General features: G+C 40.6%; 1 long non-coding RNA gene across 1 annotated transcript; it reads right to left on the reverse strand.

Annotated features, from left to right (window-relative positions):
- Positions 1 to 31,143: 31,143 nt before the first annotated feature.
- Positions 31,144 to 54,942, reverse strand: LOC141738268 (uncharacterized). Its single transcript, XR_012585355.1, has 5 exons — positions 54,794 to 54,942; positions 51,707 to 51,884; positions 33,546 to 33,617; positions 32,951 to 33,098; positions 31,144 to 31,962 (listed from the first exon to the last, which is right to left on the reverse strand). It is a non-coding gene; the product is annotated as an uncharacterized LOC141738268 (long non-coding RNA).
- Positions 54,943 to 69,875: the final 14,933 nt, after the last annotated feature.

Consider the following 69,875-nt stretch of genomic DNA (forward strand, 5'->3'; position numbering starts at 1 on the left):
CATCCCTTACCGGATGCAGGGGGGAAAGTTGCAACCAATGACGAGGAGAAGGCTGAGATACTGAATGCCACCTTTGCCTCCGTCTTCAATAGTCAGACCAGCTATCCCCAGGGTGCTCAGCCACCTGAGCTGGAAGATAAGGATGGAGAGCAGAACAGCCCACCCATAATCCAGGAGGAAGTAGTCAATGATCTGCCTCTGCACCTAGACACACATAAGTCTATGGGGCCGGATGGGACTCACCCAAGAGTACTCAGGGAGCTGGCGGGAGAGCTCACCAAGCCTCTCTCCATCATTTATCAACAATCCTGGTCAACAGGGCAGGTGCCAGATGACTGGAGGGTGGCTAATGGGACGCCCATCTACAAGAAGGGTCAGAAGGAGGATCCGGGGAACTACAGGCCTGTCAGCCTGACCTCGGTACCAGGAAAGATCATGGAGAGGATCATCTTGAGTGACCTCTCACAGCAAGTGCAGGGCAGCCAAGGGATCAGGGCCAGCCAGCATGGGTTTAGGAAGGGGAGGTCCTGCTTAACCAACCTGATCTCTTTCTATGACCATGTGACCCGCCTTCTGGATGCGGGGAAGGCTGTGGATAATGTCTATCTGGACTTTGGTAAGGCCTTTGACACCGTCCCCCACAGCATTCTCCTGGAGAAGCTGGCGAATCATGGCACAGACAAGTGTACTCTTCGCTGGGTTAAAAATTGGCTGGATGGCCGTGCCCAGAGAGTTGTGATTAATGGGGTGAAATCCTCTTGGTGGCTGGTCAGCAGTGGTGTCCCTCAGGGCTCAGTTTTGGGGCCGGTTTTGTTTAATATCTTTATCGATTATCTGGATGAGGGGATTGAGTGCACCCTCAGTAAGTTTACAGACGACACCAAACTAGGTGGGAGTGTTGATCTGCTTGAGGGTAGGAAGGCTCTACAGAGGGACCTGGACAGGCTGGATCGATGGGCCAAGGCCAACTGTATGAGGTTTAATAAGGCCAAGTGCCAGGTCCTGCATTTCGGTCACAACCCCAGGCAACGCTACAGGCTTGGGGAAGAGTGGCTGGAGAGTTGCGCAGCAGAAAAGGACCTGGGGGTGCTGGTGGATGGCCAGCTTAACATGAGCCAGCAGTGTGCCCAGGTGGCCAAGGCGGCCAACAGCCTTCTGGCTTGTATCAGGAACAGCGTGGCCAGCAGGAGCAGGGAAGTGATCGCGCCTCTGTACTCAGCACTGGTGAGGCCTCACCTCGAGTACTGTGCTCAGTTCTGGGCCCCGCTGTACAAGAGGGACATTGAGATGCTGGAGCATGTCCAGAGGAGAGCTACCAGGCTGGTGAGGGGTCTGGAGACCAGGTCATATGAGGAGAGGCTGAGGGAGCTGGGCATGTTTAGCTTGGAGAAGAGGAGACTGAGGAGAGACCTCATTGCCCTCTACAACTACCTGAAAGGAGGTTGGACAGAGGTGTGTGTTGGCCTCTTCTCCCAAGTGAGTAATGACAGGAGCAGAGGAAATGGTCTGAAGTTGCGGCAGGGGAGGTTTAGGTTAGATATTAGGAAGAATTACTTTACTGAAAGAGTGGTCAGGCACTGGAACAGCCTGCCCAGGGAGGTGGTTGAGTCACCATCCCTAGAGGTATTTAAGAAACGTCTAGATGTGGCACTTCAGGGCATGCTCTAGTGGCAGAGATTGTAGGTTTTTTGGTTGGACTCAATGATCTTAAAGGTCCTTTCCAACCATGAAGATTCTATGATTATTGAAAGATTCATAGATATTCTATAAGATCCAGTTTTTGAGCCAATTGGCATGCAAGCACATTTTTTCCAAGGAGTTGAATGTGAAAATAATGTTGCCATGGAGCAGCACAAAATAATATTTTTCCAACATGACATCAAGCACCCATTAAAATCCAGTTTTGCTAGGTGCTGAGTTATCTGATGAGAGCTGAAGTTGTCTCTGTGCTTTGCACAAAGGTTCTCAGTCTATAGCAGCAGGATCAAATAGAAGGGAAAACAATATGAAGATGATAAGTGAAAAAGAAGAAATACATTACCCTTCTGTTTTGCCTTAAAGATAGTTGCTGTCAATGTTGATAGTGTTGCAATGAAATTAAATCTATTCTACAATGTTGTATTCTCAAAACAAACACACACTGATTTATTTTCTTCATATAAACAGTATATACCTACCTAGCAGAACTGGTGTTGTAAAAGGAGTAACTTCCGAGGCACGGGGAATTTGTTATGTTCTTCCTAGATCTCTCTGAATGTACACAATAACCTGAACTGTCAGTCTCAGTAGGCAGGCAATGAAGGAGCACTAAAGCTACTGCTCCACTGGTAAGGAAATTACTGATCTCTGTGTGCAAGGACAGCGGTGCTTCTTCACCTCTCTCTCTGAAGAAGGACACCCCACCTGCCAGGACACACCAGGTAGCAAGAAAACTACTCCAGCACAAACCACCACCAAGTGGGCACTTACCAGCAGAGTGCAGAGCACATAAAGCGTTTCTGGGACTGCTGAGGGGACAAAATGTCTGCAAGAAAACATGAGTGTATTTGAAAAGGAGGCAGAGGGAGGAAGAGGGGAAAGGACAAAACCATCCACAACATCAGAGGTGTGAGAGAAGAGATGTTTGTAGTTCCACTTGGAGTACCTTTGAGATTCTTTCTAGCAAATTCAGTGGGACTGAAATGTTGCTTGGTCTTTTTAAACATAAATTGGAATAAATTAGAAGCTGTGAGACAAGCCTTAACATGAAATCACTCTGATAGACTAGTAAATTCTAAAAGCAGGAAAATCAGGTTCTGGATGAATGAAAAACTCTAGGTGCCATTCCATCAATACACTAAATGAGCCATCCTTACTCCTCACTGGCCCCAGGACAAGTGGCAGAGATGCTGGTAGTTTCAGAGGAGTTCCAGCCAGGCATAACATACACCTGCGACTCCTTATCCTGTGGATGGCTCAGGACTAATCTCTGAACTACTGGGTGACACTGCCAGAACTTCACAAACTATTGCAACCACAGGAAACTAATTTTTTAAAACAAAAATGGAAATCAAAAGGAGGAAACCCCGAGGACAAATTATTTGAAGTATATCAGCACCCCACCACATTCATTTCATTATGAAGATCACAAACAGTATTTGATGGAGCAAACAAAGGTGCCAAAGTGTAAGATACTCACTTCACTATTAACTTCTAAAGTTTAATTATAAAAATGTCTGACCAAATCTAACTGGCACCTTTACCTTTATTATAATGAGAATGAGAAGCAATGGGACTTAAGAGACTGAAGTACTCTTTCATTCCTTTAGATCAGCCTTTTGGATAAAGGCAAAGGCATAAATCTTGTAATTTAGAGGGAGTTTGAACTGCCACTGTTTGAGCTAGACAAACTCAATTTGTCGTGTGCATAAGCAGGAGCTTATAACCTTGGTATGAAAGTTAGGACACACACTCATTAATGTCTGTCTAGATCTATAATATGGATATTTCTTTACACGTCTGTGTCTTTCACTCTCCAGTAACAGGCTTTGAAAACTAGCTTTTTTTGGCTTGCCACCTGCCTTCTCATCCATTCAGGAAACCAGCTCACACTCTTGTGGACTCAAGGCCAACTTCACACAGAGGGCTGGCACGTTGTCTATAGACTATTTGAAGCAGAAAGGAAACTCAGATGATACACATTCCTTGTACTAATCCCCCAAACACACACAACATCTAGCCCTTATGACTATACTTGAGTGAATACTAAGAAATAGTTGACGTAGGTGGAATTCAGGAATGTAGTAGCAGTCACGGCAGGTGTGACCAGAGGTCTTATCTGCCAGAACCCTCCCTCTGACAAGGGCTGGAATTGGATGCTTAGGGAAGAGAAGAATAGAGTTAACATGTAGAGGAATTGTACCAAAGTACCATGCCAGCCATCAGCAATTTACAGCTCCCTGCACCATTGAGGACGTATTTTTATTTCCTAGTCCATGCATTTGTCCTGTCACTTTTGGAACCTGCACAAACTTGTCAGGTACAGAACGGCACTTCCCTCAGGCAGGCCTAATTTTACCTAACTTCTGCTGTCTAGATCTTGAATGCCTAGCACAAGCCCCTTTTTGTTTCCTCTATCTGCTGGGAGACGCAGGCTTTTCAGAGGGAAATTCCACTCATCCTAAGATTAGGTATTAAAGACGTTGGGGGTAAGTTGCCTCCTGGAGATGCTGTTTCTTTATTAACTTAGGAGAGAGCCTGCTGAATACCTAGCTTCTGACAACTATAGTTAGGTGACACATAATCATTGCCAAAAGCATGCCTCTGGAATGCAAAGATACCGTTGCCATAAACGGCTGATCCAAGAAACACAGAAAATAGAATTAAAAGGGACCTTAAAAAAGTCCTTTTAACTATACAGACATTCTCTGGCCTCTGATCTGCATGATCCCATTGCTCTTTAGGATGGAGCTGGTTACTGGAATGACCTACACACAGTACGTATTTTCTTAATACAGTCCAGGGCTGTGAGAAAGGGAACTGAAATTAGTACAATATTTGACAACATACTTGACATTTTCAAGTGAATGCACTATCTAACAATAACAATAATAAAATGTTTCAGAAAAGCTGAATCTGATTATGTGGTGAACTGCTAAACTAGAATCTGAACAGAACTTTTAAAGGGGGAGATAATTAGGCAAATGTTCAAGAAATAGAGTCTCGTAAGAATGTCAAATGTCACAATTATCCATTTACTTGACAAAACAAGTACTCTGTTGATTAAATTTTATTGCTCTCACTGCTTCCTGTGATTTTAAGATTAAAACCTCAGAATCAATTCTAAGACACCAAGTTTGTTAGAAATGGGGGGAGAGGGTCTGTGGCAGCAGAAGTCCTCAGACAAATTCTGAGCGATTTTAGAGGGTCTGTAATGTCCACTGCCTTTCACACGCCTTGGTTTTGTTGCCTGCACTGGAGAGATGGGTAGAGACCACAGTTTTGTTTTCACCAGACTTTCTTTTGGCAAATCTAGTCCACCCACCGCCACCCGCTATTCAATGAATGCAGTCCTCACTGGCCACAAAAGTTGGCCGCTGCAGAGAGTGGGATGAGGAAGACTTCGCTTACACACTCTTTTTCTGTAGAATAAGCTATCACTTGGCTTTAGCAGACATGCAAAAGTCATTACCACTTTTGCTCCAATCTGATTCGCTGTGGCATTTCCATCCCTGTGTAACTTTATCGCCTTTGATAACCGTTTCCCACAACATACTTCTGGAAAACCTGTCTGTTCATGGCTTAGATGGGCATAGTCTTCACTGGGTAAAAAACTGGCTGAATGGTCGGGCCCAAAGAGTTGTGGTGAATGGAGTTAAATCCAGTTGGTGGCCAGTCACAAATAGTGTTCTCCAGGGCTCAGTATTAGGGACAGTTCTCTTTAAAGATCTGTAGATCTTTATCAATGATCTAGGCATGAGGATCGAGTGCACTCTCAGTAAGTTTGCAGATGACACCAAGTTGGGCAGGAGCGTTGATCTGCTTGAGGGTAGGATGGCCCTACAGAGAGATCTGGACAGGCTGGATCGACAGGCTGAGGCCAATGGTATGAGGTTCAACAAGGTCAAGTGCTGGGTCCTGCACGTGCGTCACAACAACCCCAAGCAATGCTACAGACTTGGGGAGGAGTGGCTGGAAAGCTGCCCAGCAGAAAAGGACCCAGGGGTAGTGGTCAACAGCCAGCTGAATATGAGCCAGCAGTGTGCCCAGGTGTCCAAGAAGGCCAATGGCATCCTGGCTTCTGTCAGAAATAGTGTGGCCAGCAGGACTAGGGAAGTGATTGTCCCCATGTACTCGGCACTGGTGAGGCCACACTTCAAGTACTATGTTCAGTTTTGGGCCCCTCACTACAAAAACAACAACAGAGCTGGTGAGGGTCTAGAGCACAAGTCTTATGAGAAGTGGCTGAAGGGACTGGGGTGGTTTAGCCTGGAGAAAAGGAGGCTGAGGGGAGACCTTATCACTCTCTACAACTACTTGAAAGGAGGTTGTAGCGAGGTGGGGGTCAGTCTCTTCTCACAATTAACAGGCAATGGGACAAGAGGAAATGGCCTCAAGTTGCACCAGGGGAGGTTTAGACTGCATATTAGGAAAAATTTTTACACTGAAAGGGTTGTCAAGCATTGGAACAGGCTGCCCAGGGAAGTGGTTGAGTCACCATCCCTGCAGGTATTAAAAGACCTGTAGAGGTGACATGGTTTAGTGGTGGACTTGACAGTGCTAGGTTAATGGTTGGACCTGATGATCTTAAAGGTCTTTTCCAACCTAAATGATTCTACGATCATGTCAGCAGAAACCTGGAGTGACACAGGAGTTATTCCAGCCCCGGTTATTTAGAGCTCCTCAGAGATGAGCCGTGTGTGTTACAGTAGGTCCACTTATGTAAGAGGGGGACCTTGTGATTTACAGCTCGTGCCTGAATTTAGAAAGGCCAGCTGGCCAGCTGCTTTCAGTCTGTATTACACTACTGCTGGCTCTAACATGAAACTGACCCATCAGTTTTGGCAACCCCTCTGTTTCTACACGCGGCTATTTCCACATCTTGCTAATCACGTGTAGCAACAACAGTTACTGTCTCTACCACCAAATTCAGACGCACCAACTCCAGTCTTCTGGCCTGCTTATTCAGTGCCTTCACTGAGCCATCCTCTGCATGGTGCGGAAGGGTGCTGCCATACTACGTGTTCTCCTAGCTTCTTGGCTTAAGCTTTCAGTGGACTAGGAGCAACTTTAAGCCTATCAAATTTTCTTGCTCCATCTCTACAATGGAAAAAAGAATGGGGACTGTGCAGCAATACTGGCTAAATAGCAGCAGCTGCAATGCTAATACCTATGGGAATGCCTGGAGAGATAAAGCAAGCACAAAGAAGGGGAGGGAGGAAGTAGGAGCTCCTTCAATCACATCTTCTTTTGGTACATACAGATGTAGGGGATCAGGATCTGAAGGACGCTCAGCCTGACATGTTGGTATTACAAAGTGTCTGCCAAAAGACAGTGAATACAGAATCACAGAATGGTAGGGGTTGGAAGAGACCTTTGGAGATCAGCTACCGTTATCTCTATTCTGCCATCATCTATCAGCTACCATCAGATACCATTATCTCTATTTTGTTACACGTTTTGTCCTTTGCAGCAAAATTTAAAAACCCCTGAAGACTTGGGCCAGAGTTTTCAGAAAGAGAAACCTGAAGTGGGAACTACTTTTCGACACTGGCATCAAATGGTCCGTGGTGGCTGCTGCATGCTCAGAAGCTGTCACAGTAAGCCCTGTGTCTCAACACAGACTTGGCTGCTCAGGTCTGTGCTTCTATTTCTGAAACCCTTGTGTGGTGAACCCACTTCCATCACACGCCAAATCGCAGCCCTGCCTGCTCATTAGCTTCTGATTCAGTCTCCTGCCAACTAGCCTTATGTTCAGGTGAGCTACACACAATTCTTTCAGAGCCTGCTATCACCTTTCACTCGGATTTCAGCAGCTGGGCAGATTAACATTCAGAGGACACAAACAACTACATTTTGCTTCATTACTTTTAAGTAATAAATAAAATGGATTCTGAAAATTCTCCCAACTTGTTCCTCGCTCTTTATTGCTTTGATATACTAAACCACACTGTCCCAACCAAGGCGTATTTCTCTTACATTCAGCTTATTTCACCGTGAAATGACTCGATTCAGCAAGGGGGTTTGAAATATACACCGAAGGCAGTGTAAAACAGCACCCTTACCAAGTGTGGAGAAAGAAATCTAGTTCATAAACAGAGTAGAAAGCATATTTAAAACAACTTCTAATGAACTCCAGAGACAGCAGAGCTTGAACCAGGCAACGTACCCCTGACGTCAGCATTGGCTTTCAAAAAATTACATTGTCCATGGATCATATATTTCACTGCGTCTTTGAAGAAATGTTAAATCAATAAAATACCTAAAGGTTGCCAGCGAATCAGACAGCGTTCTATAAAAAGCCAACCATTATTGCTGAGGGGCAACATAAGAGCTGAAGAAATATTTGCAAGGAAAAGGCCATCCCTCCCACCGGAGCCCATTCATATTCGGTCATCTGACACATTCCAGCGGACACTGGCGAGCAGTACCAGGAGCTGGAATTGGATCAGCCCACTCACTGTGCTTCAACAGCTTTCTTTGATGATGTAGGGTATCTCAAACTCTGTCAGTTCGATTTCTCGAGTGCTTCCTCTCCCTGAGCCTGGTTTTTAGCAACATAACGAAAACTCAAGCTTGTGTTGGCAACGCATTCCCCAATTAATTAATGTTTGTGGTACCTCAGTACCCATTTTTCCAGATTGTACATTCTATATTCAGCCTTCAAAATGCCACAAAATTATCCATATTTTGTAACTGTGAAATCAGATCTGGGCACTTTTTAATGACCCACAGTAGATCTTTGTTTTAGTTGTTTATGTATGTATCACAGGGATGCAGTCCTCTTGCTAAGAAAAATATACAGAGGAGAATAAAACACTCGGTGAAAGCAAGGTTTGGTATTCTGTTGTGAATTCAGAAATTTAGCCTATCGGTGTCATAGAAGACTTTTGCTTCTTGTTTCCTTCATATGCTGACATCCGTCTTAACAGACACACTAAAATGAGAGGAGCCCTTAGAAAATCAGACTACCATACTCATCTGCCTCAGTTTTCACAGTAGTAAAAATAAATGTAGGTGTCTACCTTCCTGAACTGCTGCAAAGCACTTTGATCTTTTTAGGCTAGCAATTTTAAAAGAGGGCAAAGCAGTCAAAAAGCCAATCCAGGGTTGATGGGGAAGCTAAGCACTACTGGAATTACAATGATTTTAATTTCTTGCAAAAGCTAGGACTAGAACTTATATCTCCTGTTGTTAACGTTATACAAAGCCCTTTCTTCAGTCACAGTAGCATACAACTCTGCAGCAGTTTCAGAAAATAATAATTAGTTCCAGAAGACGTGTATATTACATATATTATGTCTTGGCAACACAGTTCTCTATCCTGCTTTCCTGTTGCTAAAAATACAAATTGTTTACAACCATGCTTTCAATATCCATTTAATATTTGCAAACAGGGTGTCTTTGACAAACAGGGGTTTTGGCCAGGCTTCAATGAGCACTGTGTTCAGCTCCATTACCTACAGCATCACAGCCCTCTGAAGACATATCCTCCCATTGTTGCCACCAACATAGACACAAAAGAGGGGTCTTATTCTCCTCACATTCACTCTCCTGCAAGCTTCACGGTTTGAAAAATCCAATCTCACCTACATTTCACTACTCACCTCAAAGAATTTGCATTTATACTTCTCTTGCTTAAAAATGTTTAAGTTTTACCCCAAACCTTTACCTCTCTTCCCCTACACGCTTCCATGCTGGATTCACTTCCAATAAGTGCTTGTTTAGAGATATAGGCACTCAGCAATGCCAAAGACAACACTTTCAAGCAGATGACTTTGCAGGTGGCCAAGTGCTCACCAGCCAAACATACATCAAAATTGTTTTCATTACTTTATAGAAATGCAGCCCAGAAAGACTTATGGATTCCAAAATGTTTATCACCACATGTATTTCAACATTGTGCTTGCTAGCAGATGTTTATTAAAAGCTTACTTTCACTCACCGGTTCTGTAGGACACTTATTTACAATACATCAGATTTTTCTCTCTCCTCTGATAAACCCACTCGATCCTTAGAATTTATGGGTTACAAATCTTTTCCATTTCTTCATACCTTTCCTAAGTTAGACTTTGAGATATTGGGCCATGAGTAGCAAATTCAGACAGCATACTGCTAATGTCTTTCCTTGCAAATATATCAGACATTTCCATCTGGCATTGCAGTGATTTTTATACCCTTCACATTATCCTTTTTCTTCCAATTTCATTCTGTCATTTTCCTGAGAAAAGCATTTATTTTATAGTAATTTTCAACAAGTTTCTGGAAAACAGTCATCCTTTTAGCTCTAATATCTGCTACACAGTATTTTTTGTCATTAGACTGTATCCCTTTTGTACAACACTGATTTCTTCTTCATATTCAAACGCGGCATAAGTGGGAGGGATGATGAGCCAAAGTCAGTCCATGCCTCTTTTCAATGACAAGGAGATTAAACCAAAATTAATTAGGCCTAAGTAAGTAAGGCTCTACTGCAGGAATGACAAAACAGAGCATCTCGAATATTGAGTCTGTTGCTTAGGAGTGAACATTTACAAAAGATCAACAAATACGGAGAAACATTTTCCTTTCCACAAATCTGATTCCCAGAAAGCCATTAACACCACCAACTCACTAAGTTTAACAAAGATAGATGTTCTTGTCAGATCCTCATCAAATGTAATGTTTTTATCCTTCACCCATCAGAGTCATTAGTATTAACAGAATACTATAGTCCCACAAAATAACTGCAGATTAGTTTGCCTTGTTCAACATTTAACAGGCTCTAAAATGAACACAGATCACACCTGGAGTGGACTTTTGCCCCCCAAATTTCTGTGGAGCGCATCTTGTGGTTTTTATTGTAGGAGAAAGAGGAAGTTATGGAGAACACCTTAAAAATTGTCTTTTAGATGAGCAACATGTACAAACTGCTAAAATTAGGGTGAAGCTTGCCACTGCTTTCTAAAGCTGCTAGGCAAACCCTAAAAAGTAGGCTAAACAGACTCCCATTTCTTCCTGGTGAGCCCCAATAATGCTGGGCACAGCATGACTCCTCTCGTTTGAGTGGAGGCTGGAAAAAGCAGCTGGCTCTTTGTTACTGGGATGCTGAGGGTATTACAGGGAAAAGACAGTTAAGGATCTAACTAAATCAACATTTCTGCAGCAAAAAATTGAGACGATTGTAAAATGCGTGCGACTTTTATAGCATTATTTGTATTCCTTCAGGCTTGGGATACAGTATTGTAGGGATATCAACTCTCTGCCTGAGGTGTCTCAAATCTAAAGTGTACCGGTTTTGAAAGAAACTGACTGTTAAAAAAGATATATGAATGGTGAAATCTTTAAACAGTTGATGGCTATACCTACAAGACCTTTTCAGATTAAATATTATGGCACATATCTCCGTCTTTTTCACCTCATACTATTCAAAATTTCAAAACTGTCTCTGATCATGATTTGAATCTGAGCTAAGAATATAGAGGCTAATCAGTTAACGCTGCTTTAGCCAGCTTCTCAGTAGGTGTAAATTGAGGCAATTCTATTGTATTTTTTAGGCTGAGGTTTGCTTTCCGTCTCCAGAAGAGTGCTGCTCTCGCAGGTGATGATTCAGAAACACGTTCTGGTACTGGAATCAAAGAAAAAAAACTAGGCAGAGTTTACAATTGCCAAGTGCAGCCGAATTTTGGACCATGCTCCAGGAATGAACTGCCTGAGGTCACACCACGTGCCTGGGCAGGCCACAGAATGGACTGGCTACCACCGGACTCTCACATTATATCCTGCTGATGGGAGCATAAAGAATTAAGTGCTCCAGCGCATCCAGGCAAGCAAGGTCAGAAAGAGGAAAATGAATGTCACGTTACACTTGGTTTCTCTGCTAAGCACAGTCCGCAGCGTCACTCAGGTTCAGTTTCAAATGAAGTTGTGTCAGGAGGGCTCAGGTCATTGAACTCTTCCAACCACTCTTCTTGCCTGATTAATTTGGCTTATTATTTGACAGCTTTCAGGTATGGTGGAGTTTGCAGAAAACCTCTGGCCACTGTGGTATAGAATAATGCACTGTAATTTTGCCTTTTCATTTTAAATCTCAGCTGAAAACAGCTGTTGCCTGAGCCCATATCTTGCTGTGACTGTCTCCTGCTGTTATTTATCTCAGTAGCTGTACTATTTAACTTTGTGAAGCACATTGGAATACAGTTTATCTGGAGAACACTATTAAGTGCAAAATGAAGTGGTACTCTTAAATCAGATTTCACTGATTGCTTTGAAAAGCTTCTAAAAATTCTCACCTGATGCTTCCCATGCAGTCATTCTTTACACATCTATTCCATAACACGACATGGAAGGAATTTTAGGCTTCAGTCTCTGGCAGCTTCTGAAAATCTTTCAGATCGAAGAAGAGATGACAGTTTGTCATCTTTGTAATGATGCGTTTTTAAAAGGTATAGCTAGTGCAAAAAGTTACATGTACCTTTTCTGCGTCAGTGCATCTTTCCAATTAAGTACGATTCCCTGTTGCTGCAGGCTCGACTGGTCAGATAATGGACTGCAGTGAGACATGTAGCGAGCTGAATGCTGCAACATGGACAAAATTAATGCTGGGAGAAAAATAACATGAAAAGTAAAATTAAGTGGAATAATCGTGATGCAACTGTGTAATTCACTTCTAAATTATGATAAAAATGAGAAAAGTGTTAATCTTTTAACATTGAACGGGCCAAATTAATCCCTAATTTATACAGTCTGTTAGAATCTAATAGAAATGTGAAAAAAATCTTGTGAAGACCATTTGAGCAAGCTGTAGAGCTTGGTTGTTGAAAATTATATCCTTACTATACAATACTGCAGGTTGGGTTTTTTTTCTAGGGTATAAAAAAGGATACATTTTTAGACATTTTGTTGCTGCAAGGCTTTCATATTTAGGGAATTCCAGCCAGTCCATTCCTGCCCAGTGGAGACAGGATGTCTGTTTGGCCCCTGACTGATGGGTAACGTACAACTAATTCTGTCACTGTTCTGCAATAGTTTCCCCTCCTATTCTTCAGATACCTGGTAAATTTAACTTGAAAATTTCCGGAGCCCAGGACTGTCACCAATGGCATCTATTTACAGTAACAATTCTACTGGTGTGCTCATTGCAACATGATCTTTACTTGATCTTCCGCAGGAAAAATGAAATAAGAAAAGTGTGGAAAACTGACCGTGGTTGCCTTTTGCTTCAGCAATGCGTGTGGATGATGAGAAACTAGACTGATGAGTAGGCCTTGGGCAAGGAGACACTGTTCACATGCAGTGTAACCAGTGGCCCAGAACAATCTCAGTATCCCACCCTTGGCCATAGTATCCCACAACGGTGCCACAAAAAGGCAGAGTCCCCAAAAATTCCAGTCAGTTTTCAAGTAGAAGGAGTTCAAATTGCAATACACGTTCATGATACCAGATTAAAGCACATTCTGATCAACCATTGTGATCAGTAGCTTCTCTGATATATAGCTAGACACAGATTTCAAGATCTTAAAAGGAGCAAAGGGTCTTACTTAAACATTCTTTGTGAGAAGAAAAAATGCAAATGAGTGAGTCATGGCTTCAATTAACATCAAGTGCACTTTAATGGCCAGCTTTATTCTGTCTGATTCATCATTTAAAGCTACATATACTACTCCAGAATTAATAACCAGGGATTCACTAATACAGTCATTCAACTTGCAGAGTACCTATGCTGGTTTAGGACATGAAAGCACCCTAAGCCCGTGACTGTCATGACACACAGAGATTCAGGGTTAATAGACACACAGGGCAGCTCCCTGCATCCCCAAACAGCCCTGTCCAAAAAGATGTGGCCATGATGGGTATTTGATTAAAGTAGTCTTACTTGGAGCAAATAAGCCTCTTTGTGAGATGCATACAATAAAATTCCGTAAATAGAAAGAGAAAATTATCTACGTAGAGAAACGTTCTCATTTCAGAAAAATAATATATAATTAATCAATACATGTCTAATCTTATAATTCCCTTTTAGTAAGGTTTTGACATGGAGAGGCAAGGACATTGACACTCTTGTTGTTAGACTATTTCCTCTTCGCAATGAACTGATGATTTTGGACTAAAGGTTAATGAACTTCAAAATATTAAAAGCCACACACTTTCCCTTTATTAATTCCTGCATCAAGTCCAATGATTATGTGCAATTGAACTAGATCAAATCTTTCAAAAGAAAGCATCGAATCTTGATTTTAAAATTTAGCAATTATCGAGGACCCACCACTATTCTACACTATTATTCTACATAAATGGTTTGCAGTGGTTAATTATCTTCTTTGTTAGAAAGGTGTACCTTATTTCTCTGAATCCTAGATTATGCTACAAAATAATCTTTTTTTGATCCTTAAGGTGCAAACACAGAGCTGTAGCAGGAAAACCAGCTAATGTCTGGATCTGGACAAAATAGATCCACACACAGCTTATACCTTTTTTTTATACCAATGGCTGAACTGGAGACTAAAGGTTTCCATCTCATTAGAGATGTGAGTGTGAAATCAGTTGCTATAATCTTTTTCATTCATTCAGGAAGGAAGATAGTTTTCTGCCCTAAGCAGCAAAACAGAATGACTGAAAAAACTCAGTTCGGGTTTTATTTTTAACCAACAATTATTCACTAAAATGGGACAAAGCTGAACACAGCACTTAAGTACCAGGGAAGTGCCACCAAGTAAAAATTCACAGATCTTCAATAAGAAAAAGAGCTGATGCAGCAATAGGGGCAGATTTGAATGGATTTTGAGGATGCTACTGTCTTATGAGCTAAAATACAACACTAAGAAATATTGTACATATGTATTTCACATCACAACAGCTCACAGAGCCATTCAGCCAAATTATCTGCCAATTTTAATTCACAGAATAGATTGCAGTAAAGATACGCAAGCTTCCACCAGCAGATACCATAGCCCATCTTCTAGAACTAAACAGAAATGAAAATGCTTCCAGATACCACATTAACTCTGAAAATGATCATTCTACCTTTTACCAGTCTTAAAATCCTTGAGTTTTATTTGTCTGTCTGGATTTAAACTCTGAGAAGGCAAAGACTTGCCTTAGAAGTAAAAAACATCCATGAAGAAAGATCAAGTCTGAGAAACAGAATGATCGATGATGAGCCAAAAACTCGCCAGTTCATCCTGGCCTGATGCTGTAGTGACAGGGAATATCGAATGTATTGGAAAACTGCAAGGCTCCATTCCCTGCCGCTGAATCTCTTCTTACTCAATGGCCAGCTAAAGGGATGCTGTCATTTCTTCATTAGCACTGCTGACAATTAGCCTCTGCTTTGGGCCAGGGGACAGAGTTGTACAAGGTTGTGCTAAGGAACAGAGCCATTTGGATCAGGGTGCCAAGTCAGGATAATTATGCAAATCATTGATTTTAACTCAGGCAGCCAGAGTATTTCTAACAGACTCCAACGTTCACATTTACTCAGCCAGTTTCCTCACATATTTCTCAAGTATTCACATGATAGGAAGACAGCAAGTAGTCACAATGAAATTTACTTCTAAACCAAGCATTACTCCCCTCAGCTCCTTCTCACTTTTCGCCACTATTTACCCTGCTCAAATACACAGCATTTACAGCAATCTGCTTTTTTTCTAAAACAAAAAAAAAAACAAAACAAAAAAACAAACACCAAACCCGAAACAAAACAAACCACAGACCAATTCCTTTATTTCATGTTAGACAAAGATGAGGTGGTGTGTGCAATCCTAATAGTCTTCATTTTCCAGGAACGATAAAGACCGCCTAGCTAGGTTTGCATTGCTTTGCTCATACGAGGTCCAGAGGGGCCATACTTTGCTTTCTTTGGCGTGGAAATTCCTATGCATCCTAAATCCTCCTAACAGATGAAACATGGACAGCAAGACATTGTTTGTGGCTAAATCCTGCTAAGATCTCTGCTGCTAGGCAACCTGCCTTAAGCACAGTCTGAGTAACGTTAGGCAAGTTTGTAGTTCAATGGGATATATTTTCTGTGAGCAAAATTTGGTAGAAGGCTGGATCTCACTCTTGACTCCAAGTTTCCCCTTACTCTGCATCTCTCCCTCTCTGGACTTGGTCAGCTGTTTATCAGTTTTGAAATACCACAAGGATGAAGCACCTCCTTACGCAGGCTAGTGCTCTGATCAACACAGCCATCATGGGAGAGGCTGAATATCGCAAAGCACTTCAGCCTGGCAACCTGCTGAATGTTCTGCCGTACTGAAAATACATGGTGCAAACCCTTGGCAGATGCTGGGACAGGGCAGGGAAAATACTTGAAGTGCAAACAGGATGGCTGCAACTGCTGTGAAATTACTACCCCTCACACCAGGTCAGATCCAAGGGCAGGCTGATGAAAGCCATCCAGAGCCACTGAAAAGCCTCTGCTTTTTCTCCAGCTCCCTGTATCTGGTGCACAGGACCACAGAGACCGCAGGAATCTTTAACTCAGTGCAAGAAATATGCGCGGCACCCAAGACATGGTGGAAGCAGAGAAACTGGACCTTGACCGTTAGTAAGTGACTCCTGGACCAAAGGACAAGTCATTTCACAGTAACTTCATTTTCTGGGCCCAGATTCACCCCAGCTAACTTCAGGTCTTCCACTGAGGCACCTAATCCCTAGGCTCACTCTGTACCTGCCCTTCAGCAGGCAGTTCCAATGGTCTCTGGAGGGAAGTAAGCTGTTCTGCTGCTAGCCCACATGCTTCAACTGAGTGGCTGTGATGAAGTGGGGTGAGTAAGGAGCATGGAGCCCTTTCTTGATAACTAATTGACCGACAGCACTGCGGGTGTTGCACTTTAGCTCACTAGGGCCTGATTCAGCAGTGACATGATGTCCCCTAACTCCTGCTAGCAGCAGTTGTAGTAATGCCTGTCCGAATTGCTACAATAGCTAAGGACCCTGCATTCCACTCCATGAGAAACAAAAAAAAAAACAAAACAAAAAACTGTTTAAACAACACTTTCCAGTCTATACGCCTAATTTTCCAAAACACAAATGTCCTGAAGATATGGATGGTTAGGAAGGATAGACTACCTGCCAAAACTACCCGAACACTTCCTTGTAGTGACAGTGGATCTAGACATATATTAAGTAACGAGCACACAGCACATGAACATATATATGGCCAAATACTAATCCTTATACTACTGCGTGGCAAAACTGATCAAGAAGGCTTTTGATCCAACTTAAAAATAACGCAAGCAGTGAAGTGTGTCTATGCATTTTAAATAGGCTGAATGCAGAACAACATAATTTTTTTTCATTATTTCTTATATGCAACACAGGTGAGTTGAGCACATTCAGAATACACCAGGTTTTCTGCCTGATGTCACAGAACAGTTGCACATCATATTATGCTATGAATATTATGTTTGAAGTTTTATTCAGATTTCTGGTTTTCCCCACTTTCAACAGAATTAGCTGTCATGCTCACGTTTAAAATAAGTTCAGCCATGAAACTTTCAGATAAAAAGACCAATAGCCATCCTCACTATAAAGCTGCACCTGGCAGACTTTCTCATGAGAAGTGCTTCCCAAAAGACAACAGACAGAATACAGAGGACAATTAATGTAGTTTGCAAAAAAACCCCACCAAACACAAGTGCAAGAAGTAACATACACAAAAGCCCCCCTATTTTGATGGCCAGAACACTCACTGTTACAGTTTGGGTACCTGAAATCTTTATAAAGTGAAATAAAACAATTCTAGCTAGTGACTGTATACTATTTAAACTACATCATTACAGGGTAGAGGGTTTTTTTTACTACCAGATGGTTGCTGCTCCAGTTACGCTAGTCTAGATACCTGCTGACATCTAGTGGTCCTTTAGAGAATAAATGCAGTCCAAACGTTTATTAATTAGCAATAAAGATTAATAACCTTAGATTCAAAAAAATGTATTTTCCCCTTTTTTCTCCCTTTTTGCCCACAGTGCGTTAAACAGTGTTTATAGATAACAGAATTCTAGTGATTATCATCCTTTTCGATATTTGTTCAAGCTGAGGTTTTCTAAAGCACTATTCCCATTGACATCATGCTGAGTCCTTTGGAAAATCCACCTGGAGGCATTTCTTGACTGACAATCACCACGGTATTTAAGCAGAGACTGCAAAATTGAAAAAGAAATAGATAGGAGTACCGTTCTGAATGTCTGGAGCCACGGTATGATCTGTATTACAACTGATTTCATCAGAGACCCCTTAAGCTATTAGGACTAAATTCAAATCAAAATTTGGCCTTAAACTGATATTTACCTATTAATGTGAGAAAATGGCTACAAATAGACTTTAAATGATAATTTAGTTTACTACTATATTGAAAATATCTGACTGTATTATAGACACCAATGAATATTTATGAGATGACAGCCAAAACTCTGCTTAGAAACCCACTTTCCACAGCATTTACTCCATCTTCATTTAGCACATATTTGCGTTCGTTTGCAAAGCCATGCATGTAATGCACCCCCTACTTAGGATAACTAAATTGGGAAGAAAGCATTAGAGCTTTAGTCTCTGACTCAAAGTAGACTGAAAGAGGAAATAAAACACGAAAAATCAACTGCCTTTAGGAAGAACTGATCCAGGTGACCAAAAAATTCCTGCTTAGGTTTCAGCTGATTTTAGAGTCCCCACCACTGAGAAAGGCTGTTATTACTTGACAAATTAGGTAACTGGAGGTTTTACAGCAATGTGCCTGGTCAGAGAACCCCAGTCTCCAATATGGCATATTCAAGCCCTAAAAAGAAGGCCTACACCACCTCCAAGGGGTCCCCTGAGGCCATCTTTTAACCTGCTTTGATTTCCAGGAGATAGAGAATAGTCTTCCAAGCTAAAGGAATAGGCTGCTGCAGAAGACCCCAGATCAGAGAGAAGGGAGAAGAATGATGTGCTGAACTAGCACAGAAGAGATTTATTTTGAAGGAAGGAAATGGAAACCAATCAGAAAATGGCCTGATAGCTCGTGTTCATGTGCTGTCACTGTTTCACACAAAGATCGCCAGTGTACCTTTAGTGTTCCCGTGACACGTATCCACCAGTGTCCCTAACAACCCAGTGCGCTCAATTCCTCATGAACAGGTCATTACTTATCACCTTTGCATGATGTTCATTTTGGGGGTATTACAATTCAAGCGGCTGCTCAGCTGGTACCCTATAAAGAGTTTTTCTACAAAATATTATTTTTCATTTTTTGCCTCAGTGCAAGACCTGCTCATGATTTATTGGCTCTAGCAAAGCACAAAGCCATAATTTTCTTTTATTGAACTCACTCTGGGTAGCCATCACTCTGCAGAAATGCAGATGGTCATCTTATTCTTATTCCTAGTGACAGGATGAATGCCACAACTCTGCTGACAAAGACAGCAAAGCAGTCATTTATAATAGTAAGAGGAGCATTCAATTTAATATCTGTGTTAACTGCACATAGCTAGGCATTTTGGACACAGTTTTTATAGGATCCTGCTCTGCTAATACTTTAGGACTTCACAGTATTAAGGTAAATTTGCATAGCATGTACACTGGTATCCAGGTGTAATTTCTGTGCTTATAGCAAATGAAACAGAACTATACGATGCAGAAGAAGCCAGCCCCCAACTGAACCCCAATTGTAGTCAGTTTTTATTATGGCTATTTGAAATACTGCAGTTTAATAATTTGTCTATCTCTTCCTTTACTTCACACTTCAATTTTCAGGGGCACACATCCACACTGTAGATGAAATCCTGGGTCTGGATCAGAAGCTATGAGCTCGAGTGAATTAATGTATTTCTTCAACTAGTTCATTGTCAATGGAATTAAAGAGATGGCTCGCAGCTTCCTTTCCATCTCAGAAAAACGTGGATTTAGGGAATTGCTAGGGCCAGCATGATGCACAAAGTGCACTTTCTCTGTTCTGGGGTGAGAAGAGTGGCAGTGAATAATTCACAGCACCTAGTGGAGTGCCCAGAGACATGCCCTGTGATGACCAGTGAGTTTGTGGAGAAAGAAAATATGTGTTGAATATTAAACAGAAAGGATCAGGTGTTTTTTTTAATAAGCACCCTGCCTGATCCTGCCAAAGGGCCTCCATACAGATCTTGACAGCTGAATCTGGAATGTGCTTCATTTCATCACAGAACTGGCTATCGCTACAGCAACAGCACTTGGAGAATAACTCAAAGAAACAAAACACAGATGCAAGTCAAATCCAGGGAATTAGAGTATTTAATTGTTTTGAATAAGGAGAGTGTTACCTAGCATATTCAGTGAATGGATGCAGAGCAAAACTACATGCAACTTTTGCTAATGCCATATTTTAGTATTGCCTCTTCAATCGGAGTAAATTATATAGCTTAAGTGTTCATATCACCAATTAATCTCTCCTGAATCAGATCTGCATATTAGTTGCTTGAAATAGACTTAATATAATCATAATTGTACAAAACATGAATACCATTTTTCATAATAATTAGGTAGTCACATTGCTTTTTCTTTCAATTTATCTAAATGTTCACGTGTATATTGGAAGTTAGCACTTAAATCTTATCTGTACATCTCCCAATTACTCCACTGGTCTGTCTAGAGCATCTCTGCTTAAGGCAACAAACCTGTGCAAAGTATTGCCGTTAAATATGCAGTGTATTAATTTTCTCAGAGGCACATTTGAAAGGATTGGAACTTTTCATCAGGGAGTATAGTGACAGAAGGAGGGGTAACAGTTTTATATTGAAAGAGGGTAGACTTAGATTAGATAGAGGGAAGAAATTATTTCCTGTGAGGGTGGTGATGCACTGGAACAGGTTGCCCAGGGAAGCTGTGGATGCCCCATCCCTGGAGGTGTTCAAGGCCAGGCTGGATGGGGCTTTGAGCAGCCTGGTCTAGTGGGAGGTGTCCCTGCCCATGGCAGGGGGGTTGGAACTAGATGATCTTCAAGGTCCCTTCCAACCTGAACTATTCTATGATTCTGTTCCAGCAAGTGCATGGCAAGGGAACACATAAGAGATTTACCACTTTGGAAAAGACTCAGTGAGAGGAACGAGGCACACTGACCATCAGATCATGTCCTTGCAATCTGAGAACAGGCCAGGAGCTTGCTGTGAGAGGGCTGTGGAGCCTTGCAAGGGAACTGCATTGTGATGAAACTACCCAAGCGTTATAATGCTCTTCCACAGCACAGTTTGATCCCCTCATTTGCTACAAAGTAAGACCCCAAAAGTGACAAGGAGATAATTACTCTGACCTCTGCTTGTTGGAAGTTGATAGAGAGAGAGTTGATAGCAGTACCATGAACTGTCCTCATGTTTCATTTGCTGATGTGCTGTAAACCTTTGACTTGCTGCCAAAATTTAAGGTTGCCTTATGAGATAATCCCAGCTAAGAAGTTCAGTTTATATGCATCTTCCTGCCCGTCCGCTGGAGACAGGGAGATGATGCAGTTAGCTAAGAAAAGAAACACAAGAACTCCTGGGCTATGAATAATGATCTTGAATAAGTTCTTGGATTTGCAAAATGATGATAATACTATTTACCCTTGTATTAAATTTATAAAATACTTCTCCCCTGCTGGAGTCTCTAAATCCCTGATTAGACCACCAGCAATTCCCTTATATGCTTCCTGCTGGTTTTAATCGCTTATCCTCATCTTTTCAGGGATATTTTCCCCGAAGAAAAAAAAGACAGACAAGCAGAAACTCTGCGTTCAGAAACAAACAGTTACAGCTGCACTCAGGAAGTGTATGAGGGTTGGCTTGCAATAATAACTTTAAAGATACTGTAAATGCTTTATTAATCCATGCTGTTGACAGCTTTGAATGCCAAATTATCTGTGTTGCACTGAGCCATGAAACTATCCCATGAGGTACTAAGTCCACCTTGAGACAGCAGTGAAGCCAAAGCTTTTATCCTCAAGGCTGACTTGAGTAAATCATTATTTTTAAACTCTTTAATCCCTCATGCACCCATAACACATAATTTTAGTAATGTATTTGACTTGAGTTTCTTATTACTTCAGAATTCAGTCCAGCTTCTACTGCAAATAAAGTCAGAGCTCCCAGAGGCTCCAGAAAGCAGAACTAGTCCTGCTCTACTGCAACTCTCCATTGAACTGATGAGACGACAGAAATAGTAAGTCATCAGGAACCATAATTTTACCTTCTTTGGATGCTTTTTTTCCTCCTTTACAGTATTTCAGTGGAGCATTTTCTGGAGATGAAGAGCACAAGGAATGGAAGCCTGGAGGTCCTAAATTTCATTTCTTGCTCCCACACCAGTTCATGAAATTCCAGCTTAACTCAGAGTATTTTTCAGAAGCATCAGTGAGCACCTTGACCTGCCCACCTTACCACCTTTGTTCAACTGCTAGAAAATGACCGCAAGTAACACACTTCATACCATACAGCGTCTTACATCAGCTCAGATATACTAAGCTGTGGATTCAGACTTTATCCACATTGCTAAATAAAGCTCAAGGTCCTGAGTGGTATTGCCTGGACGCTCTACATAACGTTTGGCCCAGGGTTTCCCTTTGGTCCCCTGCAGTCACTCCATAGCCTGAATGTATAAACACTATTTCATTGCAAATTATTCTTTCAGAGTATTTTGAATAATGTGGTGGCTGTGTCACAACTCATCAAAATGTCATTTTATCAGCATGAAATTGAGGCTATCGGTTGCATTCTCTGTGGTGTAGCAGAAGCCTCGAAGGTGCAAAGCATCCTAGGATATCATTTGAGAGTGGGGAAAACAAACCTGGTCCTGACAACACAAAGCAGTGCTGGGCTTCAAAACTAGTATTAAGCATGAGGGACAGCGAGCAACCTCAGGAATCCATTCCCTGGCCCTAGTCTTGTCTGCAGTGTAGATGCAGCCATGGAGCCCTACATGCTCCAGCTGCCCCAGTCCACACTGTAGGCTCTCTACCCCCTGCAGTCTGTGCAGGGCTGCCTTGGGCTGCCTCTCCCTGTAGACATACATCTTGTGCAGCTGAATGCAAACTCAGTTCTTCCCTGTAACTCAGTGATAATAACATTTGCCCAATTACTTTCGGTAAAGTTCACCTTATCAATGCCAATACACCACTCACTGTATTGAAAAAAATATATCTTTTTTTTTTCTGACTACATATCCTGAATAAAGAGAGTAAACAGCGAGGTGTTTTATATCACTGCAATTGCAAAGCGTGCCCGTGAGTCAGGCATTTGTCAAGTGCTATGAAACACACCCAGTCCTGAAACTGCCCCATCTGTTAACTGTTAGTTCAAAATCAAAGGTCAAATGAGCCCCTTCTGGAAAAAATATTTAGTGCCTGAGTATTGCCACAGCATTCTGCTCTCTCTGCGATTCCTGGAAGGACGGGTTGGAAAAAGGGAGCCAGGGATGCTCAGGTGCAGGATTCCCCCCACAGACGCTGCCTACGGAAAGTATCACCGGCAAAGCTGAAAGGAGCTGTACGTGACTAATCAGAAATCCTGCATACTTCTTGCTTGGCTGATCTAAATGGTGGTTGATTTTTACGGTGCTACTGTAACCCAAGCATCATTCCAGTTGAAGGAAGCTTATTTTTTCTGATACGCAGTGTCCTGGAAGAAAGCCTGTCACTACTGTCTCAAGCTTATGTTGCTACCAGGAGTCAATGAATCTCGGTGAACTTCACAGTGTCTTTTGAAAACAAATTTCTTACTGCTCAGAAAAATGTCACGTGCTCAGTGTGAAAGGGATTGATAAAATAATTCCTTGCTTTGCCTGCTCTGCTCTTTTCAACTCTTTAAGTCAATCTCCTTGCTGGAAAAAATGAGCTCAAATGTGGATGATGCGTTTCTGTCCACCGCAGGTATATACTGCACATATGCACCAGTGAACCTGTTTTTTAAATAGGATTTAAAAAAAAAAAAATCACAATCGGCTAAACGTTTCAGATTTTTGCTCTTGCTTTAAGGGAAGCTAGAGGAAGAGACAGGGCAAGTCAAATTTACTTGTACAGAACGCCATCATTAATCAGTGAACACTGTTTCCCATTAGTACTGCACACATGGCAAAGGCAACAAGTCCAAGTGCAACAGACCAAGCAAGGGAAAGCGGGGAACGTGTTCTTCCACCTATCACCCTTCAAAAGAGATGAATGCTGGCCCTCTGGGTTATGTTCAGCGAATACCATCCCCTTACAACAAACTTCTTTACATAAGCTGCAAAAAAATGGCATTTGTCCCACCACCACCAAAAAAACAACCCACAACAGACACACCTTCAAGCTACTGCCTGTGGCTCACTTTTAACTGCTGAATTTTGCATGCTTCAGGGAGAGGGAAATAGCAGATACCCTCCCATGCACAAGGCTGTTGGTGAGCAGTTTGGCGCACTCACTTTTAGGTGCTTCTGATGCTGTGTATCTCCCTGTCTACTTGGGACAAAAACCTAATTTTTACCATATGAGACACCTGAGCATAATAAGACACGTGTTTTCATGGGCTTCCTGTCAGCTGGTCCTTCTGTCCTTAACTACTTCTTCAGAAAATGCAGAAATCAGTGCTAATAACAATTCTGACAACAATATAATTTCAGTACATTGCAGACCTTCGTGCTTAGACACCTGTAACTTAGCAGCACCATGCAGACTAGCTTTGCACCAGAGGATTAACAACATGACCTCTGAATCACATTTGCCTGGCTAACAGACTGAGGGCTAAAAGGGAGACAAGAATCAGAGCTCTCCAGAAGTTTAACATGATGAATTTCCATATTGGTGTTACGGGGGGGAAGAAAAAAAAGATAGAAACAGAAAGGAAAAGAAAATGCAGTGAAACTGTCCTTTTACAGTTAAAATGAGCCATAAAATAATTGCCAATGAGGAAGTTCACCTACTATGAATACAGAATAAGCAACTGTAATTCTGAGAGAATCAATTAGGATCAGCATAATGGTAGCAATATATAAGTTGATATGAAAAAAATTATCCTCAACAGTACATTAATACTAAAAAAAATATGTGTCATTAATATTACTTTAGAAAACACTATTGAAATGTTTGTAGTTATATATTTTTATGTTATTATCTGGGTATTTGTAGTCCTTATCACCATAGAATGTGAGGACCTTACAACTTCCCAGGGGAAGTTCATTGCTCTTCATTTATTTTTCTTCAAGGATGGGAGAATATGAAGCTAATGAAAGATAGTCAAAATGCTCTACATTTTGTCTAGAGCTCTGCATATTTACTGTAGAGTTAAACATAATCCTAGTCCTCCTGGTGTAATAGTGTCAGCCAAAAGCTTTGCTACTTTACAAGAAAAAATAGGAAATGCACAACTAGCAACTGTTGAAGCCAATTGACAGAAATAAATGCGGCTCTAGATTCTATTTCCACTTATAGACTCTCCCACAAACACAGCCAGGAGCAAGCTGAATGTGACTCAGAAATGATCACGCTATTTGTACAAGGAGGTACCTACCTGTTAAGATACGGCAAAAGCTTCATCCTACTGCGTTCTATGCAGAAAGGGACACTGCAACCTGCCAGCCGAAACAATGCCTTGGAACTGCAGGAACTGTCTGGGAAAACCGAGCGGTTGTGTAAGCCAGTTTATTAGGAAAGGCAAAGAAAGGGTCTATGCAATTATCCTACCAGTCAGACAAGCTACAGATTCACAGCCATATAAAGCCCAATTGCAGCCACATGTGGAATGGAGAACCGAAGACTGGGGAGACATTTCTCCTGCTATTGAGTAAACATCAATGACATCAACGACACTATTGAGGACTGGAGGAACAGGACTGAATGTCAACCAGAACAGGTAGATTCCATCTTAGGAAGACTAAACTGAAGTGACACGCTTTCATAATGAAAAGGTGTGAGCATGGGCAGCAGGGGAAGAAATTCTATAAAACTTCTCTTAATTTCCTTATTGTCTCATGATCTCTACTTCCCATGCAATTTTGCCTATTTGAAATACCCTCTATTTCCAGTTTTTGTCCTTTGCCATTCCTTCTCCTAACAAACCCTTCAGTCTTTCAAAGTCCACAGAATGCAAACTGAGCTAAGAAATTAAACATGGGCACCTTGAGGAAGAAAAGAGAAGCGGGAAGCCAGAGACAGGGAACCATTTAAATAAGGAAAAAAATGCTGGCCATGGAATCAGAAAGTGGGTGAGCTTATCCCTCTCCTAAAAATCCATGCACATCCCATCATCCTTTTCAGTTCAGACTGTCTCTTATGTCTGCTCTTTCCATCTAATAAATCATAGACTCCCTCTACAAAATGTTATCATCATCACTCCCATGAACCTTCTCAAATCTACAGTAGCTTCTGCAGTCTTTGTAGTATGCTGCTTAGAAAACAAATGTACTACATCATGTTACTGGGGAGATCAGAAAGATAGGATGAATAGGGACATTCTTCGCATTAATATTTGGTCAGCTGAAGCTAAAAAACAGTACATGCAGAAATGCAAAAAAAAAATTTGAAACACTGACTTGAGAATTTTAAACATTACAGAAAGGAATATGGAATTATAAATTTTCTCCACTGACTTGAATAAATACATAAATCACACTGTTCTATCAGAACCACCCCATAAATAAAATCAGACTCACAGATGCGTCGATGTGCCTTATTCAGAATCAATAAGTAATTTAGTAATAATGCCTTCTGAGGTGTGTGAGCTCTACAAAAGGCAGTGTACAGAAACAGGGTAATATCCTTTTAAGCAGTCTGTGAGCCCTTTAATGATCTTCACTCTTGTTCTGTATCCAGAAGGCTCATGAGAGCAGCTGCGTACAAAAGGAACTAGCCTTTGCCTGCTCTGTATGATTAATAAATACATTTACTGATTATTTGGTTAAATAACTTACTATAATTAGGCATATAGGCAAAAACCTGTTCTGTTTGTGTGAGTCCTTGTCAGGCTTATGTATAAAGAGATGAATGTATCATGCTGATATAACACAACATAGATAATATGATTATTAATATACGGTAAATATAGTTAATATAATTAATATATCTAAACACAATAAACATAATATCACCCAGTTCCAGACATCAGTGTTTGCTTTGAGCTGCTCATGTTTGCTTGGAAAGGGTGTTCCTGAGGCTGCTCTAAACTACAAGCTCAGGTTTTTACATCTTGCATCTTGGCTCCCTACATACCCTTGCATCTCAAGCACGCCACAGGATTCCACAATCTGAGAAGAGTTATCATTTGTAGTTAAAAGGCATCTCAAGCTAAACTGGGCTTTCTGCCTAATTATAGCATAGTATGGAATCATTGTGCATGCCATGCAAGTACAAGTCTAGTGGAATATGTTGTCATCCTTTGGCTATAAAAGAATAGTATAATGGAGGATGGTCAAGTCTCCAGTTCATCACTGGATGGGCAGAAACAAAGTATGGCATCTTTTGACACACAGGAGATACACGTCCTGCATGGCACTGTGTAGGTACTCTATAGTGTACACTAGAAATGTATCTGATATAACATGAGTAGATGTGAGATTTATGGACTACAGACTGCATTTAGTCAAGCAGATATAGAAGCAAAAGTAAACCTGGGCTTTTAATGGGGTTTGGGGCATCTTGGAATCGTATTCTGTGAACTGTGTATTTGAACTTGAAATTTCTAATATAGTATTAGCATACTTCTCATTTCAAAGCAAGACATGACCTGTAACTGATAACACTCAGGAGACATTTATACGCCCACTTGCAACATGCACAGATAAAACTTATACAAATATAATACAGTGTTTAAGATTCTAATGCATACACATCTCAAAATTGAGTACTGTAAAAAAGAGACAAATGGGAAAGAGAATAATCTCTTTCAAATGCCATAAATGCTTATATTGGAATTAAAATATTGCATGCTGTCTGTGGAAGATACTAAATTCATACTATTTTATATATATATACACACAAATATTTCATCACTTTGTTAATTCAATATAAGAATTTCTGCCTTTTCACATTTCCCAATATTAAAGTGAATCAATTACTTACGCTGCCAGTACTTTTCACATGGGACCAAGGACTGCCTTCTTTACGTTATTAAGCAGCAACGTTGTTTATTTGGACCTGGGTGGCTCAAAAATGGCAATCACTGGGGCATCTGAGATCTGAGCCAGGGAATCGCTTCACAAGCTGGGATATCTCTGTGGTGCATCCTGGCATTAAATCCCAGACTGAGTATAGATGAAGGGCACCCGTCCTTTGTCCCCTCTTCTTCTATGGAGATGGTTGGTGCAGTTCAGATTCTGGCCCTGGGCTAGTACATATGTCTGACCAGTAGAGTAAAACATGCTGCCCCAAATAGCTACTGCCCACCACTTTCAAGGGAAAAAGCAGCCAGCCTCATGGAAACGTTCCACAGCCTCCATCCACTCCACAAATCCAACAGCAGAATCTTGCAGCTTTTGGACTGGCAGCACCAAAGTACGTGTGCAATTTTAAGCACGTGAACTAATGAGACCTATCCACAGTACTCTAAGGGAGATAATACAACGGTAGTCAGAGCACATCAAAAAATTCCCAAACCATCTCATCAACACGCCACAGCTTTGGCACAGAGACACTAGCCTAAGAGAGTTATTCAATCTCCAGCTGTATTCCTCCTTTAGCTCTTTTGCTTACAATTTCCACAAAACTGATAGTTTTACTAGCACATTATTTTTCTTTAGTAAACAGGCTGACACCTACAAGCTCCATTTCTACTGCCATAGGCCACCTTTTAACTGGCTTTGATATGAATGTCTCTGGTTATTACATGCAACAGCACATACACAAAGCACATCTTCATTAGATCCCAAACCGCACAGCAAAGCTGCATTTAGAATCCCAGAAAAATGCAGCTTCAGGAACAGAAGATACGTTGCCACGGTAGGAAATACAATACAGACAATGCTGAGGGAAGGAGAAAAAGAAGTCAGTTGGGTTAAATTAAAAGTTCAGTCCAAATGCTTAGCAGTGTGAATGCAGTTGTCTGTCAGACAAAGAGCACAGTTTCCAATACTGTCAGTCATTTACCGTAGAAAACTACAAAGTTGCTTTTTGAACTGGTCAGAGCCCAGGAGACTTCACATGAAATGAAAAGCAGAATGAAGAAATGCCAAGGAGGTAGTGAACTGTTTAAAGATCTTTCTGTTAAAAAAAAAAAAAAAAGAGAGAGAGAGAGAGAGAGAGGGAGAGAAAGCAAGAGAGAGAGATTGAGAGAAATCTTTTAAGCTAAAAAAAAAAAGGGGGGGGGCAGAAAAGACATATAATTTTAAATAATTTCTTATGTGCAAACATTCGAATTGGTCTTGAGCACAAGATAATCTCCTAAGTACTGTCAAATAGAGCTCATCAGTGAAAGCACTTCCCAAGTTTTATTGCAATTCCTTAAATTTTATAGAGGCAGTTAAAAGGGATGTGAAGCAAAGTAGGTATTCTTCTTAGCCTTTTATGACAGGCCTCACAAATTGTTTTATTCTAAGGAAATAGCTGTAGCTATTTCCTACTGTATACAATAATGATGCCTAGGAAATAGTTACTTCAGTAAAATCAACTGTAAACCAGGGTTCTTCTTATTTTATATCTGAATTGGTCTCCAAAGATATTGCCAGCATTAAATCCCTGACATTTCTTGGCCATGTAGAAAATTAGTGATGGGTAAGCATATCAAGCTGCTGTACCTCTAGAATTACTACAAAAGACTTAACATGGACTAGGAAAAAAAATGAATTGTAGGGGGAAAAAAAAAAAGCTATTTAATCCAGAAACATATTCAGAGAAATATCTCGGGTTTTGGAGGAATGATTTAAGATTTAGTCTTTCCTTTATATTTAGCTAGTCATTAGAGAGAAAAATGTTTCTGGAACATCTTTACAGAACATAAAATCAAAGCAGAGGTGAATAGCAAATCCAAACAAAAGGAGAAAGCGTTTGCTATTCAGATCTGTATCTCTGTGAGGAAGAGACACTCATTATTCCAGGATGTGTGCGCCAGATGAATGTTAATCTTTGCCTTGCTAAGATATCTGGCCAAGTTTTCTTACAGGTGCCCCAAATAATACGATTCTAATTTGCAGACACAGCACCGTACACAGGCATTCAGGCAAGGATTTCCAGAAGGTCAAACAAAGAACTTCTACTCAACTTTATCAAGAAGTGGATGCCCAGCTCATCTAGGTGCCTTGACAGATCCAGTGCAGGGACACAGGCAACAATGAATGCTGATATTTCGGTTGTATATGACAACAAAACATTTGAAAGGGCATGTTTGAAAAGGTGCCTTTACAGTTCAGCATTAGCCTTTCAAAGTTTCACCATTATTTCTTCAACAATCATTCAAAAGCTATCTATATTCTAATTAGCTATTAAAAAAAGGCATCGGTCTTCATGACAATGGTTTTTTTAGAAAGTGGAATTTGTATCTAGATAGAGCTTTTCAGCTCAAAAACAGAGCAAATTTCTCAGTCATAGCGGTGATATTGATTCCAGGACACAAGAATAGAAAGAACAGCTGTATCATGTTGGATCTCTGCCACCGGCCAGTACCACTCTGCCTAGAGCAGAGCGGAAGAAAATAAAGATTTACCCGCAATACTGCCCCAGCTTCCTGCAGTTTATTGAGGCAGAGGTAAGAGCTTTCTGTTAAGCAGCCTTCCTTGGATTTTCTTCCATGAATCTGTCAACTATTCCATAAAAGCATGAAGATTTTCAGCACCTTGCAGTGATAGCTCTCTTGTCTGAACTACACATTACACACAGAAGTGCCTCTTTTTGCTGTGAAACTAACGCCTTCTAATGTTTTAGGTTCCTATGTTTTACACTGGAAAAGACAATGAACAGTTTCTCTACTCACCTTCTTTGTTTCAGGCTTTATGGACTTCTATCACGTTGTCCCTTAGTCAACTTTTCTCCAGGCTAAACAGTGTTAGCATACTTAACTTCTTCATATTATGGAAATTTTTCAATACCCGTGATTATCTTTGTTATTCATCTCTCTAACTTTTAAAGTTATTTTACATTTTATTTGAGACGGAGGAACCAGAACTGTTTAAAGTGTTCAAGATCCAAGCCTAATGTGGATTTATACAGCGGCATAATGATGTTTCCTCTAAATTGTAAAGACAGCTTGCTTTCATCGTATAAAAATATAGAGATAAAGCGTCAGGACTTAGAATTCAGTATCTGTAAGTGGATTTAGACAATATTTTAAGATATCCTTACTGTCCTAAGGGCAATCTTATTTTCATGCATATCCAAGAGGACCTACAAATCACTACAATCCAATAACTGAGATTGACCTGCATTACTTCCTGGTTTATTCATGAGGCAGAATCACAGTCCTTCAGCTAACACCCATAGGGTTATTGCTACTAATTGTGTCAAATTAAGTGATGAGATAACACAAGGATCAGCACATTATAAGAACCCAGATTAAAATCAGGCAGAACACCGTAATGACTTACTTTTTACCTGTCCAGTGCTGAGCTCAAACATGGGACCGACAAGAACAACCGCTTTTCCTTTCAAGGAAACAGAGTTAATCAAATTGATCCACGTTTACAAGGTCCACCAGTAAATTTCCTTTGCGTTGAAGCCCTGCACCAGATAAATATGGCCAAAAAGATGATAAGTTGTCGATTTGGTTCTTCCAGATATTTGCATAACAGAAACAAACGCTACATGACTGTGATAGCCTGTGCTCTGTAGCAGCTCCTGGCTAACAGCAGAGCGGGTAATGCTCCGTGCTGAGGTGGTTTGGCTGTGAAATTCCCCATGACAACCCGATGAAAGTTGTTATACCTCCTTTATCAAGTCTGATGGCAGAAAACTATGTCTTCCTCTTTGAATGTTGTGAAAGCGTTATCAGGTTGCATGGGACATTCCACTTCATAAGCAAAAGATGTGTAAGCGAGGTGATACACTGAAGCAGAGCGCAGCTTCTCTTCCCTGGATCCCTTCCTCGCAGCAAAGTGTCTGATGAATTGTGTGTTGACAGGTCTCTTCAGACTGAAATGGGGACAACACAAAGTTGTTTCCTCTTCTTTAATATCATCCTTTAGTTATCAAGCCCTCAGCAAACCACAGCAGGAATATCCAAGGGACTTAAGGCTTTACGCTGAAGGGAAAAGACACGGGAGTTGCACTAACATACACGTACAGATGGTGTTCACACAGTTATTACACATCTGAACTTAGGTTGTCAACTGGTCTGCAAGAAGTAAGAGTAGATTGTGATGTTCCAGGTTGCAAGGTCAGCCAACAAATACCCTGGGAACCACTCCTCAACACTGCAGAAAATCAAAGGGAAAATTAACCAGCATTTTTCATCTCCTGCGAGCTGTTCAAAGTTGTTTTATGTAGGGATGTACATCATTCCTTCTTGTAAAGAATATCTATGGTGCCAATTTCCTACCGACACTATACAAACTGAGACAAGAAGCAAGTACCTGGAACTAGATATATATTACTTGGCTGAGCAGACTAAATGCAATAAAACTGACCTGACTCCCAAGAGTATTTTAGTTATTGTATATACCACCTTTAACCACTTCTCAGTCTTTCTTCCAAGAATTTAATATAAGTTCAAAGCTTTATGGGTCTAAAAAAAAAAAAAAAAAAAAAAGTTAAGACTAAGATTAGCACTAGGACAATGTTTTCTAGAAAAAGGAATGTCAGGATATATTGCGGGATGCTCTCACTGATATGTCTAATAAAATAAGGACTTCTTTTTGGATAAAGCGCTGCAGTGGAACTGAGGATACTTACATTCAATCTGCAACCCTGCCATCAACTTCCTACATGACCTAGGGCTACTCAGTAAATTACTCTTTTATTCAATTCTTGTCAGTGAGGACAATAATAGTTAATTTTTCCCACTTGTGCTTATTTAGACAGGATGCCATTTGAGGCAGAGACTCTTTCTACCCTCATGTATAAAAAGCGCCTATTGTAAAAGAAGTCTGATTGTTTGTGCTGCTGTAATAGGAGTAATTGTACGTATCATTTTCGTGCAGGTATTCCCTTGTTCTTTGAAAGTAAACTCACGGATCTACAGGACAGAGATGTAGTCACCACTAGAGGCAGGGTAAAACTGTGTATAAAAAAACATGTCCTGAGGTAATAGGAGTATGAAGGTATTTATGTGTTATATTGTATATGACTGGAACAGGACTTGGCAAGACATTCCAGTTCATTTAGGTACAGAAGTAGCCCTCATTAACAGTCAACTTGTGTTAACAAATACCATCTATTTAATTGAGTTATTCTGTAAATTACCTGTAATAAGAACTGTTGTGGCTGAGACGACAAGATGTAGCAACAGCAGAGAAAGACTCTTTTAGAACGGTGATTATTGCAGGAAGGCATGGTATACAAAGGGGTCAGAATTACATGGTACTTCTCCTCTACATTTTTTGTATAATTGCTATACGGAAAAAACAGAAAGCAAGTCCTAAAAATTTACCCTCTGGTTAAAGTGTAGTCCTTGCCCTACAGTATTTGCCCTTTTTTAAAGTATAGTCTACCAATGCTCTTTTTTGAGCCTCAACAAAATTGAAGAAAATACGATTCTGAATGGTAACTATTACAAAATAAACTCTTGCCAATCACACAACAGAGCAGTGAAAAGTGTTCAAGAAACTGACCTGTCGCTGTCTCTTATATGTAGAAAATGAAATAAATGAGACAAAGTATCTTAGGTAAAAGACTGGAAAAAAAGGAAAAATGGATTCTTAAAATATATCAGCGTGATTTTAAGAATGACTCTTTTTTTTACTCTGTGGAAGGCCAATCCCTTTCAAACCTCTGAAAAGTCAGATGGTCAAGTAGTATAAAATCCTGTCATCTATATTTAGAGTGCTCAGAAAATTGCCTGTGTAGACATTCTCTCTTCATCAGCACAAATATGCAGGGCTCTGGAATGTATCTGCCATGTCGGTCAAAACTAAAAGAGAAAACAGAAAGGTGAAGTAAGAAGAAAAATAAAAGATGGAATATTACTTTTAAAACTGTATACAATATGGCATGATTTAATAACATCAACGGTTTCGCGAGCATTTGTACTTCGATTCCTACAGAAGAATCACAGTATTTTGGCTAACACGGAAGACCAAAATTAAAATGCACTTGAGAGGATGTCATGGAATTCATGTTTGTCAAGCATAGAATATATTATTGACAACTGACATTTACATTTAATGATCTTTAGTTCTGCGGGTACATTGCAAAAACCTAGTATAAACTGTACTTGTAGAAAATCTTTTCCTTGTGAATTATCACTAGCTGATGCCAAAATCTGGATCCTGAGATTTTTGTCCCATTGCTTCATCTGCTTTCCAACTTCTGTCTGTGACTGACTCTTTCATCACAATTTATATAAGCTACAAATTGGATCTAAAAAGCATAAGATCACACCATATTTTCCTGAAACTATTCCTAAAATATCCTAGTGAAGGGTTATTTAATGTGATGCGTTTATGATACTATTTTAGATTGTAAGTTGTGAAGTGAACTTTAGCGTTCAAGCGCTGCTTCTATATCCTACAAAGGGCAATGTTTGGAATACGAACAAAATTATGGTCTGTCACTACAAAATGACATTGTGTTATCAAGTAATATCTGGCAAGATGAAGCAGTTGGATGAGAATCTAAACACTTTTGATATCCATCCAAAGTGAAGAAAATCATATCTGCTCTGACTGGTTGAAAATTGGTTTGAGCAATTTATCAGACTATCGATGCCACAGTTAGTGTTGTGAAGTACAGATTGAGACAGTAATTTTGGTCTGGAAGACAAACTTTAATTCCAGTATTAAGAAAACATAATATTAACACACATTGTTGTAATTCAGACAGCTGTCAAATTAGTTGTGCCATGAAATGAGCTTTGAGAGACATTAAAGTGCCAAGATACTTTGTTAATTACTTCAATAGTAGATGATGCACCAAGTATGCCTAGCAATGAAAGCATCCATTATGGAAAGCTGTAACTTGGTGTAAACTAACGCTGTTTGTTTCATCTGAATGGCCCTCTCTCTGGAAATAGCTGACATACACAATCAAAACCTGGCATCAGAAAAGTTGCTTCAACTATGATTTATCCAGCTGTTCACAGACCTTTTTTTGGATGTAGAACTGTGGTATCTTATATATTTTTATGAGAAATTAGTGCAATACTCTCTGGGCAAACAAAGTGCCACTACAAATGGTGACCTGATAATCAATGGAACAAAAGAATTGCCTGACCCCAAAGGATTAATGACATCAACACTAAAACATACCAATTTTTACACTTTCCCCTAGATAAGCCATAGCCATATACAAACCGAATTAGATTTAAATCAGAAGATACAGTGTGACAAGCTCGGTAGAAGTGAACTGGGGTTCATGTGATCATTGGCAATCATAGGTTATCTCCCACACAGTTACGTTTCCTATCATCTCCTTCAGCCACATACCAAGTTTTGTTCCTGGTGCTGTTGAAGCAAGTTTACTGCTTTGCTCTCCAGTTGTGCTCACCATCCCTTCCCAGCTTGGCAAACACAGCCCCATCCCACAACTGGTTGAAACTCCATCACTTCACTTTCAGCCTGTTTTGGGTTGCTTTGCCTGCCTGTATCATGGTTCTCACTGCACCACCCTTTAAAATTTCTTTCTATTTAACGCATTTTTGTGTAGCTTCAGGATTATTTTTTTTTCCACCTTTGTCATTTTCTGGGAACCCACAACCTTTGGGCTTTTTCCTAATGGTTCTCCATGCTCCTCGCCATGCCAAAAATGTTATATCCCTTCCATCACACCAAACAGCACCATTTTGTTCTTCCTAATCCCATTGCAAATATACCTGCTACTGCTATCATCTACTCATCTAATCTGCTCTTTTCTCTCTTCACTACTTACAATAGCACTCCTACTCAGAAGGCAAGAAAACTAAAATATCTTGAAATTAATGAAATGTGTTCATTCACCTCCACCATTTATTCTGCTTATATTCTATCCCTTTTGGCCCCACCCACCCCCCTTCAAAGTTGTTTTTTTGTTACCTCTTTTTGTTCTGCTACACAGAAATGCAAAGATCAAACAGAATTCCTCTGTCACCACTGGTAGCTCACTTTTCACATACTAATTCATGTTGTCAGACTGCAAACTCATTGAGGCAAGGATTGGGTTTTTTAAGTGTCTTTTGAAGGCCTTTTGGGCTCAATTCCTCTCTCCCATGCTGCAATTCTCTACTCTGTCTAACATCATGCAGCCCTTCTCTTGTACCTGTGAGATGCCACAGCCCTCAATTACTACCACCATCTCTCTCCTTCTCAGAAGCACTGAAAACTTTTTTTTTTCTTTAGAAGAAATCCCTCCCATTTAAGAGAAACTGAAGAAGTCAAAGGTGCTTTCTTATTGGCATTATCCACCCAATACGATGGCGGCTGAGCACTGCAACGTACAACAGCTACAGTATTTGAATTATATAAACTGAATTATTATCATGAACTGCTAAGCCATTTCTGACCCAAAGATTCAAAAATTATGTACAGAGTCACACACACCTTCCCTGCCCTAAGCTGGCCAAATCCGTGAGGTTATATGGGTCCACTGGAATCAGTTATATAATTCAAGGCTGGTTCGGATGAAATTCTGGCCAACATAAACATGCAAATTTAGATCAGAGTTTGAGGCTGGGATTAATTCCATCACTAATGAACAATGAGACAATGTGAAATAGATCAACAGTCATCTTTTACTGAATGAGGTGTTCTCATTCTCTTGTTTTTCCTTTCACGTTTTCACAGGAAACAACTCACAAACTAACAGCTACAGATATAATGATAAAAACATACAAAGGAAAAACAAATAGGACACAGTCGGTCCACGGAGAAACGTACTGCACTCAGTGTCTCCTATTTCTGAGTTACTTTTAAGTCTGACATCTTAAAAGAATGCACTGGTGGATATTGTATCTCATGAATGGGGTGAGAAGCAGTTCCTCCATGTTTGAATCAATTTCTTAGAAATTATTTTGGAGTACAAATTACAACATATTTCTTTTTCTTCAGATTAGCCCACAATGTCTTTTTATTAAGGTGAAACTGTACTAAGTAAGCTTTATTCAACCTGCAAGTCAACTGAGTTCCATCACACCTGATGATCATGAGACCTTTAACCTTTACCTGTCCTAATCTCAATTTCTGATCTATAAAATAATGTCTTCATGAATTCTTAACGATTGCTAACAAGGCCTTTTTTTTTTTTTAAAGGAGTTTATTTTCAGCATGCCTTTAATGGCAGTGCTTACGTGCACTGCAAGGACACTGAGCACTCCAAAATTCCCAGTTCCTTTTTTCTTTCTAGGCCAGTCCCATAGTGATGTTCTCCAGAAAAGCTGAAGAGTAGTTTAAGAGACAGAAATTTTTTCTCTGTTGTTCAGGCTTTTTTTTTTTTCTGCTCAGTAAAAATTGTTGATATGCCTTGTTTCACATATGTCTTGAGGAGTTGAACATCAGAGTTCAGAGTCCAAGCACAGAAGAGCAACACAGACAATTTCTATTGAACTCTTTCTGTAGGCACTAGGCACAGAAGCACAGCTGGATGTTTTGTTCTCACAGTTTTCAGAGCCTGTTTATAAATATGTCTAAATATGCATTTCAAAATAGCTAATGCTTTCAGGTGTTTTACTAACCCCACATTTCATGGGGGACTATCCTTTTCAGTTTTCCCCAAGATTAAAAGAGCCCCAAAATAATATTTTTTATATATATATATATATGTCTAAGTACTTCCTGCAACAGGGCAAACAGGGTCTTGCAAGAGAATTTAGTTGAAGTTAACCTTCAGTCTTATACCCCAGGTCTCTAATTGTCTGTGCTACACATCACTACACGTAGGGATGCTAAGGGGCAACTGATGAACCGTTGCCAGATCTAGAGGATCTGGTAATCCATGTATTCTTCTGTTCTCTTTGTAGAGGGGGCAGGAGTGGCTTCACTTATTGAATTGGAGAAGATCTACAGAGCATTGCCTCAAACTAGGCCAGGGAATTTATTTTTTTCCTCTTCTGCCCACTATTTGGCCTGACACTCTACATTGGCCTTTACCCAAAACTTGAAAATAGACAACTACTTTTAACAACAAAGGATGCTCAGATCACTAGGTTCAGAGCAGATTATAGACTAGCAATCAGAGATCAAAAGGAAGAAACCAATAAAATAACTTCACAGTCTGCACTACTTTCCAATGTAAATTTGCGGCCCAATACAGTTAATTTATCAGAGCATGCAGGGTTGTGACAGATGAGGCAAAATGCCATCAACTATACACCTTATAAACATACTCATAGCCAGGAATTCTTAGAAAAACGATGTCTGAGAAGCAGCAGAAAAATCAAGTAATGGAGATTGGATTTCTCTGTCAGAGGAGAGATGCTGAAGAATAGTGGCACAGGAGAAACAGGAGATTACGACCCATTTACTTTGCATAGCAAAGTACAGTTCTTTCCCTAGAGTAAGGGTGTCAGTCAAAGCTCATTCACCAATGACATATGGTGAGTCAACCGTCTGACTTTATTTCTTATGTAAAGAGAGGTAACATAGGTAAGAAATGGAAAGCTACAGACACACATACCACAGGATATCTCCTCTGATCCAAGTCACCAGGGAGAAACGTGGATGTATTAGCAAAATGAGAAATGAGAGCAATCACCATCAGTTCATAAAATCTCCCTTCCACCTTCTGCACCTGCAAGGATCCAGGGCAGGCAGGAGTTTGTGGAAGTCAGTGAAACAGAACTCTAGTGTCATTGTCAACCATTCAGTCCTCCTCTCTATCACGTGGGCAACCCTTTGCAATCCTGCTACCTTCTTCAGTACAGACAACCTACTCCCAAGAGAGTTCTGGGGACAAGGCCAGGACCTCTGCCCGAATGCAATAAAAAACACCAGGAAGAGTTTTATCCTGTAGTCTGAGAGTTCATCCAGGGGAAAAATCCTTTGTTCTCACTGATAACAAGGAGCTAGCTCTCTCCCAGTCCCTTAGACTGAACCAGCTTGTTTCTTCTGAAACAAATTCTGAGAATAGTTCACTTCAGGAGGTACTCTGCATATGTAATACTGACAAGTCCACATAGATTTGGCTTCCTTCATCCTCTCACATCACATTAAGGACTTGCAACAAAAATTCTTTATCCCACAATACAAATAGAGAACTGTAATGGGCTGTAACACAGCCCTTGTGCTATTTTATGAGATCTGAACTGAGGAAAAAAAGAAAAAAAAAAAAAAATAAAAATCAGGATGGCTCCTGGAATCCAAAAGAGACCAAAGCCAAGTGCCTGGTAGGACGGGCTAACCCTGAGGGGAACATACTCAGGGTACTCTGTACAATATGGTAGGTCTTCTAAAGTGCTGAAGGAGCACCAGCCAGCACCTTCCACATTTTTGGAAAAGTCTCAGCATGTACTCACGATTCCTTGAAAGGCCAGGGCAGACTGTCTTGTCTAGACCACTGCCTGTTCCTGCCAAAGCTTCTCATAGTGCTCACATAACTCATTAGTACTCCAGGTGGCATCTGGTTGTAATACACAAACAGGATTTAGGAAGCAGAAAGACTACCTTGATGATCCCCATTGTCGTTATACATCTCTGCAAGGTCAGGCAAGCACAGTATGACCTAGAGGCATTAACTTTGTGCCAGCTGTTCTCTTATTCCAGGAAAATAATCTTGCTTTAATCTTATTTGCAAGAGTCTGATAAAAGAGAACCATTTATCATCCACTTTAAATGAATAAATCTCATTTAAAAATCATTGTGATGCAGCTTATATGTGATCTATATTGTTAACTTATCACTGCGAAAGCTGACAGGCCTAAAATTAGATCGTCCAGCTGCATATGGATATGGGGAAGTAAGATTGAATACCACACTGTCCCTCTGCTTCATGCTGCTCTATGGCGGTGAGGAAGAAACAAGTACAGCAGAGAGTAGGATCCTTGCATATTTCATTCCTTTGAAAGGTGTTTCAGGGCCGTTCTGAAACATAAGGAAAGATGCTGGGGAAAACAAAAGATCACTGAAGAAGCCAGTAGTGTATGTTTGTGTGTGTGGTGGCGATGATAGTTAGTTGTCCGTCTGAGAAGCTAAATTGTTACCTGTGTTATAGCCTTGTTTCATCTGTGTGTACAGCTCACGCACTTTTTAGAGTAAAAGTTTTGTGTTGTTTCTTCTTTAAGGCATCATAGGAGTTTATATATTGGTCACGTCAGCCTTGAAAATGTCACTGTAAAGCGGCATGTGAAATGAACTATGTGTCAAGACCTCAAGACTACTAAATCCATGGATTGCTGAACATAAGGGTTCAGAAGAATGTGAATTTCCTGATAACCAGACACTTCATTGACAAGTCACATCTCATTTTCAGGCTTGGTAGAAATAATACAATAAAATATGATCTGTGACCCCCCCAGAGACCTTTCCTGAGAAAATGATGGTAAAGATTAGAATTACTGGTTTTCTGGTGACTTGTGCTCTGTGTGATCCGACCCTCCCCCTTTTTGTCCTGCATGCACACACAGGCACAGGGTGGTTGAAACTGGCAGGCGTGTGGAAGTACATTACACCAGTGAGCTCATGTCCAGGCACTCTCTACGTAAAGAGGATGACACAAATGAGGGTGCCAGGACTTCAAAAGGTCCATGCAAGTTTTATGAACTCCTGTTTTGATCGTTACACTTGTTAAGACTGCAAATAATAAAAAAAAAAAAAAATAGAGTGCACCCTCAGCAAGTTTGCCAATGGCACAAAGCTGCGGGGGCGGGGTGGCTGACACACCGGAAGGCTGTGCCGCCATACAGAGAGACCTGGACAGGTTGGAGATTTGGGCAGAGAGGACCCTTATGAAATTCAACAAGGGCAAGGGTAGGGTGCTGCGCCTGGGGAGGAATAACCCCCTGCACCAGGACAGGTTGAGGGCTGACCTGCTGGAGAGCAGCTCAGCTGAAAGAGACCTGGGAGTCCTGGTGGACAACAGGATGACCATGAGCCAGCAATGTGACCTCGTGGCCAAGAAGGCCAATGGCATCCTGGGATGCATCAAGAAGAGTGAGGCCAGCAGGTCAAGGGAGGTCATCCTCCCCCTCTACTCTGCCCTGGTGAGGCCATATCCGGAGTACTGTGTCCAGTTCTGGGCTCCCCGGGTCAAGAAGGACAGGGAACTGCTGGAGAGGGTACAGCAGAGAGCTACCAAGATGATTAGGGGACTGGAACACCTCTCTTATGAAGAAAGGCTGAGGGATTTGGGTCTCTTCAGTCTGGAAAAAAAGACGGCTGAGGGGGGATCTTATCAACACTTATAAATACTCAAAGGGTGGGTGTCAGGAGGATGGGGCCAGGCTCTTTTCAGTGGTGCGCAGAGACAGGACAAGAGGTAATGGGCACAAACTTGAACATAGGAAGTTCCACCTAAACATGAGGAGGAACTTCTTTACTTTGCGGGTGGCAGAGCCCTGGCACAGGCTGCCCAGAGAGGTGCTGGAGTCTCCAACTCTGGAGACATTCAAAACCCGCCTGGACGTGTTCCTGTCCAACCTGCTCTACGTGACCCTGCTCTGGCAGGGGGGTTGGACTAGATGATCTCCAGAGGTCCCTTCCAATCCCTACCATTCTGTGATAATCCTATGTACAGAAACACCTAGGAAAGATTGCACACACAAAAAGTATTAAGGATCTGAGAAACCCAGGAATGGTCTGTGCAGCAATTTGAACCAAATGCAAAGACAACCACTGCCTTGTGAAAGGTCTCTGTGTCTTTGTGTATCTCTCTCTACCAAGAAAACTAATGGAGGATGCTCAATGCTGTATGTCTCTGTCTGTAAGATGGGAATTCTGCACAGTGGAAAGTTACCAGAGAAACCAAGTGTTAAAAATGAGGTTTGTAATATAGGAAGCCTTGGGGAGATGAAGAGGAAGCTTTGTGAAGGAGATAAGAGAGGAACATTCTTTTATAGCAGGGATGCTGTTCTAGCTCCAGGAATGACCGGGGTCAAGCTGGAAAGATTCAGCGGCTCATGAGACTAGTCACGAGCTACAAGAAAGCAATTGTGGACCATCCCAGAGGGAGTGAACCAAAAGCCCAAACGATGTTTCAATGTAGTAGGAAAAATGAGTCATAGAAACATATCCAGGATTTATTGTTTTGCTAGCTCTGTTTTTTTCCCATGCAATTAAGAGTACTGGCACTTCTGAAAGGCGTATGCATAGCATTTACTCCAGGTTTCCTGAAGAGTTATACTGTAGTAGCCCAAGGTACACGTGGAGCTGAAGTTGTGAGAAAGGCTGCTAAAGGTACACAGATGTTTGGAGGTGTCAGGGCCAGTTTTAGACCTAAGCTAGTAAGGCATCAGAGGCATAAGGGAAGAAACAGCACTACAGTCCATTGGTACACACAGAAATTTCAAGCACACGAGCTCAATAGAATAGAGTCCAATACAGCAGTCTGCCGAGCGTCAGTATTGCAGAGACTTGATCAGATCCCTGACAAGTCATTAGGCACGTCTTTCCAAAGCAGGCAGGCTCTGGATTATATGACTACACAGTTAACCCAAATTCAGAAATACTCTTGATTAACTTTCAAAAGCACACGCAATGTGCTTGAATCATTTAACAACCACTCCTGTTCAACTTGTTACATGAATATTTTGTGTAAGCGCTATGAGAATATCAGGAACACAATACAATTATGGAAATGTATCTCTTTGTGTCTTTCTATCAGGTGTCCGTGGTATTTCTTTCCACTATACCCCTAGTGTACAGTTTCATTTTTTGTTAAGTATTGCTGTTCCTGCTGTCCCCTGCTCTCTTCAAATCATTTTGCTGTTCAACAAATAGCTATGCTGCCCTGTACGACACTGCATTCTAAAAAAGCTGGGGTACTAAAGCAACCCATGGTAACCTTTCACTCCAGCCACTCTAATTTTACACACAAATATCACATGCACTACAGACATACTCTCTGCTTCATTTCCTTGGGTACTTAGCCTTGCTCCGGTGCCAGTGACAACTTAGTTTCTGACTGAGTTCACATCAAATAAAACGCTTGTCAGTAGAAGTAAGGCTTTTCTGAGTGCATGTGGTGCAAGGGGTACAAATTCTCAGCACAGTAGCCACTCAATTTTAATTCCCTTTGCAGACACTCTACACAAAGCAGGAGATAGCCTTCTCCATCTCACATAAGCCATCGCACCTTAGGTAAGTGCATACTTGAATGGTCTCCCAGAGACAGCATGGCATACCTATTGCACTTTATCCTCATAGCCTTCACACTAACTTCTCATATAGAGAAGCTCTAAGAGACATCAGGTATGGACTAGAAATAAGAGAAATAACATGACAACATATTAGTCACAATCTAGACAAGAACAGGTCCATAGAGTACAGTCTGAGAGAGCTACCATCTTGTACAACTCCTATTAATCTACTAATGCCAAGTTAGATAGTTGATAGCAAGTCTCTAGACAAAAGTTGACCAAAAAATTGCCAAAAAAAAAAAAAAGGCAGGTTAGGGTCTTTAGATGATACATCATCTAAAAAATAAATAAAACTATACATTCAAGGAATGAGACAAAAAAAAAGAGCAGGATGAATGTTATTTACTTTCTTATTAGCTTCACTGTTTGAATCTAAGATCAAAAATAGCACTTCTGAGACAAGGTCAAGATCGTGCTCCATCTTGTTGTTAAGGAAAGAGCACACAAGGTCAGAACTCGTGTCTTGTTGAGATTTTACTTTCTCATTGCAAGGTCCCTATTACCACAGCTTCTGATAGTGTAATGCTTCATAAAGAAACTACTGAAATGACTGCACACAGAAATCAATAGTATTTCTTTCACCACTGATATGGGTGATTGAAATATATCTCATAGAATTAAATTGATTGGAGGGAAAGTGAAGGAGTAAAGACCAGAGAGAAAGCAAAACCTTTACAAAGCGCCAAAATCTTGGCATGTGCAAGTAAGGAGATCATGAACTATACTACGCTGCATAAAAGGAAGTTCGGACTAATCAAGAACTGAGGTCACAAATGCAACAAAAACAAGAATAAGCAGCACTCAAGCGTTCCAGCCTACGGGGCAGGGTGTGAAAACCCAGTAACAAATATTTTTTCTGTTATTTTGTCTTTACTTTTAATCAGTGGCTTTTTACTGTTACCATGTAAAACCAGTCGAAACTGTTGCAGAGGCAAGTTTAAAGTTTGAGAACCTGAAAGACTTGGAAGCATAAGAGAAAAGAAAAAGAATCTCTGTATGAAAATCTTTCTTAAGTGATCTTTTAATGGCGCATTAAATTTCTGCATGCCGCTGAAACCTAGCAATTAGGCAATTTAAGAAATGAACAGATAAAAATGGAATTGTCGTGATGCCAAGTAGCATTGACACCGAGAACACAAATATCAGCATGACAGGCTTTATAGTTCTGTTATTCTCATTAATATTCCAGTCAGTCTTTCTGGTCTATTGCACCTAGGCATACAGGTCAGTTTTACTTGTTCATGTACAAAATGAAAGAGAATAGTTATAAATCAAAACCATAATAATTTACAAGTGTTTGGCTGAAAGGCAGCCATGTTTTTATTTTCCCGATCAAGACCACCTAAAACGAGCTCCAGACTTTTCTAGACTCTAAATATAAACTCCTCTGCTCCCAATCCTTAGTTTTAATAATCCATACTTTAGGATAAAACAACTATCCATGTCAAAAAAAAATAATAAAAAATCTGAAGCGATGAAAAAGAGTTCCTAAATTTAAGGACCATGCAGAGATTTTCCGCAGTTTATGCAGACGTGCATGTAGATCCCAAAGCAAGGCTGTGCGGGAATGCTTGAGTTATTTCTGTTTAGATACATCAGCAAGGCTAAGCAGCTCTGGCAAGATTATACCCCAAGGTGACTTTATTGCTTCCAGTAGCCCCAGTAACTCATGGGTCCTGGACAGATATCCTTAGAATATCCTCGATGATTTCATTACAGTATTGGCCCATTCAACGAGTTAAATAATATTCAGGCTGTTGTGCCTCAGGGCTGCACTACGCTACTCAGGTTGTTCTGGAAATCAGAAACCCAAAGCGTGCAGTAGTCCTCTTATCATACCTTCATATTCAAATGGACAAGGTTTCCTTTGATGAAGGAGAAGCTGTTCTTCTGCTGGGATTCCCTAATTCAGATGCCAGCTGATTCACGTTGCCACACAGCAAGGGAAAGATCAAGATATTGGTGGGGACAAGTCAGCACTCAGGCAGGATACAGCAGTCATCCGAAAAGGTTGCCGGCCACTGGACTAAACAGGGTTCCAATTGATTCAGAGAGGCAGAAACTAGATAAAATCCAGAAGCCACTTAGCCTCAAGGCAACATCTTCAGAAAACATCTCCCCCTAAAAAGAAAATACTGACTAGACAACCAGCTCAAATCTGCCACAAAAATCAGGTGGAGGAAAGAAGTTACGTACACTCTAAGGATAATCAATAAGACTGGAATAAATTGGGCTCTGAGCCTGCACTTTATTCCCTGTGCTTAAGCCTTTAAGTGAGGCCATCCCTCGAAAAGAAACGGCACTCCACAAAGGCAGGCATCTTCCCATGTGCCTTTAAGATTGAAAAGCAATAGCATAAAATGCAAGTGAGCCAAAATTTATGACATTGTGAAAGCAAACCACCATTTTTGAGGGGAGAGAGGACCTGTTTGTTTTCTTGCCAATCCACATGGTTCAAAGAATGATCAGAACCTAATGAAATTAGGGAGCTGAATAACCTAATAGCAAATGCATCTTAAATGGAGTTAAATGCAGAATAATGGAAGGAACAAGACAAACTCCTTGCGTACTCCGGTGGCTTGTGCCCATAACCATTTAAGAAAAAAAATTAGACATTTTTCTGGAAAGCACAATGTCCAGGGGCAGTATAAAAACCCCAAATAATTTCTTAGCCTTCATTAAGGAACAGATAACAAGCAATGTGGAAAACATCAAAGTGCCATTATATAAAATCAATGATACAATCACGTTTCAGTTCTGGTCATCCAATTTCACAAAAAAAAAAAAAAAAACCAACCCAAAAACTCACACCCACAGAAAAGAAACAAACAGACCAACCAACCAAAGCAGAAATAGTAAGGGGCAAGGCGGGGCAATAAAAACAATTAGAGACAGAGAAATATTTCCATATTGGAAAAGATCAAAAGCAAAGAAAAGGAAAGATTATAATTCTTGTTCGGAAAGCAAAAAAACCCACACCTGGGAATACGACAGATCTATAAAGTAAATAACACATAGAAAAATGCAACAATGGGCTCCTAGCTAATAGTGAAACACACTAGAACAGAAGAGATTTTTAAAACTGATAAAATCATGAAACCCAGTTCCACAAGATACTATTGAAATAAAGAGTTCAGCAGGATGAAAAAGGAGTATTGCTGCAGGCATCAGAAATTCTCCATCTGAAGCTTCCTAAAATAAATACGTTTCAGTAACAACAACCTGCTTGCTTTCAGATATTATTGTGTATAGGGATATGACTGCAAAATGGTCCACGAAAGATTAGATTTTAATCTTTCTCTAAAACATGTGGTATCGGCTACTGTTGCTCTCTGGAAATGCAGCTCTAGATGGATCTCGAGCCTGATCAATTACAGCAACCCCTGCGTTACTTTTGAAACTGAATAGCATAATGTTTCCACTAATAAATTAGTAAACAAACACTTAACAAATTGACCATTTACTTCAGGGAAAAAGGTTATATGCAAAAGATAACATCCCAGGGAGTTATTTGTAAAAGAGGGAAATAATAACAACAAAACTAACACAAACCAAAAACAAAGTACCAGGAGCACGATACGTATCAGTGAAGGTCTTGTGGCTTGGAATCATTTAGCACAAATGGCTTTTGCCAATGTGTTCAAGAGCTGCAAATGCTAAAAACTTTTGAAAAATATGATTTATAACAATTTTTGCAACTACAGTGCTTTAGCTAAATGTTACAAAGGCTAATCATTTTTCACACTTCCCCAGCCAAGGTTAGCGGCTGATCTCACCCATAATCGAGCTGATATATCAGGAAGTGAGAGGTACACTCTGAAGGTATTCAACTTTCTATGAAAGATCAGGACAAGGTTTAATGACTCCAGGTTCCTTCCCTCCCTTTTGGCTCATAGTACAAAGTTTCACACAGTATAATTGAAATAAATGAGATATTAAACCCTAAAAGTCAAGGTACATATAATTAAAATCTGATCACTGTTCACTTCAGCTACCTGCTAGGACATAATCTTTTAAGTCTCAAAAGCAACACCATTTTAAGCCACTCATTTCTCTCTGCCCTTTATTTACAAATTACTAACACTATTGAAGAATGTCTGCTTTGATTATTCCACAGACACCACCTAATAGAGAGGTTTGAGCTTTCCAAGCTGATTTGACAGAAGTTCACAGATCAGGCTCAAACCAAGGTCCCTGAGATAAAATGCACTTATTTAGCCACTAAAGCTATCTACTGGAAAATCAATATCTCTGATGTAATGAGTTGTAAGACAAGTAAATTAGAGTACAGATTACTCCGTCAATTGGAACACATAACTTTCCTCTGTAATTAAGTATTTCATATGTGGTGCATTGCATTTGGCACTGGTTGCTTTGTCTAATTACTGTACATTTTATTTCAGATGAACAAGAAACTTCCTAAAATACCTTGGCTTCCACTTCCAAAGGTGCATGAGCCAAAACAGAGGCTCTGGAGTAACCAGAAAAATTTCCTGCAGGAGCTGGCATTGGAAACAAAGTGTGCTGTATAATTAATGTGTCTGTCCTTTCTCGCTTCAGCCCTGCTACTGATATGAAAACAGTTACTTTAGAATAGCTCTAATCATCAATTATCCTAGTCACAGAACAGTGTGGCTATGGAAAGCAACATGAAAAATTATAGCTCAAATGCATAACTCAAGGAAATATTGATATTTAAAAATGCAGCTAAGAAGAATATACAATTACTTCATTTGTTCTTAAAGCATCCATTGACTAAGACCACGCAAGCCCTGCTCAGGTCCACAGATGGCTGAGGCACCTACAACCTGTTACACCTGTACTGACACAGGAATATGCTGTGAGTTCAGGACATACACAGGCTACAACATCACCTTTGGAAGAGGAAGACCTTAGAATCATTGAACCATCTAGGTTTGAAGGGACCTTTAAGATCATTGAATCCAACCATTAACCTAAAACTTCCAAAACCACCACTAAACCATGTCCCTCAGCACCACATCTACCTGTCTTTTAAATACCTCCAAGGATGACGACTCAACCAGTTCCCTGGGCAGCCTGTTCTAATGTTTGATAACCCTTTTTGTGAGGAAATTTTTCCTAATATCCATCCTAAGCCTCCCTTGCTGTAACTTGAGGCCGTTTCCTCTTGTCCTATTGCCTGTTACTTGAGAGAAGAGATCAACACCCACCTCACTACAACCTCCTTTAAGGCAGTTGTAGAGAGTGATAAGGTCTCCCCTCAGCCTCCCTTTCTCCAGGCTAAACCACCCCAGCTCCCTCAGCTGCTCCTCACAGGACTTGTGCTCTAGTAATTGGGGTGGGGATCCTGGACAAACCCAGAATATTCTGAATGCTTGTGAAGTCTGTATCATAGCTAGAGCCCCCACATTGTTGTAGATAAAGGAAGAGTTAGGACTTTGTCCATGTTACAACAGTCGCATGGAGGACCAGCAATAATCCGAGACTGAGAGCTCTTACATTGTACAAAGCTCTGCTCTCAGGATGGACATACCAGAAAGGATAGAGTATCTGCACCCCAAGAGTATACTCATATCTGCAGACTCGCAGATACGGGTAGTGCCTGGACTCCTAGAGTCAAGAAGAGTCTGAAAGTTTGGTTCAGTTCAACTAGCTCTAATAGGAGCTGAACGGAAGGCTGATAAATACTATGTTTGCTTTTGAACAGATCTGAGACTTAAAACTGTTTTTTAAAAAAGGGCTAGGAGACTGCACATGCATAGTTGTGGAAGATTACATACCAGAAGGACCCACTGGAAATCCCACATTGCCACATATGTGCTGTTTTTTTTTTTTTTTTTTTTAAAAAAAGACATTTTGTATTATTCTGTGATTTGCAGGTACTGTATATATAAAGGGTTTGCTCACCCTAAGAATAAAAGAGGACTGTGTTGTCTGTAGTTCTAAAGAACATCTTTGTGGACAGAGATAAAAAGTTCACTTTTTTATGTTGTTCATTTGTTCTTCAGCTCCTTCCTTTTCACTGCTGCATCTGATCCACTACCCAGAGAAATCAAAGGAAGATTTTTCTGATCAGTGCTCCTCTGTTGGTGTCAGATACAATCAAAGACTGGGAGTTTATTACATTACAAAGTGTTGGGATTTAGTGACAGATCAGATCAAATCAGCTAGGGGAAACTACCACGGATCAACATTTAAAGTGCATTGCCTTTTTCTTGAGTAAAACCTGGCCTGTTGTCAAGGAAGAAAGCTTTTCATATTTTGATCCTCACTTTGTCCTTTCAAACAAAGTCATATAAAAAGCCCCATAAACGTATGAGAAAATAGTTGTTTGTACTGTCTGTTAAGTAGAAATTATTATGAATTCTTATTTTAACACGCACTACACAGAAGATGCTTTATTGCCAAGGAACCAAAAATTATTCTAGGCCAAAGGTCTCCTGTGCCACCAGTAATACAGAAGAGAATTTACATAAGCATGAGCTGTACTTACTTTCACTCTACATTATCTGAGTGATGTAAAAAGGTCATTTTCCATCTTCAAAAACTTTTGCCCAAGCATTTTCTAGACATCTAATTGGTAGCTCAAGTATCTCCTTCAGGACTATCTACACCATGCAATGAAGTAACACACAGGAGTCTCTAGGCAGTAAATCCAAGTGGCATGACACAGATCTGTGTGTGGTGACTAGCTCAGGTCAAGAAGCTGTGTCTGATAAGCTTGTGCACTACAGTGGAACGATGTACCTATCCTGCTTCTGAGACTGACTGGCTCAAATACCACTGACATAACCTCAAAAATTTTCACAAGGCAGATGCCTTCCTTATTCTTTCAAACCCTCTTACAATCAAAAGTAATCCACTTCCAGCAACAGAGATATAAGTCAATAAAGCAAGGACAGCTTTAGGATGCTTTTATGAATCACGGTCGGGCAGATCTAAAAAAGCAGCAGCATAGTTGTGCATTATAATCCAGCTGACAGGACTCATGACTTCTTCACATGACAAGTCCCATCAAAATCAGAAAGACCACAAGGACTTTAGGTGCTGATATTGCAAATGACAGCACACAGAAAAACTGCTGAGACTATACATTGTCCCACTAAAAATCGATAGATATACTTTAAGATCCCCTTTTCTACCCTGGTGCTACCAGTTGCTGAATGCGAGCTACGTTTTGCAGTCGGACTTTGAAATAGAGGCAAATACACAGAGAAAGAAAATAACTCACACACTGCTTATGATGTTCTGCAGTCCTGAGCTCTAGTCCATAAACTGCATCACACACAAGTTTTCCACGATAAGCATGCTAAGGAGCTTACAGTGTAATCTTCAACTTCATACCCAATATATGTGATTCCTTTTTAAAGTAAAATGACTAGCTTTAGATAACTGACAGAAGAAAACATACAAACAAAAAAATACAATGGAAACAGCACTGTATTTATTTTTTTTTTTTTAACCATAGCATATCTAGACAAAGTCACAGTAGGTAAGGTTTGCCACAGGCTGGCCACATCAAAAGCAGAAGCTCCTACTACTTTGTCTTTGACGGGATCAGACCAACAAAAAGTGAAAAAGCCACACTCCTTAGAGTGAAACTGCAAGAGACAAAGGTTCTGCCACTCTCACAAACAAGCCATGGAGCTGGGCACACAGAGCTGTCTCTCCACCTGGGCAGCCACCAGCTCAAAGTCTACGTGCACAACAGAGAGGAGCTTCAAAACTTTCCCAGTCATTCAGCACTCAGCAGGACTTTAAGGCACAACTCACCTGCTGACCTTAAATAGCAGAAAAGCAGATTACATGAGGAGGGTCATAACAACATTAGAGTACTCTCATCCTAAAACAATAACAAGTCAGGTGATTCAACCTGCCTGCCTTTATGCTACTCTTACACCCAGTTTGCTGCTAAAATTAGATGCCTTTTTTTGTAGGCATCCACAGTATAAACATTGAAAATATGGAAGATGCGTAGCCTGAACTGTTTCAATTTCGCACGTAAAACTGCGTAGAGATCTATTCACTTTATTCCTAGCAGTCATGCAGACACTTTTTCCTGAGTATTAATCACAGGATTTAATCTTGAGTGTTGGGTTCAACCATGCTCTAAAGTCCTGAAGAAAGCACTGTTGAAGCCATTTCTGTTTTAATGCAAAGGAACTAGGCGTGGGAGAATATTCAGGAAAAGTAATCCAAATTCACTTTTTAAGAAGATTAGTTAAACTGCATTAAGCTGGCAAGTGGATGCTTTTACTCAGAATGAAAGTGGCCTTAACTTGGTTTAGTTTAATTTGCTTTGGAAGAAGATCAGAAATTAATCTGATTTAACAAATCCACTTTAAGTCTATTAATTACTTCTGATTCTTGAGTTCTCCAGTGCACACAAACCCACTTTCATCTTAATTGCCAGAGTCTGAGCTCACAGATCTAGATAGAACAGTTTAAGGAGCACATTCTACATACAGGTTAGCATCTCCACGGCTAAACCTCATAAAATAATTTTGTGATCTTACCTAATACAATTCCATTGCAAAGCAAAAGAGATTAATCACCTTTGGTGGTCGACAGAGTAGGCCACGCATGCACTAAATACAATCAGCTAATTTAAGATACTCTGTTGCTCAAAAGGCTCTTAGCTGATAATGGCTGGAGGTTTTTATGGGTCAGATTGTTTTATCTACTGAACTGGTATATTGAAAATACTGAAAATGGATATCAAAAGGAAGAAAATACAAAACTTTCCTCTCCAAACTTACATTAGCATTGGTCTCCTACCCAGGTTTGTAAGAGTTCCTCCTAGAGCAGTTGATATGCAAACAGGGTAGATGCTCTGAGGTAGAAACTTCCAGGTGGTCCTGGGGCACCAATCCATCACCTGGAGATGATGCTGGTATGTGCCTTGCTCAGTAGTTTCAAAGATTTTCCATCTATCACCTAAAGGGAGGTCAAATATATTGATTATTTTACAAGGTTTCTGAGGATGGAAATTACCATTAGATTAGGGGAAATCTGAACAACTGACACAAATGCAAATGGTAATTCACTCCAGGAAAGAGATGCTGAAGTCAAGCCTGCTACAGTTATTCATTTGGGTTTTGTGACACTTGTCAGCCATGGATCACAACCTTGCTTCAGGGAACAAGTAGAGAACAGCCTTACTGTTGCCAACCCAGCCCAAATATTACCTGCAGTTCTCAGCTGTAAATACGGTTTTGGAAAGAGAACTGCTTATGCTTCAAGGGAGAACTCATGCCTCCACGCTTCTCACAATCCCAGATCTCTTAGGGAAGGGCTGCTACTCTCCCTGCCTTACATCCCCACTGACTCCAGCAGGCAGCGCTGAGCGCAACTGGGGCCAGGCAGTTTCCAGAGGAACTGTTTAACCCAGGTAGAGAACAGCAGCTTGGGGCAGGATACGCCGAATCCATGCTAATGTTCCTTCTGGCCTCCAGGAAGAGCAATTGGGAAGTGTGGGCTCCAGCGCGAAACTCAAAAATATGAGTATATGGTACAGATGCCATTTTGCCCTAGGAGCAGAAATATCTTATTGTGGCTCTGCATATAAATGCCATCTCACTGAAGTACTTAGAAAAATCGACAGCAGGAATTGTGAGGTCTCAGATAGCATCTGCACAGCGTACGACCCCAGCTCATGCTCTGCTACACAGTGCCAGGGCAGTGCCTCAATTCTTTTGTACTCTGTCTACACCAAACTAGACTTACTCTTCGCAAGGAAACTATCTCAAACCCATTCATAGCGTGTTGGTCTCAGCCTGCATTCCTCAGTCTATCATGTCACGAAGCCAATGAGCTGATGCCCAAAGCACAACTAGTGACATATGTTTCACAATTCAGAGGCCCCACTCAACCACCAACTGAAGAGTATCTGTCTTACCCGAGCATTACCACATACTCTGCACCCAGCTAAGAACACCACCACTGGCTGTGGCAGGCAGGAGGGGAGAAAGCCTCTAATCCTACCATGAGCTCGTACATCACCACAAGGCCTGGGGGATTCCTCGGCACTGGTTAGCTGAACCTGCATGGTGCTTTCTCTCACATTAGACTCTGCCTAGGTGCTCTCGAAGAGAGCAGAGCTGATGCAAGTGATCCACATTTTGACTAATTACTTCCAATTATATCCAGTTGTCACAGTAATAAAGCCATGATGACCTAGTCCCAAATGATGAGAGTAACCTGGCTAACGAGTTTGAATAGATTCATCTGGAAGTTAACACTAGAAGGTTGTAACAAGCCTGTAAGAGAAGCAGTTTTGTGTGGTCAGCCTTCCCCAAGATTGTTAAGCTTCTACAACAGCAGGGTAAAACCCTAAATTTAACACTAAAGATACTTTCTATTTTAAGGCATATTTATGACAATAAAAACTGCTATCTTCCATACACACGCAAGTGTTACAGTTGGGAGTTTTATATTGATTTAGAAAGAAACACGTTTTCCACTAGCCAGACATTAGAGCAACAAAACAAAAACCTCACGCTCCGTAAACAAAATATATTGACCATAAAAGCCAAACTCCATGATGAATATAGAAATAAAGTCTTATGTCGTAATCATAATATTACCTGACTGTCAGATAAAGCAGACAACAGCAACAAAAAAATGCTCACAGTCTATAGTGGACTACAGCAATGTTTTGCCATATTTAAATGCAAGTGATAGATAATGAACATATCCATCATCTTCTTGTGCCTTGCCACTCTCCAGCTCATCTAATTTGGTTTTTGAATGGAAGAGAAAAGAGAAGAAATCCATGACTAATGACGTTTTCTAAGTATTCTCTTTTACGTGTATTTAGCTTCTCCACAAGAGCAAGAAAGAATAAGGGAGAGGGGAGAACCTCTCAGAAGTGCTGATACAGATAATCCACAATGCACATTCTCCCCCACAATGGTTATTTGTGGATGTTTTCAATATCTTTTACATATATATACACACACATATAAATAAAAAAAAATCCAGACAACATAATGGAACATGGGATTTCACACAGAGTTTCATAAGACCAACTTAAGCAAGAGAGAGAAAGATATAAGGAATTGCTACGTTAAGCAGCTTAGACACAATGACTTTTCACAAGTTCTAACAGCATATAGACTCAAGACACAAAGGGAGGATGATCTGTTTGCTGTTTCTCTCTGTGCCAGGCCTGAAAGACCACAGAGCCTGTGGTTCGGAGGCACTGGGCTTAGCAATGGAAAGAACAAACTTCACTCAAATTGTTCTTGCATTGTTTCAAGGGAATGGCAGAAACACAAACTACTCAGCTACTGCCCCAAAATCTACTCTGGCACAGCTGTGAACCCATAACACAGCTGGCAAGGCATATGAACAAGAATCAAATCTCAATTCAAGTCCTGGATGACGCTAAAGCTACTTCATGTGAAGGTCTTTCCTAGTCACTCTCTTTCTTCTTAACAGCAGCTCTTCTCTTCCTCCTTTGCCCAGGCCTACCACCTTTCCCAGTAATCTAAGGGCTACGGAGCAGCTCCCTGAAGTACCTAATTCCCACCGTCACCAGCCTGCTTCCTGCCTGTGCCTACAGGTGACACACCAGAGCTTCTGAGACTTTTCTTCCATTAATTTTCTATAATTCGCAAAATTAGCAACATTGCTTCTGACCAGATCTTTTCCAGACTACCTCCCTTCCATCACAAACTGTACTGCTCATACATCTTCTCATAGCCTACTTTTCTTACCAGCAGTCCTTTTTCAGCAGCTCTTGTGACCATATTTCCTTTACCCTCAGCTTTTACATGTTTCTTTAATGATGCTACCTACTTCCTGCATCTCCCTTTTCTTCCTCCACTCTCTTTAGTACTTACAATTCTTTCCTTTCTCCTCGCAGACGGTTCAATATGCCCTTTTCTCACCTCTTTCAGAGGCTGTATATGCTTCTGTTCTCCACATCATCTACCCTCTGCTCTTTTATTCTTACATTTGATTTTGAAGCTATGTTCAACAAAATCTAAACAAAAAGCAGGAAAGAAAGAAAGAAAGTAAGTACAGGTAAAGCCCTTATCATAGCTCCATACATCTTCCAGCAAAGTTTTGCTCTGGCAGCCTTGCTAACAGTTTAAGGAGGGGCAATAGATCTCATTCAGGTAACACACCTGGAGCAGCAAATGACTGCGCTCAGCTGTCTTGGCTTGATCTCACATCATTAGCACAGAGATATCGCTGTGCTCCATGAAGCCAGGCATTAGTCTCTGTGGAAAATATAAACACCGCACAAGCAAGCAAAACTTAAGACAGAACAAAACTACCCCATATTAGTAAAGCATTCTGGAAAATAAATTCCCAGAGGACTACTGCTCTTCCAGTTGTGTGGCCTGCAGCTTTATGCCTTTCAGCAATCCAGCTGAGGCAGTCAATAACCACTCTGAAAGACATTGCTGCCCATGGTGAATTATTGCTTAATTAGGTGGAGCCGGGATGTTCTATCACATGTGCAATGCTTTATGAATAAAATCAAGTGTATCCTGCTTTCTAAGCATTCATCTCACCGCAGCACAAAACCTAGGAAGTGACAGCTTGCTACCAGGAGGAGATCTACCCAAAAGAGGTATCTGTTATGTTTCAAAAAAGGAGTGCGGCTATAAACAGTTCAAACAACTCAATAGTCTGCAGTGCTGTCAGTCATAAATGCTTATGTGGTGCAGGAGCAGAGAAAAGCTCCAGTCAATATCAGGACCCCACTGTGATGAGCTGCATCAATGTGGGAAAACAGCCTAGTGAGAATTTCTCCACAAAAGCAGCTCCATCGTCACTCCCCTTCTATGCTTGCTCTGATTCCCCACTAAGGATGCCTTTATACCAATCTGCTTCCAAACTAGTTTGAGGCAATTTCAGAAAGGTCCTCCGTTTGGATTAACAGTGGTCACATGAAGAGTTTGTGCAAAAATAGCTGGCATGCTTTAAATCCACATTCTAGATTGTTTTGAAACAGCTTTCGTGTACAAGTATGTACCTTAAACATAAAATCTCTGCCTTGAAGGATTTATTATCCAAAAATCCAATCTCGCAAACACTTACCACTTTCTCAGCTTGAGGTACACGATTAAACCCTTCCAGTGTGCTTAAAGAAGGTTGCATAAAGTTTTGTGATCTAAAGTGTTAGGAGTAGCTTTTAATTTCTGAGTTAATTGGAGGTGATCTCCCTCGTGTCAAACTCCTAACAACAGGTCAATAAATTCAGTAGGAGGTCTTTTCAAGCAGTATTTAAATTTACAGTTCATAAGAGAAGACGCTAAAATCCGCATATACTTGAGTGAATACTGCACTTCTCAAGAGGCTAAAATCACTTATACTTCCCATATTTCAAACATTTTGTTAGATCTAATACTATAAAGACACATGTTAATACTTTAATTATTTGAGGGCTTTCTATACAAAATTGGCACAAAATTCATTCCCAGTTTAATTTAACTCTTTAAAAGGTAGTGCAAAGAGTGAGCAGAAGGATGAAGGAAGATTGTAACTAATACTACTGCTGAAAGATTTTGTAATTTGTGTAGCACAGGGAAAGTCCCTACAAACAAGACCTATAGAAACATTGCATGATATATATACGTAGGGCTAGAAGTCCAGGGGAGAAGTGATAGCAGTGCAAATAAATCCAAAGATTAATTAAATAAATAGAAATGCTGTTAGGGGAAAGTGACTCCAACTCCCGTTTGGTACAGGGTTGAGGGGAGTGACCATCAGGTCTCACAAATGGGTGACACCGTCTGCAGAAGGGGGTAACCCAACTGGGAGCAAAGATGGTGTACTAATTCCATTGAGCTGACCATTGAGACCGATAGGTCTCTGCCACAGGTCCTGGCTAGATGAAGCTGCTGTCCTCCAAAGGAAGGCCTGAGACAATGTGATCGGAGGCTCTAACTAATGAGTGGAAGATGGACTGCGTAACACGGAAGACACAAACACTAAAGGCAAACGTGGGCAGTGCATATTGGACTCATTATCTTTCTACAGTAACTGTCATCATTGATGCATCACGTGTAATCTCTTCTGAAATCTGGTAATATACTAAAGACCATGAACTTAGAGAATGCATGTGTAATTCATCTCTTCTATAACATTAAATATGTGACATTGATAGCTCCAGCAGGATATTAAAGTATAAATTCGTCAGCCCTCCCTGGACAAGAGTAGCCAGCCAGCAGGCTAGCCCTCAATGCCTGCCTCCAGAAAAAGCCATCAAGCCCTCATATTTTTATTCCAAACCTCAGTTCTCAAAGACATGGGCAGTGGGTGACTGAAGACACTAAAGCCTTTGAAAAAGAAAGGGGGATGTTTCTTCAGAGAAGAGGAAGAGTCCTATTGGAGGGAGGCTGCCCAGAACACAGACACATTTAGGCTCTGGTTGAAAAAGGATAAGGGTGGCTACCTACTTATTAAGACTAACTGGATTTTTTGTGTGTGTGTTTGTAACATTTCCTACCATTTTGGCAAGCAACAACAGTATGGCCTTGTTTGGCCAGTTATGCTTGTCTGAAGTTGGCTGAAAGGTGGCTTGGGGGAAAACCACTGAATTGAGCAGATGATAGCAAAAATTTCAACGTGACAATGATCCTTGCAGACCTGCAGGCATTTCCATGAGACCCAACGCTGAAGGGCACTTGTCCCTCCACTGCTAATGACCCTAATTTGCAGTTGGTATCACTGGTGCCAAGCCTTGGAAAATAGTTCTCCATGGCAAACACAAACCAGCACTTCTCTTGCAAAGAGCAGATGGATGAGCAGTACCCTGCAACTCCAGGCAAAGCCTGAGGCATCACACTTGGGAAATTTCCAGGTATCTTTCTTTTCCCTGTTTACCTAATTTCAGGAGAAATTATAGAAGAAGCCAGGCAAATACTGCCATAACCTAAGTAACATTTCTGAAAGTCATATGGTTACATTGCTTTACTGGTTATACTATAAACTGGTTCTTTTTTGATAATCAAGGCAACAGCTGAAATCTCTTGTTTCATTTCAGTGGTGATAAATGCCTTTGGTTCTCATAATTCCAATTCATAGTGAATACTTGAGAGTACTGCAGATAAATCAGCTGGGGCAGAGAGAAGAAAGAGGGGCAACAGCTGCTATTTTAGAGGCCAGTGGATTTAGTGTGCTAGTCTCTTTCCTGATTTACATTGTGTAATGTTGCAACATTCATACAGCGGGAGACACCCTGGACCAGCTGGTTGTGAAAGTAATTTGGGTTTGTATCTCCCAGTCTGCAGCTGCCTGGGCTTGGCTAGAGAGCCACCACTCTCCAAGTGAGCCTTACCTTAAAACGAGCTTTTGTTATCCATCATATGTCATTCCTCATCAGCCACAGTCTTGGTTTCTTCAGGTTACAACAGTTCTGCCAAGTATGTGCTTTTCATGGGAACCTAGCGCCAGCAGCCCCATAGAAACAGTCTGTATGAAAAATTCATTTACGTCAAATCACTGCAGCTCCTGTTTTATCAAAGCAGGTGCTTCTACCCTCAACCAGTGTAAGACACAGATGGGAGGTTTTAGGCAATCAGCTGCAAGATTAGGAAGAAATCCGAATATATGACCCGTTCATGCATTTCTGAATTTAAAAAATAAATTTCCAGTAGCATAGGAACTGTAGGCAGGAGGTCACTGCTGTCCATCAAATATTTTATCAACTTCAGTAATGGAACATGGATATTTATCTGGGATGAAAACACACTGATGTATAGTCTGCTTTGATTAACTCATCACACAAATCCTCTCTTACTGGAATTTTCAGGAGGTATTGAAAGCATTATTAGAAATGTCAAGGCTGCAACTGTCAGGAGCTACAGTGTCGGGGAGCCTCAATTGAACAAGGCAGCACGTAACAAGAAGAAAACCCTCTGAATTAAAAACATTTGATGAATTTCACTTTCTTATATGAAATCAAAACCCCGGGTTGTTTTCTAATCCTCTCCTCACTGATCAGAAAAGCATCTCCACTTTAGAACATTATTTTGATTTTGTTTCCTGATATGATTTCCCCAAGCACCTTTGCCAATCGGATGTCTCAGGTCAGGTGAATTTTCATGAATGACTGGACTGCTGATAAGTTTTAAGCTTCCTATAGTTTTCATACTGTCTCCATAATTATATACCCCTCATTTATCCAGAAAGAAACATAATTTTTCAAATAGGTGATATCAGATAAAGACAGCCCAGACTGAGTTAAGTCCTTAGAGGAGCTGTGGATGATGAGAGGACATCCCACAGGCCGAAGAATGAACAATACTGTTTTGGAGTTCCTAAGAAACCCGCGAAGACTGCAGAAACACCAGGAAAAGTGATTAGACCCTTGCAAGGAAAAGGAATTTCATGTGTTGTTGCTACTAAAAGACCCAAATAAAACATGGATAAAATTAGAAAGAAAGTTTTGATAAGATTCTCTCAATTTTTATTCCAAATCTCTCCCAATTCCTAGATGTAGTTTTTGTGATGTTAATCTACTTTTAGCAGCTTCATTTTTACTAAACAATTTCCTGTCTTAGAAAACATTTACTTCATGTGCAAAATAAATAAAAAAAATAAATCATAAAGTGGAAAGGTCTCCATTTTGGGTTTTTATTTGAAAATCTAGCTATTTTTTTTGTTTATTTCATTATAATACCTCATGGAAATCATACACTGGTTGCCGAATGCTCTCATTCTCCCCTGCATATTGTGCTCCCTAGCTGGATTTTCTCTTCCATTATTAAAGACCTTCTCTCACATGGGATGAGGCTGTCATAGCGCCATTACAAAGGAAGGAAATTATGAGCCAACAGGGAAATATTTTTGAATCCAAAGTATAACTGATTTGAATTAAATGTTCCAGTTTCAATTTTTTTGCCCAAAATGTAATTTTTTTTTTCAAGACAACAAAAACAAACTAAAGTCTCCATACAGCTTTATTTTAAAGTTTTGTCAACAATGGGAAACCATCAGGCACCACAGTGTTTGTCCATAACAATGACTTACCTAAGTGTAGGAAAGCTAGAAATCCCCAAATTTAGGCACAATAAACCCAGACTATTTCTGCAATTACAACAATACCATTGAAATTATTACTTTTATAATTTAAATCATAGTAGGTCAAATTTAGTTTATTCAGGCAGAATTTGTTCTTCCCATAGGAACACCTGTGAGAGGGTCTGCTGGAAAGAGAGACATGTATCCCATGCTTTATTGTGATTTCTTTTACTAAACCAAATATATTTAACTAAACTAGGTAATTTTCAGCATAGTAAATCCAGAGAGCCACCACAGCCAGGGAATGCTAAATTTTTGCCCTCTCAAGAATGAGAGCAAACAGGATCTGTGAGAAACAGCAAATGAATGCCTGAGATTCCCCAGCACAAAGCAAGCATGCCCTTTAAGTCTGACCCACATGCTGTTAAGGCACAAAGGTGTGATATTGCAAAGAGGGTGAAGAATGGTAAATTTGAAGGACTAATGTCATAATAACCCTTCTAAGATTCCTTGCCCGTGTTGGTGCTATAACCACACCTGTTCTTAAAAAGATACGTTTTTTAATCCGTTGTGTTTCTTAACATACATACTGCTTGTTTCCCTATTCCTGCACGCTTCACCAGGTAGTTTCTTTCTCTTGTTTTATTTCTCTTTCTTCTGTTGGTTTTCAGGAACAAGAGCTGTGTTTGTGGTTTGAATTTATAGCACAGTAAGAACATATTGAATTTAAAGCCATAATCTAATGTAAAGACATTCAAATCGCTACAAATAATAAAAGGCAGATATAAATTGTCCTAGACTGCACGGTTCTGAATACAAGAAATATGATTTAAGATTAAGTTGTAGTGGCATTTTAGCTGTCTCAATATACACTAAACAGAGATGGAATGTCTGTTCTGATCTTCATAAATTGAAGTTCAGCTCCTGTGTGGAGTTTGAATCTCCATTTGCATATGCAAATGACACAATTGTTTATGTAAATTGGACATTTATTCACATAGCAGGGTAGAAAATGTGCAATAAGCCTATGCACAATTAGTGCGAGCAACTGTGCTATCCACACACACAAAAGAAACCCTAATTACAAGAAGCAGCCACCAAGTAACTTCCAGGTTAATGTACGCTTTCCACGCTTCAGCAGCACACAGTCAACGACATTGCTTTAACAGTTATTTTCAGAAATTGCCAATAATCCAATAAGGGAAAGAAATTAATTTTCAGATGTAATAACAATAGAGAGATGGCAGTCATATCTCTCATATTGAGACAGGAGGAAAAGCAGAGACCGTTTAACTCAGTATTCCTGAAAATACTTCCGAGAGCCCTTGCACCCCAGCAGACTGTAGCTGCCATCGCTTCACCATCACAGACCACTCACTGTTCTCTGGCGAAGGCAAATACTTCTCCAACATCCACACGTGTTTATGGTTGCAAGCAGACAGGCAAGCCAATGAGACACATACTAAAATTGCTGCAAAGTAATTCATCCTTCTGCTTCAGTTATTCACCCAAAAATAACTGCAAGCAGACTTCGAACACCTCATGCAGGTCAAGTTTGGCAGGGAGGCTTTGATAATTGAGTGAAACTACGAATAAAATCTTGTCTAGGAGAACAAAAGTTACCTCACAATGACTTTGAAAGTCTTTCTCATATCATTTTGTGATGAGATGCATTTCTTTATTCTCAATTTATTTCTCTGCGTGAGGTCCAGTCTGAAGCATAAGCAAAATGGCAGCCCCACGGAGAGAAAGGGAAGGAGGGAGGGAAAGTAAGTGTCTCACTCAAGGAACAGAGATACCTAAACAATGACCAGAATGTCTGTGAATGAACACTGAAGGCACATTTTTGATCCACGTTATTTAGTCTTATTTAAGAAAGATTGATACAGCTATCAAAGTTATCATATATAATTGCTGCCATTTTTCATGGAAATAAGGAGTGTTCATGAAGTCATTTGACTCTGCTAGTCCTTCTTTGCTCATAGTGAAATTGAGTAAGTACATGCTTTTAAGCTGAACAGAAGCCCCCCCCCCCGCTTCCCTTCCCCAACTATTCTTCTTGAGCACCCCTACCGGCCTATACACACTTTAATCTTTACACTTTAGCAATAACACAGCTGTTCCCCAAATGTGTTCAACAACTGTTCTCTAATGCCATCAGTTTCATAGTGTAAATGGGTCCTAAAATAGCTGGAACATTATGTCCTTTACTATTATATCTTCTCGCCTGGCTGCCAGATTGTTCTCTTTTCCTTTTTTGATGGATTAAGTAGAACCACAGCAATTTGTTGATTTGAAAACTAAGCAATCTCTTTAAACTGTCTCTGTGCTCATTCACTGCTGTCACCGACTCTACCTGAATTCATTCTGGAGCCTGCATTACAAAAGCTTTATTCATGAGGAATTTGCATATGCAAGCAGTGTTGATGAATCCAATAAAATAGGCTCATTTCACATCTAGAGACATCTTTAAAGATTTACTTTTTTGGCTTAGTTGCTGACATTGGCTCCCTTCACTTGCCTTCTTGCCTGTCTTTTTAGGGGCATAGGTTGATTCTGGAAACATTTCACTCGTAAGCAATGTCCTTTTCACAGATGCCCCTCTCGCTGGACTGTGCAGAAATGCTAGCAATTATAGCACTCTTCCAAGTTTTGTCGGCAGCAACGGGCCTCTTTTCAACTATCAGTGTGATTTTTCTTGAAACCAGCAAAGAAAATAAGCCCAATTCCATTGTCAGAAACCAGAGAGAAAGGAATTAACAAGACACTTGACACTAGAAAGACATTCTTCTCTGTGGCTTAAGAGCTCCCCTCTTCTCCGTTGAGAGGTGTGGGGGATCACAGGCCAGCTGTTAAGGTTTGGCTATGCCATCTCTTCACTCAGAGAGCAAACTACAGTCCTGTTCCCCCTTGTCCCAGAGCAAGAAGAAAAAAACGTTTGTTATCCCAAAACCTCAAAATGGAGCAAAAGCTCGCACTGGTACAGTAGGGAACATTGGCAAGGTCAGCTCACTCTGCCTTTTCCCCTAGTTCACCAATAGATGGTGGCAAAGACCCCCTCCGAAGCTGCCACTGGACTTACACAGTTAACATGTTAAAAAACCTTTTCATAACATATAAAATGGGGAAGGCGGATGCAGATGTCTCCTTTTGCAGCAATCACCCACAAACAAGTTAATAATTTTTTTATTTCTAACGTACCTGCACATAATTATTCTGTTAATCCTAGCTTGCTTTATCTTCAGATTTGAATGTATTTGTTTCTTCTTTTGTAAAGTAACAATAGTGTTTCTCTTTTATTTCACGCAACGGAGCATAAAGAGGAACATCAAAGCAAGCGCTTCTAAAATAGGTTAAGAAATGATACTTGTTCCTAAGAACCCAGCACACCTCCGCCTGAAAGGGAGGAGGGACCGGAGAAGAAAGCCTCAGAGAAAGTGATTTCAGACTCTTGTTACAGTATGTAACATTTGGAAGAGCAGGCTGCTCTCTTCAGAATTGCCAACAGTCGGGGCAACTTCATGTCATTTCAAGAGAGTCCACGCCTCTCTTGGCCACTGTGTCAGGCTCAAGGCAGGACAGCCAAGTATCAGAGCCTTGTTATGCAGTATTTGGTGGTAAAATCAGCAAAGATTGTTTTGTTTTGCTTCAAAAGCTTTTTAACGGCCATCTTTGTGCTTCAGGAGGCTGTGCAAGAATCCTACTTCTGCCTGACTCGGGAACAGAGCACTAAGGTGGCTGGAAAGTCAGTAGCACAGGTGATATGTAAAACACGAGCTCTGAATGTTTGCCAAGAACCCATCACAGCACTGGCTGAAGGAAGCCAGATGTGCTGGCCAAATTACATAGCACATAATAATATCCTGCCTCTCTTAATATGACATTGTTTTCAGTTCGTGATAATATTCGCCTCATTTCATGATCCTATGTCATGTTGCCAGCAAATGATTGTCCCATTCCACACCAGCTTTTGAGAGATGGCCAAGTTTTATTAATCTTTTATTTGGGGGGGAAAAAAAAAAAAAAAGCTTTGGGGTCCTTGGGTTCAAATTGGTAAAAAAATGTGATTTTAGTCTCTTTGCTCCCAGGTTCACCTCTGAATACAACTATGCTAGATTCTTTTGCCACATACCTTTGTAGAGCACTTCACGAGGATTTTCTCTATTTAGACGTTTTACTTACATGCTTTTTAGTTCTCTGCTTATTTGCAGTAACTCATCTCTATACTAGGGAGCTTATTTGTTTAAGTAACAATTTGTCAGTATAAATAACCCATTGTGCATCAAGTTTTCCACCTTGAAAATAAGAACAAAAAAGGTATTCTCAGCTGCCTTTTCCCTAGCAAGCATAAGGAAACTTCCCCCACTATTTTGCACAACGAATAATCTTTTAAATTTTTATAGGTGTTGGACTAGGTGAGCTCCAGAGATCCCTTACAACCTAAATTATCCTATGAATCCATGACTTTATAATTCATTCACCTATTAGTTCTCTTCTCTGGGTTATTTACAATAGAAGGGGTTTGTTTCTAAGAAAGAGATAAGTTCAAAACAGAGAAGATCGATAAGTAGTTCAGTTTCTATTCTTATCCAGTCCTGAGCTGATATAAACATAAAAACTGATAAAAGGCAGTATAGTGTGGGCACTAATACTTTGCTAAGGGATCATCACAGATAATGCACAAACCTCCTAACCCTAAAACTCTAGACAGCTCCTTTTTTACCTTGGTTAAGATATCCCAATCTTACTGAGTCACGTACTCTCTTCAGCGTGAGTTTTTCATTGTCTACATGAAGTGAGGTGGTATCTTTACTAACTTACACAGTGGATGCCAAACTGTGGGATGTGTCCTGTGCCTTAATTCATGCCATCCAGGATCAGCTTATGTTTTTATTTTCATCTGTGCATGTAGCTCAAACAAGAGAACGGCAAGAATTTGCACTAGGATTTTTTAATTATTATTACTATTATTGCTATTATTATTATTAGAACAGGATAGAAGGAACCCAGTTATGTTCCCAGCCACCATCTTATCTATTCTTCATTGGCTTTTACAGATTTTTTGATTGGTTTCTGATGATAAACCATATTCCTGAAGGTTTCAATGCTATGTAGTTTTTTACAGAGCAAACTGGGCAATAGTAGTAAAGAAAACTAACAGTAGCCCTACCACAAAGGGACAAAATCAAGTAATGGTTCAAACAGTTTAGCTAAAAAGCTAGGTGAGGGTGTAGTGCACTGGACTGAATAGCGATCACCCTTCTTACCAGTGTACTTAGAAGAAATTCCTTGGGAAGTGTGGATTCTGGCATTTCTTGGGCCAAATAGCATAATGGCCTGAGGGCAAGAAGTGAAAACATACCTTCAAGTAGCCAAAACGTTTCCAAGCCCACCAGCTGTGCTCCAGCCATCCAGCAAAGGCTACGTGTGACAAACAAAGACACGTATTACACGCGGTTTTCCCATCCATCAGTGTTTGCTGGGACTAGACTAGTGCTTTGATCTAAAAAGCTTCCTCAACATCTGCAAGCGGAATTGGGAGTAGGAGCTGCAGCACTACAGCTTCAGTTTGCGTAGGCAGGAAAAGGCGCTCGCTTGTTTGTTTGTTTGAAGTCAGGGCACATAATGGAGGGAGTAGCATTCAGCCTGAGAGAAATACTAGGAACTTCAGCATACTGAGTATAATTATTCCTAAAAGCTCCGCACTTGATCCAATGTCTATTTAAGTCAATGGGCGTTTTTCATTGACTTGGGGTGATAGATAAAATGGGCCATTAGTGCACTTTTTAAAAGCTCCGCTGAACAAACACATCACTAGGTGGTTCAGGTCTTTTTTATAATGCCTTTCCTTCTCTCTCAAATACTCCATTTATCTCTACTCTTGTCCTTTACCGCAGCTTGTATTGTAACACTTTCACCTGCATCACACGAGGAGAAAAATCCTCAGCCTCTTTTCCTCTTAGTCAGTAACAGAGAATCTGCTCCATTAGTGTCCTCATACCACTGTAGCTCTGGAGATTAAGAAACTTTATCAGGGTATTTAAAGGTAGATTTCGGTACTTAATGCTGTATACCTGATTTTTTTAAAAAAAAAAACAACACATTTTTTTTTTTAAGATTCTAATTAAACTATTTTGTTAAAGAATTTCTGATCTCTCACTTTGAAGTACAGCAGAGTGAAACAACTGGGCAATAAGCATGGATTCATCAAATGAAAAGTACTTTGAATTTTTCTACTCATGCTGGACATTTCCCAGAGGAGTAAAGAGAGAAAAAGAAAACAACTTTAGAAGAGTCATCTGCATTATACCAAATTGCCATTCCATTCTGCTTCTAAAAAGGTCTTGTTAACTGATGGTAGTATGATTTAATAGCTAAGATTAGGTAAAAGTAGATACCATGGAGAAAACACATAGCACACAGCAGTAATAAAATACAGCAGCAGGCTCTCATTTGCTGCCCACATACTGTAAACTTGTGGGTAACTCCATATGTGTTAAGCACCCTGTATTCAATTCACAGAGAAACGGAGCCAAAAAAAGCCACCGACTCTAGCTGTCTGGACCAGTAACACCTCCCACCTGCAATGGCACTTACTTGTTTGCTTTTTTTTTTTAAATTTTCTGTTTACTTGACATATAGTACACCCAGTCCTAACATCATTGTCCATATCAAGGCATGTCTGCATGGGCAGACAGGTCAACGATAAATGCAGTTTACCCACCTTTCACTGCAGGTCGAGACTACCAAATACGGATTTTGACCTGCTGTTTTACTTGCCGTTGCACCACTAAACTAGAAATGCTCAAAACTAAGCAGTCCTTCTGCAACATGATTCTCCTAAACAGCTGGAATTCCTACAAAGACAACATTATTAGTTCTTACTAGAACACAAAAGCGGTAGGTCACCATTTCCAGAAGCATCTCGGTTGCTTAAAGGCCTGAATGCTGGTGAATGTCATTTTTATTTGAAATGCAACAAGCAGTATTCAAAAGGAGAACCTTTGAACTGAAGGATAACATCATTTTCAGAAACATTGACAACGCTGCTGAAAATGAAATGTTGGAAATGAAACATTTTCAGAGAACACTGCCTTTCAGCTCCCCTATGCTTTATGAGACAACAGTGAGTCACAGCATAACGACCCTAGTGATAGGCAACACTCTGCTGACACAGAGGTACCATGATTCAAAAAATAAGCCATATCACTTAATTAGAAAATTAATAGGTACTGATACTACTCAGTGTTACTTGTGTCTCTGCCCCTGTTTTCCTGCCCACATGTGCCTGGGGCAGTACCGGCAGATCAGCTCCCCCACCCCAGCAGCAGGCAGCTGGAGGAACTGGGATGGCTCTGCCTCCCTGGTCGCTAGCAGCTCTCCTTCCTCCGCCTAGGATGAACGCCAGCGCTGCCACCCCTGTGAGGACCTAAAGCTCTGGGGAAGAAAGGAGAGGAGGAAGGGATTTTATACTTTTTCGCCCTGTGCTGCAGGTTCCTACTAAGGTTTGAAGCTCTATATTGACAAGTCACAGCTCCCCAGTCTTTCTCCCCAAGCCAACTAATTCCTAGTCTGAAACCAACTGCATTGCAATAATTTGTGGCAGAATATTTCTTTTTATTGTCAGCATCATCATAGATTCAGCAGGCATTGCCCCTCACTAAGCCACCTATGTACCTCCTATACCATTAGCAAAGGAGCAAAGATGGAGAATACAGGACTTGGCTTCAGGAAGGGTGTTGGAGGGGCGTACACACGCAACACAAAACACCCTTTTGTTATTCGTGAAAGGGAACACTATTTCGTTTTAAATTAAATCATGAGGCTTTCTATTTGTCTGAATCATAGCTTTTTGCTGATACCCTCGCTACTCACCATGTCTAGAGTTTCTGATTTTCCATCTGGGTATTTAACAAACAACGTAATTTGCCTCATAAATCTTTGTTAAGATTTTTTGAATGCTGACTACTTCTCCCCACACAGGCACGCAAACGCACTCCCGATTCCACAGCAGAGCACTGCATATCACAGCAGGAGAATGAAGGGGGAGGGGGGAACAAAACAAAAACAACAAAACAAAAAGCAGCTGAAGCACAGTCCTGCAAAAATGAATGTTACCAAAGCTGAGACAGACTCAACTTTCCCTTGAACTTTGTGGTTTCTCAGAATGAACCTAGCTTTGCTTCCCTTGTCGAGGAGCAAGGAGAATGGTTTTTAAGGAAAGGAGGTATTTGGAACTGTTCAGAGAGCTTCCACTTCCCAAAGCTTGAGGTAGATGGATGGTTGAGCAAGGGAGGAGGGAAGGAAGGACTTGTCAACAGACAGTGACGAGAGGAAATAAAGGTAATAGCCACTCTTATGCAGAAACTATTGCAAACTATTCCAGAACTGCGTGTGTTCGCTCTCCTCCCTCAATCCCACTCCCCAGTTTTCATGCCATCACTTTTGAAATGAATGACCACACACTGTCTTATTACAAAAGTTAAAACTCCTGTCCTTCATGTTCTTCTCCACCAAGGACAAGCAGCAGTAGCTTTTGAGGCAAAACTGACAGTGTATGCTTATAACAGTAAATAAACAAACTAACGATCACAAGCTCCTAATGAGGTCTTTGAGGCTTTACAGATCAGGCTTCTCAAATTGCTGTTCTCTGAACAAAGGAGTCTTGCTAATCAGTGAATTTGTGCTTTACAGTTCTGAGAAGTTTGTACTGCTGTTCAAATGATGTGATCTGCTTTTAGATTTCTTTCTTAACGAGCTTAACAGAACTACCTGTCCCTTCTCTTGGCCTTACTTCAGTAAAGTATTTGGTCACATAGTAAGTCAGCTCTTATTCATAAATTCACCAAGGAACGAGTTCAAAAGCATTGCACAAAAATCCCAAAGGAGTTTAAGCATACATTACCTGAAAAGTAAATTTCCCTGACCAAAGCTTTGAGAAGGGATTCAATGACTGAAAAATCATTTTGTGGAATATGGAGAACTGTGCCTGCTGGACAAGCATCTAAGAAGATATTCTTTTGAAGGTTTTCTTCTTTCCTTCTGTTAAGTTTCCTTCCCTGAGTTCAGATATGCTGAGGTAGCAGGTCTCTAAGATGCTGGCTAGAGAGTTATAGAATTCTCTTTTTCTTGCTGTGCTTTGACCTCGTCTGATTTACATATTCTGCAGCTTTTCAGCTTGGTCTGTCAAATTTGCTTGATATATGCCCAATTCTCTTCCAGAATTCTCTTCTGAGGGTTTTATCACTCCTGTTTACTTCAGTGCACCTACTTCTCAACAACAGTTTGATTCTTATGCAGAAGAAGCCAGTTTTTCCCTTGGTCCTTCTCTTCAGTCCAGCTGACCTTCACAGTGGTGGGTGCTCCCGATTGCATGGGACTTCGACCTTGACTAGAGGAGGCTCTTTTTACACCAACAAGCACCACAAAGTGTGAATCAAACCCAAAGGGTGTTTGACTGAGAATTTAGAAAGTTAAAGTGCTGAAATAAGTAGTTCATAATTAAAGTACTGAGAAAACCTTAACCGAAGAATCACTAGAGCAACACTATAATTATGCTGTCCTTCATATCCTGCCGTTAGCATTTCTAGAAGTGACATAGTAATAATGTGGCTTTTTTTCTCTTTAGGAACTGTCAGCTCTCTTTACAGAATTCAAGTAAGTTTATAAAGAATATCAGGTTCTTAAACAGAAAATGCAAATGATGATTTTTGTGTAAGAGACATGACAGTCACATTAGCAAGCTCATGAAATTCATGGCCATATATGTTTCAAATCAGTAGAGTAGAACATCTTTCTCCTTTTCCTTTCTTTTTTTTTCCCTGTCTATTCACGGTTCAAGGGAAAGAGACCTAACAATCTCTTTTGAGCTCTCCTGTTAACTGTTCAAATCTAGTATTTTTGTAGGAACACAGGCTGTCTGTACGTCCAGGAGCACAGAGAGAG

Source organism: Larus michahellis, chromosome 2 (assembly GCF_964199755.1).
Source record: "Larus michahellis chromosome 2, bLarMic1.1, whole genome shotgun sequence".
In the NCBI taxonomy this organism is placed as follows: domain Eukaryota; kingdom Metazoa; phylum Chordata; class Aves; order Charadriiformes; family Laridae; genus Larus; species Larus michahellis.